This window comes from Bolinopsis microptera, chromosome 11, assembly GCF_026151205.1.
Source record: "Bolinopsis microptera isolate Bmic1 chromosome 11, MBARI_Bmic_1.0, whole genome shotgun sequence".
Classification (NCBI taxonomy): Eukaryota; Metazoa; Ctenophora; class Tentaculata; order Lobata; family Bolinopsidae; genus Bolinopsis; species Bolinopsis microptera.
Genome location: NC_087082.1, coordinates 12,035,278 through 12,107,366, shown reverse-complemented (window position 1 = coordinate 12,107,366; position 72,089 = coordinate 12,035,278). Strand labels below are relative to the sequence as shown.

General features: G+C 37.9%; 2 protein-coding genes across 10 annotated transcripts in view; both read left to right on the top strand.

Annotated features, from left to right (window-relative positions):
* LOC134822687 (unconventional myosin-Id-like) overlaps positions 1 to 11,220 on the top strand; it is a 20,902-nt gene extending 9,682 nt beyond the window's left edge. Inside the window, exons 13-21 of the mRNA XM_063833880.1 lie at positions 302 to 457; positions 1,379 to 1,540; positions 1,688 to 1,907; positions 6,760 to 6,853; positions 7,107 to 7,205; positions 7,417 to 7,592; positions 7,770 to 7,917; positions 9,816 to 10,000; positions 10,301 to 11,220. Of these exons, the coding sequence (XP_063689950.1) occupies positions 302 to 457; positions 1,379 to 1,540; positions 1,688 to 1,907; positions 6,760 to 6,853; positions 7,107 to 7,205; positions 7,417 to 7,592; positions 7,770 to 7,917; positions 9,816 to 10,000; positions 10,301 to 10,403 (1,343 nt within the window). The 3' untranslated portion in view covers positions 10,404 to 11,220. The remainder of the gene's footprint in view (positions 1 to 301; positions 458 to 1,378; positions 1,541 to 1,687; positions 1,908 to 6,759; positions 6,854 to 7,106; positions 7,206 to 7,416; positions 7,593 to 7,769; positions 7,918 to 9,815; positions 10,001 to 10,300) is intronic.
* A 6,994-nt stretch (positions 11,221 to 18,214) lies between these two features.
* On the top strand, positions 18,215 to 56,518 carry LOC134822531 (uncharacterized protein C4orf17 homolog). 9 transcript variants are annotated; one of them, XM_063833633.1, is made up of 11 exons: positions 18,975 to 19,094; positions 19,329 to 19,514; positions 19,698 to 19,789; positions 20,016 to 20,225; positions 20,852 to 20,955; positions 45,577 to 45,658; positions 55,140 to 55,264; positions 55,601 to 55,727; positions 55,827 to 55,972; positions 56,072 to 56,107; positions 56,282 to 56,518. In XM_063833633.1, the coding sequence occupies exons 1-10, from the start codon at positions 19,069 to 19,071 to the stop codon at positions 56,102 to 56,104; spliced, it is 1,131 nt and encodes a 376-aa protein (XP_063689703.1). In that variant the 5' UTR covers positions 18,975 to 19,068; the 3' UTR covers positions 56,105 to 56,107; positions 56,282 to 56,518. The 9 variants fall into 9 exon arrangements, with proteins under 9 accessions (XP_063689708.1, XP_063689702.1, XP_063689706.1 ...); XM_063833638.1 differs by lacking the exons at positions 18,975 to 19,094; positions 20,016 to 20,225 and adding an exon at positions 18,215 to 18,366 and having other exon boundaries at positions 19,347 to 19,514; XM_063833632.1 differs by lacking the exons at positions 18,975 to 19,094; positions 56,072 to 56,107 and adding an exon at positions 18,215 to 18,366 and having other exon boundaries at positions 19,347 to 19,514.
* The last annotated feature ends 15,571 nt before the right edge of the window (positions 56,519 to 72,089 follow it).

Sequence of the window (72,089 nt, the reverse complement as noted above, 5' to 3'; positions counted from 1 at the left end):
GGCCTTATTATAACGTCGTTATTCTTGGATCTAGTGTTGATTTTATCGCCAATTTGACGGCTTGAAACTGTGATACAAACTGGATATAAAAATAGATATTTCCGATCAACAGCGCGGTGCCAGATCATCTATTATAAACTAATTACAACTCTACAAATATATTGCATAGATTGGGGACGTTACAGAAGGAATGTTATGATATAGGCTAGTGTGACGTTCTGTAATGTGTAATGTTCTGTAAAGTGTAATATGTTATGTTCTGATTTGCGTGTAACTTAAACCCCCCCCCCCCCCCCCCCAGGTAAAAGTTCCATGTGTGTTTCACAAGTATACGTGGGTGCGATCGACAATCTGCTAAAAGACCTGAAGAATAAGTTCCTGTCCTTTGTGCGCTGTGTTAAACCTAATCTCTCCTCCACTCCACAACTCTTTGAAGATGACTTTGTTGAAGATCAAGGTAAGTGTAGTGATGTCACCTGCATGATCTAAACATGACCGTATATGGTTATTATGTTCGAATATGCTAACCGGTTAGCTGGCATTAGCCCCAAAACGTATGCCGTGTTGCTAATAATGGCTTTCAACTTACGTCCTTAGTCTTAACGACATTTCACACTTATTTGGATCTTAAGATTAAAGTGCAATGTTATATGGGAACACAGTGATCAGTTGGACACCTTATAACGATATTGTAACTCAGATTTGTTGTCGGACCATGGTTGTTAATTATAGGGTTATCTGGATTACTGGCCCTGGAATTTGTCGTGTTGCTACGTTGTAATACGAACCCGATTTGAACAATTTGATCATTTATCATGGCCCATGTGCATTGTTAACAAACAATGTGTACACGCTATCCAGAACCTTGGATCACGTTTCCAGCTAATAACATTCCACATTCCAGTAATTAAAATTTGAAGAAATTAGAACAACTTTACGGAACGCGCGGTAATTTTGAATCAATCGTATTAGCGCAAAAATACATCTTAAAGCAATATAATAATATAATTCAATATATTGCGCGCTGACCAGTCGGATCGATAGCGCGCAATCAATTCAAATCGAATGATATTAAGATTGATCGACGTCATCGAGGTATTGAAAAGTTTAGGCCTGCCCATGCCCCTCCCTAAGGCTTAATAAATTAACCGAAACTCTGATTCAGATTGACGTCATCATTCCCACCAATGAATATTGAATATTTATTATTTGGGCCCATCACAATGTGATAAACAGAAATGTAAGCTTTACAATTTTCAAGTGACGTCATTAGTGAAATGACGCTCCCTCTTCGAAAGGAAGGGCTTTATTTGTGAAATGAAAGTTCTAACAGAACAAACAGGACGGGAAAAATTCCAATACTAGACCACAATTTCAGTTCGGAGCTCATGCCTAGTGGAGACAGCGTTAATCAAGCAGCGAGGATTTGCATTCAGTTCGGATCTGGTCGGGTTTGTTCAGCGTTACAAATGTACACACGAAGAAGACAGGTTCAGAAGATGTGATGGAGATTGGCAAATGGCTGCTGATAGAATATGTGGTAAGTCTTACTGATATTTTCGCCAAATTCATCTGCATTTTCCAGACTTTCAATGGAATGGTGCTAACTTTTCTAAATTGTTGGTCGGCTATATCGTCAGTTATATTCCATGTTTAATTGAACTCAACGTAATTATCAATCCCACAGGCAATCTGCAGATCGACATGGATCTGTACTTCGTAGGCTTCACTTGTATCTTCATTAAAGACTCTGCTACAGTCCTCTACCTCGAGAAGAAACGTGACGAGTGTATCGACTTTATAGTTACTAAAATACAGCTGTGTTGGAAGCGCCGGTACATAAACAGAAAGCTAGGACCTCACTTGAGAGCCTTGAGGGAGACACTCGCTCAAGCGGATAAAACTAAGTGAGTAGTATTTTGTTAAATAAATACATACACGTTTATACACACATAAATACGTTTAGTTACATAAATACATACACTTTTGTTCGTTTATACTTTTAAATAAGTTTGATAAGTAGCGTTAACATATTACGTAAGCAGCCTAGAGAAGGATGTTTGGAAATGCTTACAGTTGCAGTAGGCATCGCCACTAAAAGTGATTACGGATAAGGAGTGTCTAAAATGGCCAAAATGTGGCTTACGTAATTAGTGAACGATCCTGTTAAGCCACTCGATTCCAAAAAAAGCTGACAAATATTTAGATAAAAACATAACTGAAATAACAAGATAAGCTCATTACAATCGGCAAATAAAATCCTACAACTCGTTTACAGCACTATAAATTAAAGCACAAATACAGCAAAATCAAATAATGTTATAACATACGTGTAAAGATTGTGCCGAACATATCAGAAGAAATACTGATTACACCCAACAATCGGGATCAAACAATTGGAACTAAAGAAGATCTTGTTGTCTTCCGTTTTCTTTAAAGAAGGCTGACAGTTATGTTCCCTCTCCTGAATCAGGCACTTCAACCGGACCCCCTCTCTCTCCACCTCCACACAGAACATATCCCTTCTCCGCTCACACTTCAAACCTGTTCCTACAACTAGTCCTACAGTTGGTCCACACTACTCTGTCCTGTCTCATGTTTAGTTCTATCCTACAACTTGACAACCAGGGGGGTCTTACCCTCGCTTTCTACCCTCCTACATTGATTACCTCCCCATCCTACACCGGCTAACCCAACACGCTCAGTAGCTGCAAGTAGATCTTCCGAGCATCTGTGGTTGTTGGGGATTGTAATGTTGAAGTCTGATTTGCAAAGTGAAGCCCATAATTCGGGTAGATGAGCTAAGTTCTGAGTTTGGTGCTGGTTTGGAGAGGTTGAGGAGAGTTGGTGGCTGAGCAGTTGTGGTAGGATTTGTAGTATTAGTTCGTCTGGTATGCCTTGTAAACAAGTGGGGTCTCGAGGGTTGTGGTGGTGTCTTGTTGTTTGATTACATGTCTCCCGCTTCCTATCATTCTGATTCTTAGTGATTTTGTTATTACGTTATTAGATTCAGTTAAAGCTCTGACATTGTGACATAAAGTTGAGGATTGAGTGAGTTTAAAATTACAATAGAGTATGTGTAATTGTGTATCCTACGGGCTGGTCACACGGCGTGATAACCCGTCAAAACTGGACAATGGACATAGGTGACATTATATCTCAATATCTGTTAGCCAGAAAACCAGTACAAACATTTTGAACAATGAAAAATTTAAACATTTCGAAAAAAAACAAAGTTTAGCATGGTGAAGAAGAGGCGCCCGAAAGAGAAGCTAAAACAATCCAAATATGCAAATACACGATGAGAGCAATAGGTCCAGGGAGAAGATCACACAATACACGCTAAACAATTGGAGTACAATATTATAACCTGTGATCATCATCTGGACAAAGCTTTACTACATGCAGTTTAATGGTAATGAAGGGAGTGTTACACTCATGTCAGAACACCCACCAATCAGGAGTCAGATGTTAAAGTCACGTGACTGAAATATACCAATTAGATGCCACGATTTTGGACCTTAAGTTCTTTGCTGTAAATCGAGTAATGACAAAGTCGTCGCAAGTGCTTGCAGAAAAGTAATCACCATTCAAGCATGCCTCAAAATGTTTAGCTAAAAGCTAATCAGCAACTTTAATGGCGGTTAAGCTTGCTTACCGTGCATCACTGTAACATTGCCATGTAGAATATACTATACAAATAAAATATTGTTATTTATTAGCTCGTGTATTTATAGTGGTTTAACCTATGAAAGTAAGATGGTAAATTACAAGATTCAAGAGTGATAAGCTTTTAACGACCTGCACTCGGGAAATAACTAACTTAGATGATTAACTAATTAACTAATTTAGATAGATGAATTGACGAGAAGGTAAATATTAGAGGGAAAGTATGAAATTGGTGAAAAGAGTAGGGTAAAACGCGCTCTAGGTAGAGTAAAACACACCAGAAACTACAAAACCCGCACTTAAAACCACACAAAATGTAGAAGTTGAGTAACCCAACCCTAATTACCCTTGAGGGGCCAGCAGGATGCAACCAAGTCAGATATACACGCAAATGTGTATCCGTACACCTTACATTGTGTCTCATTATTGGTATTTAATCGTATTAATTGTGTCGTATCATCCCGCAATTATTAACTTTTAATCATTATGAAACTGAAGCAATTAATATTAACCTTCATACAAGTATTAATCGCTCAACCATTGAATCATCTCGCTATTTAATTAGAAGCATTATTTTCAGTAATCATTCATAATTTGAATACTAATTATTCATAATTATTAATTAGTTTTGGTCTGTGAGATAAGTGTGATAATTGAGAGGTTTAGCTGCATTCCGCCTCACAACACAATCTGTTTAAGTTGTTAAGGTGTTTTATGGGAACTTCAAGGCTGACTTTAATCGTGTTTTAATTATGGTAAATGGTTGTAATTATTCTAATTGGTTGCTCAACTCACGTGTCACCTTCTCCACTGCATGACATTTTTTATTGAACTTATGATATATACTAAGAACATTAAACAGTATTGACAATTACAATAATAAATATCGTTTTAATACCACAAAAACCATTCTTGATGTAAATGATGACATATTCATGTTTGTTTAGATATACCGGGCCTCTTCTTTTCCCCCTAATTCTTGGTCGACTAGCTCGTTTTTGATGTTTAGCGAAAGGAATGTGATTTTTGGTGCTCATTTAGTGGTAAATATGTGAGAACATATCGAGCTGTATTTCATCGCTATACGACAAAATACGTGCATACAAGACAGCTAATGAAGTATACGAGACGCTTGACAGGTTATTTGAGAGGTTATGAATACTAGAAACTGGGATCGGGTATTTTCTATACCGTGCACTTTTCGTTTCCCCTGAGAAGCCCGGTATAGAGAGGTTTGACTGTAATATATAGGGTATATATAACATATCACTTAACAATATCCTTCTAAAACTACATGTAAAGTATTAGCATCATAAACCACATCAGTTCTTACAGCAGCATCAATATCAGTGTAAAAAGTAATCTGTTTCCCACTTAAACTTCTACCGTACAATCTGTTGACCTTTCCTTTCTCGCAAAATATCCTTCTGTTTAGACTGGCATTAGGGTTGATCTCGACATTGATATCTTCAATCTTGATATCTTCCTTCTCGACATTGATATTTTCATGGTCCGCTGAAATGTTGTTAGGTGGATTCTTATTGAAACTGATGACCCTTCCGGCGACATTGTTGTTGTCTCCGTGGCTGCTGGTACGGAGGATTGTGGTTATTATTGTGGTGTGGTTGAAATTGTTGTTGTTGCAGTTTTCAGCGCAGTTAGAGGAGTTAAATAATACTGAGTATCCCTCAGTTTTCAAAACCTCAATAACATGAACTAGATACTGTCTCTCCACCTGATTTGTCTGTAGTAGACTGCAAACATGGCGAACTGTTTTTAAATCCGGTTTATTCAGCGCAACCCAGGACATCACAACCTCAAAAATGTAAAAACTGGTTTCACAGACTCTGCAGACTTGTAGAATGTCCTCTCTGCTCAGCAACTTCCAACAAGTCAACAAATTTTGTTCATTAGGAATGAAATTGTGATCAGGTGACTCACGATTATCTAGTTCTCGGGAGATAATTTTTGTCATGTTCTGGAAACTTTTCCACTTTCCGATAAGAAGTCCCCAAACTTCTATCTTCTGGAAGAAATTGATGATGTCCTTTCTTGTGCAGCTTGAAAACGCTTCAACGAACGTGATATGATATTCATATTGTTGAAATGCATCTACAATTTCGCTAATGTTAGATTGGTCTATTAAACTTGTTACTATTTTCAAAAGCTTCTTCGCCAACTGTTTATTTGTCAACATCCTGAAAACAACCTTAATGCCTAATTTCAAATTGATGTCAGCAACAAGTTTCTCTGCTTCTACAAGATTCAAAACCTCTATGGATCTCTCCAAAGGCCAGTAATAGTCGATGTTGTTATCAAATTCACATAAGCTGGAAAATCAGCGGCTTTCCAACACACTTTAACCATGTTGATGAGATTGGTTTTAATCACAAACGTCTCCAAGAACACTAACCCTTGTTCTACTACATCAGCCACACCAAACTGGATCCCAAACTTAATAATTTCCTCAAAGTTTTCCTCGTTTAATTCTACACTGCCACCATGTAAAATAATCAAACACTCCTTAGCAAACTCGTAGTTATTCAGATAGATATCCTCCTCATTAACGACCATGTTCTTCAATACTTCACTGTGTTGGGAGATAACAGAACCGCTAACTTCTAAAGTATCTGTCTTGGTCCATATTTTGACTGTATGTCGAATATTCCTCCGTAGAAATCCCGATAAGTCCTGGTCGAAGTGTTTTATTCTTGCTGTCATAACTTCTCAGTTCCTGACGTGAAAAACATCAGTATTCAGTAAAAGTCAATAAAAGAAAATATTCAAGTCGAATTTTTTCCGGATGATATATTGTCATGCCTAATGTCCTAGCGATTGATTATTTCGAACACACAAATCACTGAGATAACACTGAATTCGTAAAACAAATGAGCAATACAAGAGAACCTGGAATTCAGACCAATGATTGTTTGTCGTTGCTATATGAATATCAAATAACGGGAATTACACAATACAACTAATAGGTCAGGTACATTCTAATTTAATTGATGTTGCTCTTGATTTCGGTATTTTTTACAATTTAGCTTCCTAAGTATTAAAATGACATAAATATCAATAATAATACCTCAGGAAGATACTCCTGCCCAAGATGAAAGGGCCGTTTAGTGAGGACATTAACGATTACTTGGACCGTATCTACAGATGCTGGTGGGCGTCATGTTTGGTGAGTTTTTACCTTAAGCGGGTCTCGTTAGACGCCATTTACTATTTTGTTACTAATTGTCAGACGTCAATTATTGACAGTCAAGAAGGCTCACAATTTGAATTCTCGTTTGCCGGGGAAAAAATATTTCGTTTACTAAAAACCGTTTGGTTGAAACTAATAAGTTAATTGGTAGTCAGTAGACCAAGAGACTAATAAGTTAATTGGTAGTCAGTAGACCTAGAGACTAACAGTCTACCTCCCCTGTCCTCAGATAAAGACTCTAAAGAAATCAGACAGGAATATCGTGAGGATAGCGATTATAGCACACTCTGCTTTCGCTGGTGAATTCAGCGTGGAGCCTGATCTAGTTGTGAGTTTGTTTATCTATTTACGGGGAAGGAGTCGAGAGGGCGCTATCTCGTTTTGTGGGGGGGGGGTAGTATTAACATGCTCACACTCTCGGTTTCAAATCAACAAAATCCACTCCCTTTAGTATTCCGGTTATTAAATAAGAATTCCCTGAATTCCTCCCATGATGAAATCAAATATTGAATCCCGTTAAATAAAAGATATGACTTCAGAAATCAGGGAAGCCTATGAATATACACTGTCTGAGAATGAGATCAAACTACGTAGCATCAGACCAGTTTGACGCTGCAACTCTCCTCTCCACAACTAACGACAGATCAACCCATGGTAAAAAGATCCTCTTCACTGCTCCTATCAACCGACTAAACAGAAAACATGTTGTAGAAAGGTTAGATAATCTGATGAGCTTGTCTTATCTGAAACGTCTCGAATCTCGATTCGAAGATTAATAAAAAATTGTGAATTATGTGCTTTTTTATTCTAACAAAAATCACGATACTTTGGAATTACATTACTATTGGAATTTTGAATCATTAATAATTGTTCAATAATTTTCAATCCTCAGAGGATACGTGATCCTTACAGACAAGGCCTTGATATTCCTGACTAGCAAGTTCGAGTTGTATCCACAGAAGACTATATTCCTGAAGAACTGTAGAGCGCTGAGTCTCAGTACTCACGTGGACACTATGATAGTTATACACCAGGCCGAGGTTTGTCTTTATCAGTAGGTTTAGTAAACTTTATACACCAGACCGAGGTTTGTCTTTATCAGTAGGTTTAGTAAACTTTATACACCAGGCCGAGGTTTGTCTTTATCAGTAAGTTTAGTAAACTTTATACACCAGGCCGAGGTTTGTCTTTATCAGTAGGTTTAGTAAACTTTATACACCAGGCCGGGGTTTGTCTTTATCAGTAGGTTTAGTAAACTTTATACACCAGGCCGAGGTTAGTCTTTATCAGTAGGTTTAGTAAACTTTATACATCAGGCCGAGGTTTGTCTTTATCAGTAGGTTTAGTAAACTTTATACACCAGGCCGAGGTTTGTCTTTATCAGTAGGTTTAGTAAACTTTATACACCAGGCCGAGGTTTGTCTTTATCAGTAGGTTTAGTAAAATTTATACACCAGGCCGAGGTTTGTCTTTATCAGTTGGTTTAGTAAACTTTATACACCAGGCCGAGGTTTGTCTTTATCAGTAGGTTTAGTAAACTTTATACACCAGGCCGAGGTTTGTCTTTATCAGTAGGTTTAGCAAACTTAATACACCAGGCCGAGGTTTGTCTTTATCAGTAGGTTTAGTAAACTTTATACACCAGGCCGAGGTTTGTCTTTATCAGTAGGTTTAGTAAACTTTATACACCAGGCCGAGGTTAGTCTTTATCAGTAGGTTTAGTAAACTTTATACATCAGGCCGAGGTTTGTCTTTATCAGTAGGTTTAGTAAACTTTATACACCAGGCCGAGGTTTGTCTTTATCAGTAGGTTTAGTAAACTTTATACACCAGGCCGAGGTTTGTCTTTATCAGTAGGTTTAGTAAACTTTATACACCAGGCCGAGGTTTGTCTTTATCAGTAGGTTTAGTAAACTTTATACACCAGGCCGAGGTTTGTCTTTACTCTTTATCAGTAGGTTTAGTAAAAATGTATACACCAGGCCGAGGTTTGTCTTTATCAGTTGGTTTAGTAAACTTTATACACCAGGCCGAGGTTTGTCTTTATCAGTAGGTTTAGTAAACTTTATACACCAGGCCGAAGTTTGTCTTTATCAGTAGGTTTAGTAAACTTTATACACCAGGCCGAGGTTTGTCTTTATCAGTAGGTTTAGTAAACTTTATACACCAGGCCGAGGTTTGTCTTTATCAGTAAGTTTAGTAAACTTTATACACCAGGCCGAGGTTTGTCTTTATCAGTAGGTTTAGTAAACTTTATACACCAGGCCGAGGTTTGTCTTTATCAGTAGGTTTAGTAAACTTTATTGAATCTTTATTAATATATACAGGGTGGGCCAAAAGTCAGTGGGCATACGTTGGCCTTAATAGCTTCTTCACTGATTGCCCACTGGTTCGAGGAAATTGTCAAATCGAAATATATTCGAGATCATTTTTTTTCAAATGAAATTTCATTTTTGCATTTATTTGATAGTTTGGATAGTCGGATCGAACTTAATTTTATTGAATTGTCAGATCATATGCAACATTTAATACTCTACCGTCTCTGAAAAAATTAGGCGTTCAGCATGTTCAGAGAAAACAGTATAGGTGTTTTAATATTGTTTTAATATTGAATGGGCGTGGTCTAAAATATTCGAATTTTCAAATTTTGACGACGGAATCCTCGAACCAGTAAGTACAGTATGCCATCTGCAAAGCAACAGCTCTCAAATATGAAACATGGTGGAGCTATTAAGGCCAACGTATGCCCACTGACTTTTGGCCCACCCTGTATTACATGGTCCAGCTTTGAATACCATTACATCCAGTATTTTATACATGTATTGTATAGCATGATCGACATTACTAAAAACTCATGCCTCTAATAATAGTAAATCTAAAAACTAACGAGAGCTACAACTCCTCTATTTAACTAATCTATAATATAACTGTTTTCCAGGCGGGTAAAGACATGGTGCTAGATTTCGGAGTGACAGGAATCTATCACACCCTACCAGAGTTTGTCGGTAATCTCTACCTCGCCTCTAAGAAGCTGAGTAACAGGATAAAGGTGAATGTGTACGCGGAACGTATCAGATATAACAACTCAAGAAAACCTGATGTTTACGATGAACTAAGTTTCAGGTGTGTTTTAAACTGCTTACGTTGTATTGGCAGACTCTTGCCTTTCACTTTAACAAATACTTGATTGTGTATAAGATGGGATTGGAGCCTTTTTTATAGGAGTATCAATTTTGTTGCTGTCATTTTGACTTTAAAGTTATAATGCGATGTTATGTGTCATGTAGACTAAATACACACGAGCAGTGCATGCAATTATTTATGACTAGATAGCAAAAGACAGCGAATGATTTCATTGAACTCTGCGTATATTCTACCCGATTTTTTAAGTCACTTAATTTTTACTCACACAACAAACTTCAGTGCTAAGAAGGAGAAGAGTACGAAGTTGAAGCCAGGGGCTCCTCTTTGTACACTCAAGAACAAGGTCGTCATTTTCTACGGGGGTCGAGACGTCCTGCACTAACATTAGCTTCAATAACAGTGCCACTTAATTGATGTCTAATTGGTCGATAATTGACTGTCTTTCTAGATCAGTTAGAAGTCGTTACAGTGCGAATTTTAGATGGTTGCATGACGATACAATATATTTTATTATCTTTAATATTGTTACCTACATGATGCCCAGGGCTGTGCCTTTATCAGAATTTTATTTTTAATACAGTCCAAAATGTACAGTGTATTCAAACAAACTGTTAGAATATTGATTTAACATTTGAAGTTTTAATCTGTAAAAGAGTGAGGTTGGAAGATGTATAATTTATGATATAGAAACTTGTATAATTCTGCTTCGTTAGCGGAGTATCCCATTGTTCTAATCCTATAATATAAACATATTAGGGGCAATAAATTACGTCCACCGATTTGGTCGATTTTGAAGCCTCTCTCCTCCCCTCGCCCCCTCCCCCCTCCCTCGAAATTTAGTGTTATGCTGATCAATTATTTTCTTATATTAAACAATTTATATGATTTATTGATATTGAAATTTTTAAGGAAATTCTAAATAGAGGACGAATATGATAATTAACATACAACTTTATTAAAACCTACTTTGATCTACAGTTTTTATTGATTTACTTTCAACGCCAATTTATTTCATTCTTTAGAATAAGTAGTTTTTATCCAATTCAAATTATTGATAAGAGTCTTGTTTGATATTTTTTTCGTCGACTTTAATGTGGCCTAAAATCTATTTAGTAATGAGTTTTTAAGATACAGTTCAGTTATTTAGATTCTAGACAATCATGCTTGCGGATAACATTACAATTTATTTTATGTACCAAGATATCGCCTTTTATTTTATTGCTAATATCTTTCTATGTTTTGTTTACTGGGTGGCGCTCAGCCTGTCATTCTGCCATATCTTATGAACATATTAAGCCTGGTGTCCCAAGTAAAATTTAGATTTAATAAATTTATAAGAAAATGGTAAATTTTTGAACAGTGTCGCCCATATTTAATTTAACCCGGCATTGGGCATGCACTATGAGTGAGTTATGCCCAATTTAAGGTTAAGACTGGATCTGGAGGAACCATTTTAGGGCCTACGAAATAGTTTCCAGTTTCCATCGGTATTTATCGTCGAGCTGAACATCCTGCACCCTTTAAACAAGGAACATCCAACATCATCGACTTGCTTGAATCTCAAAAATGACGACCTGGAGCTGAGACCAGTCTCGCAGCTAGGTCCTAATCCGACGTATTATAGCTCTTCTATTCAGCTTTAACGGCCGATGTAAATCCATACTCGTCTAAATTTCTTCGAAGTAACGCGCGCCGCTATTTACTTGAAATATTAGCCAGATAAGAGGCAAGTCCATGCGCACGTCGGGTAAGCAGTAAGTACCCATGCATTGCATTATCAATGGACAATGAATGGACTAACCCGACGCGGGACACTTAAGCTTTGTAGCACCTGCGTCCTGCCTCAAGTTCAAGAAGAAATTAGAAAGTGCAATTAGTAACGCAAGTCATTGTCGCTTTTATGCTTGCTTCGCTTTGAGAAAATTTTGAAGATTAAAGGCCAGGTTGCACATGCAGGCGCCCATGGCTTAGTGGCGATAACGCTAGGCACTGCGCCGTCGCCCGTCAATCACCTAAGATTTTTACAATTTACATTGCATGTCGCATGATTGCATTTTACAATATACGATACTAAATTTGTAATACTTTTTAAAATTATCAGTGAATTTTGTAATGCTTTTAAATGGCCATGTCCGTATTTACTGGGCCGCGCTCAGCCTGTCATTCCGCCAAATCTCTATGAACATAATAGCCTGAGGTCCCCAGGTAATGGCCGTATAAAAAGCTAATTTGTTTATATTTGAACTTAAATATAACAAAATTTGAAATTGTTGGATATGTAATAAAAATCTTAATCGAGGCCATGCAACAGGCCAGGAATAAAAAAGCTTTTATGATATGCATGTGCATTGTAAATGTTTAAATAAGTGTAGTTGTTAAATTTTTATCATACGTCGTTGCATGACCCGCCGCGCACGAGTGCGCGGCCCCCTGTATCGTTAAAACTTTAAAGTAGTGAAACGACACTGGGGGTCACGATCCGTGATACAAGTTAAATTGACATACGTTGCATGCCACTTTTCGCGCGCGAAGCCGAAGGTGGAATATTATTTTTGATATTGGGATACGAAACATGTATCAAAGTTAAATTTGGACGCAGTTTTGAGTTTAACATTTAAGTCTCCCGCAAAAGCACTTTTCCCCCAAATTCCGCGCATTGTAGTAATATTTGATTTATAACGGATGATACTCGTATTGCTCTAACCAGAGCCCTCTCGCTTGCAGTAGCGCGCGACCGCGGTACGCAGTACGCGTACTGCCGTTCCCTGAGAAAACGCATTAAGTCCATTTTTTCGAAATTTTGAGATATTGGTACCAAAATTTTCAGGAGAAGATTCTCTACAACTTAAGCTATGAATCAAGTTATCAAAATACTGTTTTAGCTGCCGCGAAAGGCATTAAGTCACACAAAACGTGAATATTTAGCTCGTTATTCCAAAACCTTCCCTGAGAAAAGGCATTAAGTCCATTTGTAATGCCTTCTCTGAGGGAACTTTTTCTGTTCCTTGAGATTCCCTGAGAAAAGGCATTAAGTCCAGACTTTATTTGCAGTTTTTATAGTTTTTGGCCTATAACTTCCACAGTTTTAGTTATATCGAAACAATTTTTATGTGGTCGTAATCAGCTCAGCAAGCAAACAATTTTGGTACTAATATTTCAAAATTTAAAGAAATATTATTTTCAAAATTTTTGAACCTGAACACAAGGGTCCCCCCTTGTGTGAATTATTGAAACATTTTTTGAAAAATTTGGTGCTTTAAATATTGTATGTTTAAATATTTTTACCCAAATTAATGCGTCTGACCGAGCTGAATACGATGCTGTAAAAATTATTCCAAAATATTTGATGTTTAAGAAGTTATAGGCATTTTGAGCGAAAAATTATCCATTTTTCATCAATATTACTTACTTGCAATGCACAGGAGGCCCACATAATTATATTGCAAAGATATGATCAAAAATATAGAAATGTTGTATTTTCTGTGTTGACTTTATCTGAAAAAAAATGGACTTACTGCCTTTCTAGAGAGGAATCGGTTGAAATCGATCCTGATAAAAGGCATTAAGTCCGCAATTCCCTCAGAAAAGGCATTAAGTCCAATGCGGATGGGAAAATAGTTCAGTTATTCTGGAGGAAAATGGTTTTTGTAGATCAGTGTTGGTGAATTTATGCATTTAAGCATGTTTAGGACATATGACAATAATTTATTTACAAATAGATGTCAAAATTAACCCCGTTTATGCGAATAAAATTACTTAAAAAACGACGAACACGTTTGTCCCATTTTCTCAAAATGACATCGATGTGACTTAATGCGTTTTCTCAGGGAACGGCAGCGTAGGCACATGGCTATGTGAAATACTCGTAAAATATTTGTTTCGACGCCGCGCAACGAGTCCAACTCGGCGCGCGTCCTGGTAGGTTATAAACCTACAATATTTGATTTGATTCACACAAATCACGATGTCAATCCTTCGCAGCTCGGTGAGGCCCAATGGTGCATTTCGCCGATCTGTAGTTGCGAGAAGAATTATTTGATGCGGTGTCAAGGCCCTTCCAAGGTGTGTACTGCATTGTAAAGCAAAGCGACGACCTTCGATGAAAAGCAAATCAAATCAAATCAAATCAAAATATAATGACACAAACATCATCACACATCATCAAAAATATATCTACTAAAGTTTAAAAATTATCTTAAATCTATTGGCCTAGACAACCAAGTTAAAATGAATCTAATTTACATACTTTCCACTACTATATAAGTTGATAAAGCGTTTTTTAGCAACATGAGGATTACACACAAGATATTCATTGTGCTTCTCTTTATTAGTAGCATAATTTAATCCCTCAATCTTTCCTAATACTTCATCCGAAACATACCAAAAATGACTATCATTTACAGATCCGTTTAAAATAGTCTCTTTTTTGAAAGCCTCTAATCTTATATTAAAACTTAACACAGTCCCACAATTCTTGACATCCGAGGGGAGTTTGTTCCAATATGGTCTCACCCTCTCCGGAAGAAAAGAACTGTGGACTTTCTTCATTTTACTGCTACTTTTACTGCATCTACTGTTTGATACCACATTAAGACCAGATCTGCTCATACTGAACAAACCAGCTCCGTAATTGGCCAAACCACTTATCATTTTAAAAGATTCAATGAGGTCCTCACGTATTCGCCGCTCTGCCAGCGTTGTTAAATTGAGGATTTCCAGTCGACGACTGTATGGAAAAGTACCCACTTCGTCAATCAGACGGGTAAACCGCCTTTGGACGCTCTCCAGCTCCAAGATGATCCCCCAACTTCCATGAGCCGCAAATGGACTCCACAATTGAACACAATACTCTAAATGGGGTCTTATCAAAGCTTTGTAAATGGATATCATCACAGATTTTTCCCTGATAATCAGATTTCTAACAATCCAACATATCATTCTGTTGGCTTTAGATATTGAAGCCTTAATCTGTTCATTCCAAAGCAGAGAGTTATGGGTTATAACTCCCAAGTCTTTTTCCTGTACAGATTCTGCCAATGTAACTCCATTAAGAGAATAACTTGATCTTGGGTTATCGTTAACATCTAAATGCATTACTGAACACTTAGTAGGATTAAACTTTAAAAGCCATTTACTCTCCCACATCTCTAGTTCGTTCAGATCATTAACTAGTTTCATGCTCGGAGGCATTAGCTATAACATTAAGATCAAAGCAAAAATAATAATGCGGCTTGTCGCGAAGTGGCGAAGTCTTCCAAAAGTATTATATGACTTTTTGAAACTTCATGTTTCACAGCTAACCATGTGCTTTTCAAAACTACGGGCCGCAGTGGCGTAACTTAGGGCCCCGCAGACCCCGCTGTGCGGGGGGGGGGGGGGGGGGGGGGGGGGGGGGGGGGGGGGGGGGGGGGGGGGGGGGGGGGGGGCGCCGTATAAGGGGGGCGCAATTTTCCTGAATTTTAGGCCCTTTCACTGAAAAAACGCCTTGTTTGTGTATTTCCCTGTCCAATTTAGCGTTCGGTCGACACGAAAAAAATATTTGGGGTACCCTTTTTTGCTTCAGGGGGCGCAAAAAGCTCTAGGGGGGCGAGAAAAAAAGTACCCGACCTTTTTTTTTTTTTTTTAAATTTTTTTAGGGACACAAAAAATTTTAGGGGGGCGCTTTTCGTCACTGAGCGGGGGGGCGCCAACAAGCAAAGTTTCGCCACTGACGGGCCAGTGCGCTTGTTTCAAAAATAAACTTTTTACTGCCTGGAGGCAGCCGGGCGCGCGCCACCGCAACACGCAAGTGCAAGGGCTCTGGATAGAATAAACTTCATGATACAAATTGAAATAAAATATTTTGCAATGTATTTAAAATCAATATATGCATTGTCATAAATCACTTGGAATACTTTTGAAAGAGAATGACAACTGACAAGCTTAAAATCCAACGTTACACCATTAGACTGCCATCAATTTGCAACTTTCGAATTTCTTCAAGAGATCACTGCATTCATACTATGCCAAGTCAATTATACCAGTCTATTGACTTCTCTCTGTCATGCAAAGGAAGGACAGCTAGTAGCGACAGTCCACTTTTTAAAACACTGTTGGCCATGTTCTAATACGAACATAAATTGGTCACAGGTCCAAGACTTAGGTCTAAATGCTTTCATCTTGGTCAAAAGTATCAACATCATGGCTTTTCTAAGTTGATGCAAGATTGAAACAATAAGCACTTAATATCACAATGACCCCATTATATATGATGAAAATCTTTTTAAAAATAACTGGCTACAATGAGCATTTTCATAACAATAAATAGTAGAGATCGAAAACTTAAATTTCCAACAGAAAATTTTTAGAAACACACCTAACAATAACCCTATATAAAATCAGACCTTTAAAAATTCAGTATAATCCCCATCTAAAATATTGGCAGAAACACCTGAACCATTGGCCTTGTGGCTCCGAGTTCAAATCTAGACTCTAGCTCTCTATATCCACAAAGTTTTTTCTCGCAATTCTGTTCTCCCCCCCCCCCCCCGGAGAGAAATCACTGTTTCTAAAGATTGCCTTTTTCATTGCTGTACTTGCAATGCAATCTTACAAATAATACTTTTAAAATAATTTTCATTGGCAACAAGATGTTTATAAACAACAATTTTTAATGAGTTATTCAAATAACCATTCAACAGACTTTCTATACTAGTCCCATGTGTTTTTAATTTTCGTTACTTTATGGGTTAACTAACATTATATTTCTATTGTTGATGTTCTCACAAGACAAGAGATCAATTCACCGCAATGAGACAAACCGTAATAAACCTCAACCTTTCCACATTCATCATATACCAGGACTATCTGAAGCACAAGCTTTTTGTTCAGTTGATGATGATCCAAAGTAATTATAATACATTTTTTTTGATCTGTTCACTCCTCCATAATATTTCTTTAATACTATGATTATCTTCCTCCAAGATTTAGCTTATAATTACTAGAATAATTAGTTTTCATATAGGCTATAATATGCAATGCTTTTAAATTGAACAGACTATTACAGTTGTAGTAAAACTCTGATCTACCCTTACTTTGAGGGAAAGAATGATCTTGCTTTTGCTTCTAATAATTGCTTTTTCTTTGCAGATCACACCACATAAGTATTGGAGGGGACCCATTTTGTCGTCATACACCACAAACGAAATATGTCACATTAATGAAAGGGCTGAATGATGTCCCAGTTTGCACAGTTTTAAAAGAGTCGTCAGATGATAACACTATTATTGATCACAGGTATACCTTACTTAATTGAAGTTGATTAGACATTTTGAATCTCCAAAATGAATTTTCTAATTACCTTATTCATAGTACCTATCAACTGTTATAGCTACAGAATGATATTATTCAATCTCTAACTGTGCCTTTTCCCTTGACTGTGTCCTCTCTGTGCGCCAACGGTGTTCCAACCATGTTCCTACCAATACCATGCATTGACAAACTGTCAAATTACCCAGCGATTTCAAAAGGGAGTCTCAAAACTTACAAGTTCGACCCACCAGCTAACCAGCTAGCAAATATTTCATTCTCTTACATTTTCTTGGTGCTATTGAAGTAATTGCCATGATGTTACGATCTTATGATATCATCATGCTTATTTTTAAAGGTGTAGTGTGTGAGATTGAATTGCTCAAAATACGATCCATGCAAAGAATATTAATTGTCGAGCTGTTTTAGCATCATTTCATCTAGCCCTGCATTACATGAAAGCTTTGTAAGTGCTTTTTTAGAAACCAACCAATTGCAGGACTTGAAAAAGGATTCATAAAGATTAATAAATGATATTGTATTGTGATTACTAATTGTTCTTCCTCAGCTCATAGTCATTGACTATTAATATACACTATTAATACAGTTATTATTTTTCATGGCGTTACATTTCAGCCATGAAAAAATTACAATGACATATTTTGATATACTAATTGATAAATGGTACTGCAATATAAGTTGCTTAATGTTTGGCCGGATGACAACTAACTAAAAATAAAAATAAACTTGAGTACATAATAATTAATTCGGCTGAACCAACACATAGCAAGAACCACATTAATGTTAGGGCCGTGAAACAGATTTAATTTTGATAGATCATGATGATGTCTTTTTTCCACTGCAATAAGTGCTGTAACTTTAGCGTGTTGCTTTAACAAATGCTTCAAAGCAATGTCATGAAGTGAGATCAGGATGTCAAGGTTACAGACTCCCGAAGCCTCTGATCCGTTCTTCCGTGTACGGAGTGAGCTCCGTAAAGTAGACCCAGCTGCCAGACTTCGGTACAGCAACCAGTTCGCTAAAGATGCTCATCAGAGGTTGGGAACAAAGCATTCTCAGATTCTCACTTCACCAGTTTCATCTTCAGTTCACTAAAATACCACCAGTTTCACTTGTGTCACTTTACTAGTAATCAGTGTGCGGATATTATTCTCAACATGTGGATTGTATTAAAGTATGATCATTATTCATTCGTCACAATTCACATGCTGATAAACTGATTAAAGATCAGTTCATGTCTAATTTCTTATCGATTTGTCTCCTTCAACCACATGAATGCATGACATAAAACACTTGGTATCATTCTTTAAGTCCTATAATGGGATACGCCGCCTCCCTTGTTTTTTACTTGCATGCTGTAGATTAAAGCTTTTCTTATTGTACCTTGCAAATCTTTTGTAATAAAAGTTAACATATATTCTGACTTCTGAGCTTGCAGAACAATAACAACAAGTCAATGCTTCATGGTGATATATTGTTATTCATGAATTGCTATTTAGTTTTGAACACAATTCAGCAGCATGCTGGCTCAAAAAGGAAGTAAACAGCTGATTTGACATGAGGTTTTAAAAACTTTTTTTTTCAACCACAAAGAATTGAAAGCTGAATTGTTTATTGCATTTGCGAACAAGCTGAGGTTGCCACTGCTACCTGTTGTCCTGTTGTCTGAGCCACTATTTCATCTTACACTTCCATTATCTTTCGCTGTTTGTTCTGGTTAACTGGTTGGAGTGTTTGTCATGGCTAATATACTACGACTAAAACGGTGAATGCTTTTATAATAATTCATCAGCTAACTTTATTAGCTAACCAAATGTTGTTTTGTTATTCAATTTGGTTAAAATTGGTACATCATCACCACCACAAGTATCTTGTCATGTACTCAATGTCACGCTCTATTGATATTTACTATATTTATTCATTTATTCGATGTCACGCTCTACTAATATTTACTAAATACGAATGATCTGGTTGACTTGGCAAACTAACGGTGGTACAGGGCCCTATACGTTCCCAGGTCTCACTCCTGTCCGGACGGTATACGTGTAGACGACCTAGGAGATTTCAAACTTGAGCTGGTCCGACGACACAACCCCCATGCTCGCCGTGTATGTCATATCAAGGGACTGAATGATGTGCCAGTGTGCGTTGTTAGAGATGAACTCAACGCTGAGTGGGAAAACAGGTCAGAGTAAATTCAAATCCTTTCTACGTGCACGTGTGCGTTGCGCAACCTTTTAATTTTTATCCAATTTGCACGTGGACGGTCTGACAGAAAAGAGAAATCTTCGAATTGTAAGTTTCGCGGTGAGTGTTTACACACTGTATCCGTTGCTTTAAATTACAATTCTAGCAATAAAATCCTCAGGTTTATTGTGTCCCCTGGATCACTCGCACCAGCATTCTCAAAACCGAAGAAGAAGCCATTCGACAAAAACAATGACTATGGATATCTGACAGGTAATATAAACATCGGTCAAATAACTTAGCATAAACTTACACATTACACCTTAACTTGTGTAATGTGTAATGTGTAATTTGTAATGTGTAATGTGTAATGTGTAATGTGTAATGTGTAATGTGTAATGTGTAATGTGTAATGTGCAATGTGCAATGTGCAATTTACAGTTTTCATTGTTTTCTTGACCATTCCAATACCAACAAGGCACTCATCCCTCACTCACAGAAAATCACAGCACCGACTTTAAGGAGCACAATACTCCCCGCCCTGTAACGATATGCGAGGTGTACGAGTTGTCGGATCTGGTAAAGACATCAGTGCTAGATATTATGAAGTCAGTACGAAGTGGTAAACCTGATCTTGACAGCTCTACAGACCCAACCAGACCCAAATCTGCTCCTTTATCAACAGCAAAGATCACTCCATTCGATAAATGTTTGTTTACTGTACTGTTACAGGATTGCTCAGAATCAATGTCAAAACTTCCACTCTACTGTAGCATTTCTCTAACGCTTACGTATGTTCCAATTGTAAAGCTGTAAATGTCGAAGTATGATGATTCTGGGTCATCCTGTATCATTATAGGGTTTGTCTTATCATTTAGGTTTAACATCACATTTTCTTATGTTACACTAAAAAATGTATTATGATTTGACGGCCGAATCTCGCAGGGACAAAAGGATTTCGCGATTATTTTGGACAAAAATCGCGATACCGCGAATTTTAACAGACTATACATTAAACTATACATAAAATTTGTCGCAAATAATGGGAAAAATCGCGATTCCGTACATGCCGCGATTTCTTTTTGTCCCTGGAATCTCGTGTTCGTTTTAATTCAAGAATTACAGTATTTTACAAATACTCGTTGTATCACTACACATACCATTCTATATTTGACCGGCTTGGGTCTTATTTAAAAACCCAAGTGGGACTACTGACTAGCTTTAAACCAGGCTAGCTACAAACCATTCAAAAACCTAAAAACCTAAAGTCTTGAAAGGACTTGACCGATTCTAAACTATTTCAAATTTAGGAAATTCACGTTTATTTCCGCACAGATCGTTCAAGGACGTCATCGAGAGTGAGTGTGCCTAAAATGTCACTCATACCGGGGGAGAATGGTTATGAGAACGATCTGAACGACGAACTGGATAGTATTCAGGTGAACTTCATTATATTTATATTTTTAGTCATATTCGTTTGTTTTCCGTTCATAATTATTCCTGTTATAGTCTGTCGTTCTTCTGTTCTTACTATTCGGGTGTCAAGTCAAAGATCAATTCTGTCCTCAAAATATCGCATTTTCGAGGAAATATTGCGTATTTCACTGTTTAAAAAACTGAACTGTTTGTACTATAAACATTCTAATAACATCAGCTCCAATTTCTAAATTTATCTCCTGGTTATTTTAAAATCCCCCGTCACTGAACTGCTACTCTATAATCTCTAATCGGTTTTGTAGCTAAACTGAGAACATGTTATCCGTCACCTCCTCTATTATAATTACAGATCTTTGTCACATTTAATACATTCTCCAAATTAAGTAATGACATTAAATCTCAAGTTAAAATATGATCTTGAATATTATGATGCTGGCACAATATTGGGCATATGTTTATGTTTAACAAGATGGTTGCCATGGCAACACCTTGGTGACTCCTAAATATGCAGAACAGTAATCCAACCCGTTTCTCTTTATCAACCTCCTGGATTACATTCGTTTAAAGCAGGTAGAGTGGCGTGAAATTGAAGTATCTGAGAAAAGTCTTATCAATATTTCATCAGATTAAACATTTTAATCCGCCAAACATCTAGTTAGTACTCTTAATAATAACTCAATAATTACTGAACCCTATCAATAATATGACTAATTAGAAAGTATGAGTAGTTGTACTGCTGTCCCCTGACAAATGTGTAGGGCTCACTGCATTTTCATGTATCATGTTTCGTCTCTTGAAATGAAGTAAAATCGATCTGGAGGCTGTTGTCTGGGGAAATTTCAATGGAGTTTGACAAATTTTAAATACGAACAACATTAATTGTATTATTTAGAACTGGTAGTCAAAGGGGTCATAATACCTAGTACCTGCGTCCTACAGACTACAGTTTGACGTCTTGTGAGTAAGATAATGTAGGACACTAGTGCAAATGTAGTGTAGGACACGAGAGTAGGACAGTGCCTACAATCTACAGTATGACTGGGATAGTACCTACAGTATGATTAGGACAGTGCCTACAGTATAAGTATGACTCGGATAGTGCCTACAGTATGATTAGGACAGTGCCTACAGTATAAATATGGCTAGGATAGTGACTAGAGTTTGACGACAAATCTGAATGTAACCAGCTGCAGAATTATAAATAGTTTGAAATATTATTGTACCGACCTTACAAGAAATTGTAAATCAATGTGTCGGGCTCGCTCTTGTTGAACTCGATGTAATGAAAGTAGTGATACAGTGAGAGATAACTGCTGGTATTAGCAGGTTTACGGAACCGTCCCCTTCTGCTCAGTTCTGGAACATTCTGTCCCCCGCCGCGCTTCTCAAATTTAATGGACTCTTCTGTATACTAATTTGTAGAACATGTTATACTTTACTGTTACTGTAATATGCTACCATGGTTCCCGAATCCCGATTGAGTGCTCTAACTCGTAAATTTGTCAATGAGATTAGTGATGACCCTGATTGTATTTAATGCTGTCCCTGGTGTACTCAATATTCATGGTATTTTTTCATTGGCTTTTGTGAAATCAAAATCGCTCTGATCTTAAGTAATAATCTCAGAATGTGTGTCTGTCTGTCTGTTTGTTTGTGCGCGTGTAATTTCCGAGCCAGTATATCAAGAAAACGGTAAGAGTTACGGGACTGGTTTGTTTTTCGGTACTATAGTTTCGACAAAACTCTGACGAAGTCAATAAGCAAATTATTTTAAAATCGGCCGGTGGTAAGTGGATTAATTGATGGTTTTGTAACATGAATGTGACATAAAATGCCTCTCTTTTTCTCCCTCCTCGCTCTCTCAAAAAATAAGTATTTGTGGTACTGGATTTCTGTTAAATTGAGCATTCAACTTTCAAGAATTCAAGTAATAAACTCTGATCCATGTCCAATACTTTCGAACTACTGCAGCCTAACCTACACTAGAAGGAGTGCTCTAACATAAAATGGTCCTGGACAAATCACAAAACAGCATGGCTGTGAGTGTGTCATTATTAGCCCTAACAAGACCTTCCCAGTACTACTTGCTCCTATTTATAGGTACCTTCATTTAATTAATCCTGCTAACTTGGTGTAGCAGGATTTGTGAAGTACAATCTAATTCTGAGGAATGTCATTGAGATGCCGACTACAATATAGCCTCTCAAATAGTACTCATTATCAGAATTATCTTGTAGTACCAGAAAGAATTGCTCTTTCAGTGATGCCCTACCAATAGCAACTATGCTAAAATCTTTGCTTGAGTTTCCAAAAACCTTAATTCATCACGGGGTTAGTTGAACATTTTAAGTTGCCTTTTGATTAAAATTGTAATGCTCTAGAATATTACCTTCCATTTCCCGAAGCGTAATACCACGAAAATTTGTCATGTTTGTCTTACAGGTCTGAACTGAATTTTTTCCCATCTTTTGTTTAGTAGTTTTTATATTACGCGATCAAGCAAATTATGACACAATAAAAACACCCTATATAATAGTATATAGTAGTATTTATCGTATCAATTCAGATGTATGGTCACAACAAAGCAGGAATGTGAAAGGAGATCTGAAATTCAGGTAATTAGATAACAAAAACATAGTCCTTTTTCTTTGAATTTGAAATTTTTTCAACTAATTAATTAGATCAGTAATCAGTTCAATGGTTCGGGAACCGATCTTGGAAAAGTTAAGTTTAGTTGGATACAAGAAAAATATTCTCTGTTAAGAAAGTTCGAATCGAACCAGGTAATTCCTACTGTCGCCTAAACATTTAAAAAACAGTAGAAAACCATACAGAGCTTTTTAATAGAGCACTTATTCCGCACTAAATTGAATATTGGCTGGTTACTGGCTAGTGACAAAGTTAACAAAGATGTGAAGCTGAATTAATCTGTCTTATTTTCGGATATTTTTCCTGGTTAATCTCTCTAAGATTTAAATATTTCCGCCAAAACAAAACAGTAAACCATTGACCATTTCTTAGTCTGGTGACAGGAGCTTAATTAAAAATTGATCTTTTCACTTTTTGTATTTTGCCGCAGGATCCTTGGCATTATCTCCAGAAGATGGATGATCAGAAGAGGTTATTTAAAGCAGTGAAGAATGATGATCTGAACACAGTAAAGAGTCTCTGCTCGGATGATAAGTTGGTAGGAAAGGGAGAAACTGAAAAACCTATTTTGGTAGATCCATTGGCACTCAACAACTCTGATGAAAGAGTATCTTGCTGTCCTGCATTGTCAAAGATTTTTATAGAAAAGGGAGGAACTGTTGATCTTAATGAGATAGATGAGGAATATGGCTACACTCCTTTAGGTGCAGCTGTAATGTTCGGATATATTGACATTGTGACTTACCTCTGTCAGCTTCCCTCAGTTGATGTCAATGCAGTGGACAAGAACGGATCGACACCACTTTGTGTAGCAGCCAGAGAAGGACACATGACAATAACCAAACATCTGTGCGGTATCGAAGGAGTGGAGGTAAATAAGACGGATAACTGGGGTGACTCACCCCTCATTATAGCAGCATTGCTTGGCCAAATAACAACATTAAAAGTTCTAGCGTCTACTAAGGGTATTGACTTAAACTTTGTGAACAAACAAGAAGGGACCGCACTTTGCACCGCGGCAAGAAATGGCAATCAGAACGTCGTACAATATCTCTGCCAACTAGAAGATGTTGATGTTAATCTTGCTGGAGCAAACGGTAACACCCCTCTTCTCCTTGCAACTTGGTATGCACGATACAGGACGCTGGACTGTTTAGTTCATGAAAAACGTGTCGACGTCAATTACAGATGTAGTCTTGATGGTGATACTGCACTCCATTATGCAGCTAGACGAGGTAAGGTAAAAACTACAGAGATTCTTCTACAACGTGAAAATATAGATCCACAGATACGTAATAGTAGAGGGCAGACCCCATTAGATATTGCTGCTCAAAACGTCGATCGCTTTTCGATCGCATTGATGTTAGCATGCATCATACCAAACGTCAACGTCAATAAACAGTACCAAGATGGTAACACGCTTCTTCACATGGCAGTAGTCACTGAAAACGAAAAAGCAAAGTCATATCTATGTAGTATCGCTGAAGCAAGGAATGTCAAAGACAAGACAGGAAAAACTCCATTTGATTTAGCCGCTGAATCGAAGACATGTCCCCTCTCATTTTTGCTTTGCCTTTACAAACTTCAAGGTGCGGAAGAAGTTGATATCAATTGTAGATATCGGGAAAACAAGACATTGCTTCACATTGCTGTGGAGGAGCGAAACAGGTCTTCTTTAGAAAGTATCTACTCGACAAACGGTGTTGAACTTAACGCAACAGATATTAATGGCAATACAGCTCTCCACTATGCGGCTCTAGATAAAAACCATCCATTTTTCGAGCTCATAGTTAACAAAAAAGGAGTTGATCTCACGAAGGAGAACAATGAGGGTTTGACACCGCTAGATATATTGTCCCAAGACGAAGAGAATTTCCCATTAATCCTTGAATCAGCAATGAGGGTCCAAGCTTATAATAATATCATGATTGCCAATAAAAGATTCCACAATGGAAACACTCTTTTACACATGGCAGTGCACTGTGAAAACCAGACGGCAATGAGTGATCTGGCCAAATTAGGAGGAGCTGAAGGTATTGAAAACGACCAAGGTTACACTCCATTTGATTTAGCTGCTATGAGCAAAAACAACGAATTGTTAATGTATTTTTATGAGCAAGCAGAGGCCGACTATTGGATGGAAAATAAGCCCCATTTACCTTCTCTTGAAATCTTATCGGCAGAGGAGAAAAACTATCATATTGTTCTTAAATTGGCACATAAGTTTCCTACAATTAATGTCAACAGCAAGTTTACCAATGGCAATACGCTTCTCCATATGGCAGTCATCAGCAAAAACGACGAAGAGGTCAAGTATCTTTGTAATCTACAAGGTACCAAAAATATCCAGAACGACCAAGGAAAGACACCGTTTGGTCTCGCTTCTGAATCGGGACCTCTTAGATATTTGCTCTATCTTTACTCGCTAGCTGGAGCTGAATTAAGTAACATCAACCATGCATTTAGAGACAGAAAAACTCTTTTACATTTAGCAGTGGAAGAAAAAAACCTAGAAGCTATAAAGAAGCTTTCTTCTACTGAAGGGATAAGGAACCACAGAGATATGAATGGCAATACTCCATTTGCTATGGCTGTAATGAATAATGAGTGTCACCAATCCTTGTTGCTTTATCTCTACCGATGTCCAGGTGTTTATCTTCCCAACATAAATGCTTGGCTGAGAGATGGTAAGAACTTATTGCACATTGCCGTTGAAGAGGATAACAACGACTTCGTAATATTCCTTCTTGCAAACAACTCTAACATTGATGTAAATGTACAGGATAGCAAGGAGCTCTCTGTTGTACACCACGCAATTCTTAAAGGCAAGCTCGATACACTGAAAATTTTGTGTACCCACAAAGCGATCGACCTTAATCTCCAAGTGAATGGAAAGATGCCATTAGATATGGCAATCGATGGAAGATATTTCGAAATTGTAAGTTTTCTTCTGTCTCAGGAAACAATCGACATCCACTTCGACAAAGACAAAGACAGGAACACGGTCTTCAATATCTTAAGACGCGTTGTTAAAGAAAAGAGACAGTGCACGTGTATTGAATCGTCTGAAAAAGATCAAGTCAATTTGTTAGATACACTATTAGACAATTATCTCACCCCAACCAACTTATCATCGAAGTTCATCCCCTCGCTGAGAAGGCTGATGGAGTACAATGACCCGCCTCTATTGAGTTATCTTGGTAGGCATAAAGAAGACATTCGCTTGACTGAGGACATGAGGATCACGTGCAGTGCCATTTACAACGTTATAGTAAAAGGACTACAGCAGTATGTGAATCACAAGGAACTGAGGTACGTTTTAATGAAGAAGCATGTTATCAAGTTATCCATCGAAAATCTCATCTATCACAAAAGAGATGATTCGGACTACGTCATCAAGTTACTCAAGGTCGTGTACTTTTGCTTACAAGTTAATAATATATGTACAGATGATAGAAAAGCTTTCCTGAGGGAATCACTCAAAGATAGTCATGATTTGAGGCAATTTAAAGAACGGCTAGAAAAAATTACCATGGTAGGAAAAGTGGAAATCGAAGGTGCAGACTGCAGTGATGCTAGGCTCATAGCAGACAAAATACTAGCAATTTACTTTGGAAAAGGTTCAAGTTGTTGTTCTTCTCTATGCACAAGCCTCAAGAAAGCAGATGGACGTCTTGTTCGATGTTTGGGTATCACAAACTTTTTTCACGAGTGCACTATACGCAGAGTTTACTCAGTCATCCCTTGCTTAGTATTCATCGGAGTACACATATCTGATATCTTTACTGATGCTGTAGTTGGATATCAAACATTACACGGATTTTCAGATAGACTAGGATCTTTCATGATTGCACTTGTAATTATTTCAGTGATCGATGAAAATTTTCGCAGTTATATTTTATTATACGATGAGGAAGAAGATTATCTTCGCCACTTGCTTGGCAGGACTGAAGTGACTGAAGAAGATTGGCATGACCATTCAAACGTGCACATATACTCCAGATTTCCTTGGATCTTCAGGCATTTCCTTAAGTTCTTCTGGCCATTCAAAGTTCAAGAACCAAAGGGACCTCATAGTCATGGACACTTTAGGTCGTTTATGTTCAACATACTATCGATAATGATGCTCCGTCCTGCGATATTCCGCCTTTCGGTCCTAACTCACTCACCCACCCATGTTCGAGATCTTTTTCGCCAAAAGGCACAACAGAGCTGTCATAGGCAATACCACATGATCCTAGAGCAAATACCTGAGCTCATCATACAGTTCTATCTAATTCAAATATATTTCAACAATATTGGCAAAACAGGGCTAGCTCCTACTTGCTTAACAAACAGCACGCACAATTTTGACTACAAAAATGGAAACTTTGGGTGCACGGACAACCTGTTGGGAAAGAAAGAATCTTGTATATCGACGATAGAGCTGTACTCTGTGATCATTCCTTTCTTCAGAATTCCCTCTCTTATGGTATCTGTAGAGAAATCCTTTCGAAAGCTAAGTCCGATAACACCAAGGATGTCATTAGCTGCATCTAGCTGTCTTTATTTTGCTTACCTCATGATGGTACCTGCTAGACTGTTCCTCTTTACGGCAATCATGCACTCGGTTCCAGACAACTTCATTTTTGTTGGAATAATTGGATACCTGATGTTGGTTTGTGGGGCCAGTTTTATACAAAATTGTATCGTAGCCAATAAGCATGGGTCCTATCTTCAACGTGTAAAAGAAGCTTTGAAGCGATTGAAACCAGTTGAGATCTTATCGTTAATGCTATTCAGTATTCGGGATTTATTTGTCATTTCATTACGAAAACCAATGGCATACATAACCGTACCCTCGAAGGTGACATACGACTCGCTGCGAAGCTGGAAGACGATAATGGCTATTTCTCTGTTCTATTTTGTCGAGGGGTTGGTTGGTGCGATATATATCGAATACTCCTACCCATGTGGTATTCGATCAGATAATTTCATGTACCAGGGCTGGCTATATCTAGCACTTCTCATCTACTCAGTAACAGTAATCACTTTGCTTTCCTACACCCTACACCCTAAGAGAAAGTATATTATACATCAAAGATTTAAGAAGCAGTCCCTTATCTTCTTTGGATCTGGATTGCTACTTCTTTTTGTAGCTTCAACGGTATTTTTAGTGAGTAACGAATCAAGGAAACTTCCTGAAAAGATAGCTGTCATAACAATAATGGTGCTAATCACTTCAGCTTTGATTTCAACCGTTATAATCTTGAAACGTTCCGGTGAAGCGAGCAAGAAAACGAAAAAGGCACAAACGTCTGATGGAACAAGAGCTTCAGGGACAAGAACACGCTCGAGGGGCGTAATGTCTTTTAGCACATGCACTTCTGCGTATGAAGTTGTGAAATCAGAGCCAAAAGAAGATGAAGAAGAGGAAGTGGTGGCGAGGAAGAGGGGGAATCCATTCAGTAATGAGGAACGTCCAGATAATGGCTCCGCGGGTTCTATGATAAGAATCTGTTAGAGAAGTGAAACTGAACACCGAAACAGTTAACGAGATAAGGAATGACATTGAGAGGGATAGTTTGTATTAAACATTGGTTACTTAGCAACTTTTAATATTGCAATATGATTATTAAGTGGCAATGATTTTTTAAAAATGTCTATTGTCTTATGATTTTTTTGTATTTAAAATGACATGATTTAGTTTTACTCAACTGTTGAACTCTAAAGAGATTACTTTAACATTGTAAAGTATATTGTTTTCAGCAACTGATTTCAAGCACTAATTATAATTCTTTTTATTTATATCAAATTGTGTATAGTCCAAATTATATACTGTAACAATGTAACATATAATGCTTTTGGACTCGAAGGGAAACACACAACGTAAGGCTTGAAATCTTCGTAAAACTACATCACTAGAGCCTGTAAAAACATTTAACTTTAACTTTAAGATAATCACTCTATCAAGTAAAATGTATATATATTATATTTTTTTTAAACTATTATCACAACTACAATTAAATACATTTATTGAGGACCCCGAACTCAATTTTGATTCTCTACTGACTCTGCTGATCTGCACTGTTTCACTTTGTAAAAGAAGTGCGCAATGATCGGAGAAGGTGGTTTTGATGATGAGGGTAACAGGTCCTCAATCTCGTTACAGGATGATACGCCAAAGAATGACAGGAATGTTAGCGAAGATATGTTATCCCCGCAACGTTTCACACCTATCCTGAACTCATCCACATCCTCTGAAAGTACTCAACAGCGACAAGGTAACACTCTTCAATACCAGTTTGCCTACATCAAAGACGGGCACTTGTAATACCTGTAATGATGTTCAAGCTAATGACACTGCTCTTACCTGCTTTTTGTGTAAATCGTCATTTCATGCTGTTTGTCGAGATGCTGATAAAGATAGGATCAATAATGCTGTAATCTGTCCTCGCACTTTCTTCAAAGCATACTCCAACAGAAACGAAACCAAGGGTGTTAACAGTTCCAGATTTGGGACTTTTACGTTTGTGTGTAATGTCTGCAAGACACGCTCTGAACAGAACTCCGCAGTCAGTGCCGAAAGTAAAGTCGACCTGATTGACAGGCGAGTAGATAATCTGACCCAATCTATGGAGGACATGAAGGGTTTACTTATGAAAGTTGTGAATATGAAAACATCTCCGGACAAAACTGAAATTTTCTTCTCCTCCATCTCCAGCACCAGTTGCCCCTTCATATCGCTCTGTATTAATCATGTCCAGCAAACACCAGAAAATCAAGCAAAAGATCGCCAAGAAGAAGTTGACAAAATCATCAAAGACAACGCCATTCATGCTGACAAACGGTATGTCAACAAGAATGGGGACATTGTGGTTGTGTGTCCGACAACGGCTGACAGGGAAAATCTTGTCAAGAAGTATCCCAGCAACTTCCAGATATGAAAACGCACCAGCCACCAGAACGTTTGCCCACAATCTCTGTTGCTAACCTTGCTGATAATTATTCTGAAGAAGATCTAGAAGACCTGCTCCTTCAAGCTCACCCCAACATTAAGGCATTAAAATCCCAGGGTGAAAACATTTTCTGTACTAAAAGTTAAACCTCAGATCAAAAACAGCAGCAAGCATCAAGCTACTATACGAGTTAGTAACAATATCAGGAAAATCATAGAACAACAGGGAGATCGGCTATACATCAGTTCGTTTAGTTGCAAAGTTTATGATCAATTTCATGTAAAACGATGCAACAACTGCCAAGGTTTTGGACACTACAGGTCGGAGTGTGAATCAGAAAAAGCTATTTGTGGTTATTGTTCCAAGAATCATACGTCAGAAGATTGTCCAGAAAAGAAAACTAATAGCATGATTTTCATGCTGCATTAACTGCTCTAAGGGCAAGTATCGGGATGAAAGAAACACACCACACGGCATTTGATAGGACATGTCCAGCTTATGTTGCTGAACAGCAGCATCTCCGCAAAACTATCAATTACTACAGTTCAAAAAACTTGTAAGCAGTGGTCTGAAATCCTCTCCGGCGGAGATTCTTGGCTGTTGCTGGAATGTGAGATCTCTCAATAATAAGATTCAACCAATCATGGAATCTATAATCGACCAAGGAATCTCTGTCCTTTTTGTCACTGAGACTTGGCTCACCAGCATGAAGAATGATGTTACTGCTACCATCAAGTCTTACGGCTATAACTTGATTCACTACATCAGGAAAGACTCTGCTAAATGCAGAGGCGGAGGAGTTGGAATTATTTACAATTCAAGTGATTTGAACCTTACTCCTGTGTTTGATAAGTGTGGAGATACGTTTGAAGCAGTTTTAGGCAAATTTCGAGACTCATCGGGTGATACTGTCCTCTGTGCTTGTGTTTACCGACCAGGGTCATTGACTGATGTATTTTTTGAAGATTTGGATGAGTTTATTGGGAACATATTCATGAAATACAAGAAGTTTTTAATCTGTGGTGATCTTAATATTCATTTGGATGATCATAAATCAAGAAACACGGCCAAACTGACTGAAGTATTAGCCAGCTATGGACTGCATCAATACGTGAGAGATCCAACTCACAACAAAGGACATATTCTGGATGTTGTAATCTCCTCCATCAGATAGTCAATCCAAAGAGTGTCACAGTAGACTCGCACACCTCGGAAATGTTCCCAAACTGTGACCATTTCCCGGTACTTTTAGCCTCACAAAAACAGTTGCAAGCAATCTCAACAAGAAAAAAAGTTATCACATTCAGAAATGTCAAAGAAATTGACAAAAATGTTTTGCGGATAATCTTGCTGAGGAATTGGTTACTGTAATGGATCCTGAGGGTCTATCACAAGCTGAAATGCCGTCATTTGAAAGCCGCATCAGCCTATACAACTCTAAGTGCCTAACTGTGCTGAATAACCATGCTCCTCTCCTCACAAAGGAAATCAAAGAACGTAAGTCTGCCCCTTGGTTCGATGGTGAATATAAAGCACTTAGAAGCCAAAGAAGAAAAGCCGAGACAAAGTGGAAAATTTCCGGATCTTTAACTGACAAGAAACACTATGAATCAATCAGAGAGCAGTGCACAGAACTCTCAGACAGGAAGAAACATGAGTTTTTCAAAGTCGAATTCATAAAGCATTCTATTCTTCTAAGAGTCTTTTTAGATTTGTGGACACCTTTCTTGATCGGGATAAAAGCATTGTGTTGCCTTCGTCGGAGTCTCTCAAGGACACAGTCGAAAACTTTAACGTATATTTCAGGAGAAAATAAAGGCAATACGAAATAACTTTGATCATGTGGAGTCTGACGATAAAACGCCCTCTTACTGCGGAGAAAAACTAGCTGAGTTCTCTCCAACTACTCTAGAAGAACTAGAGGAGATAATCAAGGCATCTGAGATCAAGTCTTCTTCAATTGACCCTCTACCTGCAAACATCTTTAAAGAAAACCTTGAGGTTCTACTACCCGTCTTAGTTGACATAGTAAATGCTTCATTATCTTCTGGCAGTATTGATGGCGCTAAACTAGCTCATATCACACCCCTGATCAAGGGCCAGGGATTAGATAGTGATAATTCTCAAGAATTACAGACCAATATCTAACCTTAGTTTTGTGGGCAAGTTGATAGAAAGAGTAGTGCTCAGGCGTCTACAATGAACATCTAGAAAACAACAACCTGGAACATCCCACAGCAGTCTGGATACAAATCAAAACACAGCACCGAGACTCTGCTTGTGAGAGTTGTTAACGATCTACTCATTGCATCTACAGAAAGCAAGGCAACTGTTGTTCTTCTCCTAGATCTCAGCGCAGCTTTTGATACAGTTGACCACTGCAAACTACTGAACATCCTCAGAAATGAGTTGGGAATAACAGGGACAGCTTGGAAATTGGTTCAGCAGCTTCCTCACAGGTAGATGTCAAACGATTTAAAGTTGGAAATGAGGAATCTTATGAGATAGTGATTAAGTTTGGAGTCCCACAGGGCTCTGTGCTGGGTCCGGTCCTGTTCAACATCTACATTCGCTCTTTGTACTCAGCAGCACATGATTTGAACTTCTCATCCAGGGTTACGCCGACGATCATCAGCTGTATAAAAGTTTCAAGCCCAAACGAGGAGCCCACCGTCCTTATCAACGATGTTCCCAAATGTTTCCAAGAAATTAATGACTGGATGAAAAAACATTATCTACAGCTCAATGCAGGAAAAACTGAGATTCTTGTCTTTGGGACACCGCTTGTCCTCCAGCAGCTGTCTATAGGGGGCGTGTTTGTTAACTCTGAGACGTGTGTCAGGCTGTCACCTGTTGCAAAGAACCTCGGATTTCGTCTCGACTCTCAACTAAACTTTGGTGAGCAAATCAAGCAACTTAAAAACATCCTGTTTTCTGAAACTAAGAGACCTTGCTAAGATGAAAAACATTCCTCACAACCAAACAGATGGGAACACTGACTCAAGCAATTGTAATCTCATCGCTTGACTACTGCAATGCACTTTACTATGGCTGTAGTCAAGCCTCAATTACGCAGCTGCAAGAACATTCAGAACCGAGCATGCCGTCTGGTTTTTGGATTAAAGAAGAGAGACTCAGTCGAGGAGAAGCTCAAATCCCTTCATTGGCTCAAGGTGAAGGAGAGGATTGAGTTTAAGTTATGCTTACTGATTTTCAAAGCAGTCAATGGTGTTGCTCCTGCATATCTGTGTGATCTAGTAACATTTGTTAGTTCGAGTAGCAGAAGAACTTCCTCCTTACACCTACCCGTCGGATCTACAAGATCACAACCCAAGAGCGTTTCAGACTGTTGCTCCGAAAATCTGGAACCAACTACCAATTGAATTAAGACTTGTTCCGATGTTGATCTGTTCAAAACATTATTAAAAACTCACCTGTTAAGAAAAGTTATGGCATGAGCGATTAATTGACATATAATAACTTTATGTTATGTTGCTTAAACTGTTTAGGATGCAACCTAATGTCTGATCTTTTTGAACTATTAGCATTTAGACTGTTAGCTCGCTTCACAAGCATGTCATCTTCGTTCCAAAACTTTTTAGTCCTATGCATCACCCTTGATAGTTATCTTGATCTAGTATCTATGTTTCACACAATAGAGCAAAAGTTTTGTGGTTTTATCCACTGGGCTTAGAGTTTGTGTTTAAGCTACCAAATTTATTATTATTATTATTTCTATTATATTCATCATAGTTTATGAAAATATTGTGCTGTCGACCTGCGAGAAATTAATTAATCAGTACAATCCTTAACGTTAAAGATCAAAAACGGTCCACGTATCTATCATTTGAATGAATAAATACATATTAAATCTATTAAGCGAACTGATAAAGATCAGACTTAAATCACACAGATTTAAATCACACTACTTAGTCCAACAGCTGCCTTGTTCACTTGACATCACTGCTGGTGAGGCTCACTTGGCTCTCTTTTTTTAAGAAAGACATCATAAACATCTTTAAATCCGAGTAAGTAAGACAATTACTAATGATTTACCATGGACGTGAAGCTAAAAACTGCTATATATGCTAACAGATAAAACCATACTGTTTTAAAAGCGTTTTTGAAAGTGCGTAATTGACCAATGAGATAAAATAAGGCAGGGTTCATTAAACTTATTATATAACAACCTGCGTACCCTGCATCCTGCACCCTCCTCTTAAGATGATATAATAAAACGTCGTGAAGAGAGATGCAAGTATGCCAAGAAACACAATGAGACATATTCATGTACAGACAAATGTCCATTTGAAGATGTATCAAATACTCCAACGTTTTATCGATTCTCATGAATTGGAGAATAGCGTAAGCCATTTCAGCAACGAACATGAGAACCGTAAATACCTATACGTATGCCATCGGAATCCACCTGGGTAACCCCATGCTAAGAAATGGCTTGTAAACAGATATCATCCTGACAATCGCAAAACGGATGTGGTAACCTGGGACAAGCATCCAAAGTTACAGATAAACAGGCTCGGACCTATTGATAATGTTGGAAATTCCGATCAACAGTTTTGCTGTAGTCCACTTGGGTGCTAAAGTCGATGTTGGGAGCGAGGCAGAAGTAGAGGATATGGAGGGCAGGGTAGCTGTTGGTCATCAGATCAGAAGTTGCTATCCGAACGAACAGCTTGCTACTCAGCTTCTCTTTATCTACACGTCTGAGGAATTGCGGAAATAAATTGTCCTTTTATGAAAGTTTAGATCGATTTTGGAAATTAAGTAAAGAATGAAGGCAACCATTCTAGCTGTATACTCACCTAGACCGATAGAAGCAATGATGAACGGGTTAAGGGTGGTAGACACAATAAATCCAGTTATCAGGAGTATTGTCAATGAAAAGGTTAACCGCCTCATCTTGATCCGCTGTTATTGCAGTTAGCCACGGATCATGGTTCTAAAACGATAAAAATCGAAGAATGGCTTTATAATATAACGCTCTATTTCTAAGTTTCCGATAATAAAATTTTGCAGCACGAATGAATTAATTCATTATCAACTTTGGGTAGAAATATCTGACCATTGTCTAATACTAATCATGATTTTGACGACTAGCTACTCACTTGAATCACAATATATAACAAAAAGAAATTTTCATTCAGATAACAGTAACACCACCTGATATTCTAAAGTGTAAATGCTCCTTGGACTTGTCAAAAAACATCTGGTGATGTAAAACTCAGCAAATGACAATCGATGTTAAAACTTATCATACTTAACATTTATCATTATTTCGCTTCGAGGCCAGTGAATTAGTGAATAGATGGATATTTAAAATGTATAAAGAGCTAACCTAAGCTAGTTGTGTTTTTGTAATTTTAATTCTAAAGTAAGCGACTGACCGACAGATAAAAATCCGCCAGGGGCACTGATATCCGTTCATGTATATAATCATGTTTATAACGATCAACGAATATAATGAATCTAACAAAATAGAGTATTATATGTTTTAGCCACTCTAGGTACATGAACAACTTTAAACAAATGGTTGCTCGAGATCTATTTAAATTACTACAGGTGTTCACAAGATCCTACCCCTAGACTATTAGCCAAATGTTATAAACCTAAATCGAATTTTGGTTCTAGGACCCTTAAAAATGAGATGTTTGAGAATAAATGCCGTGAATTTTTGTGCGCAGCGGTCGTTGCCTCCCCCAGAAGCCAGCGTTAGGTGACAAAATACCCCACGAATTGGACTTATCGCAGTGTTTTGTCCAGGTATAATTGTTTCCAGTATACCATATTTGCGCTGGAATGGGAGGTCCAGGGACCCAGATGTACTGGACCCATGATAATGAAGTCTGCAAGGCTCCAAGTATTATAACTATTTATTATTCATAATATTTTCCTTTCATGGCGCATAACGTGTTGCCCGTGGACCCTAGGCCGAGGCTGGACATTTTTCAAACCAACTATTTAAGATGCCCGTTGCAGTCACCAAGTTCTAAACGGGATACTTAGTCTGACGTAATATAAGAAAACCACTTTTATGGGTAGTACCTAATAGTCGGGTCACTTCTGGTCTTTCTATTCTCTCTACTGTTGCAACAAGGATAATGAGACGAAGACTATGAAGCAGTAATGTGAGGAAGCCACGAAGGATCTTTTACTGGACGTTGTAATTCTGAGATAAAATATATTAGGACAACAGTTGGCAAGTATCATACTCAGATATCGATTCTTACCTTTAATAGACCTAAAGAATGTTAATGGGGAGTTAAAGTTTAAATAACTTTTTGATGGAATTAAACCTCCTGAATTATGGCCATGGGGTGCTGGAATAAGATAATAGTAAAAGGCTAATCAGACGGTTTTGTATGAATGATTTTGTATAAGTTATCATACAGTATAACTGTATAATTGCGCCAAGTAATATATTATAAATCTATGATATAAAACAATCTTTAAGAATAATGAATACAATTTGAGTGTTATTACATCTAACTGATTAAGCTATGATCGTTTAAGACATGGATAATTGAAGCAAATTAGTTGAAAATCATTGAAATTGTGACTCTAGATCATTAGTCATTATAACGTTCAACATTAAATTACTCAAAAAATCAAACTTTTTAATATCAACTATTACTTATATTACTATTTACTAGTCCAATTAACAATCCAAGCGTATAATATAATCAATAATTATAATTATAATACACGTGATCAGTGCTTCACTTATATTCCATGTTTCAATAGTCAGATTATAAGGCCTTGCTCGTGGCAGTATGTTCGGTTCAGCAGGTATGTCGATGTTGCCCATGTTCTGTCCAAGAGAGCATACATGTTATTCAGCCACGTTATTCAACCTGACAGCTGTACTAGCAGGTTTCGTTTTGTTCTGTTTACACATCACCAACTTTATAAACTTTTTTAACTCAGCGTTAAGCAAAACTATAAGTATTGGATTTAACATCGCTGTAAAGGAAGAGACTGCTACAAATGCTAAGAAGAAATAACCGTACTTTGCAAAAAGGGTCTTGGAAAATGCGTAGTTAATAGCTGAATAAAATATGGGACATTCATCAAACATATATGTAACAACTGTGAACTCTTGCATCTCGCATCCTTCTCTTCAAAATTATGTTAAGCATTGTCAAGAAAGAATGCAATTATACCCAGAATACAATGAGTTATGTTAAGAATTAAACAAAATTCAACACTTCACATTTATCACACTCACTAAAGAATCATCAATTTCTAAAACTGAAGAGTAGCCATAAACTACCTCATTGGTAAACATAAGTGTACCAAAAACGGATTTATAAGCAAGTGGGACCCAGTTTGGGAACCATAAAAACGGCTTGTAAATGGAAACCATCTAACTATTGCCAACACGGCTGTTAGAACCTGAGACAACAGCCAAAGGTGCACATGAAGAGACTCGGCACGACGTAGTGTTTTGAAATGGTGGTCCACACTCTGGCTGTAGTCTACGTTGGTGCTGAAGTCGATGTTAGGGGCAATGCAGAAGTAGAGGATGTGAAGGACGGGGTAACTGTTGGTAAGCAGGTCAGAGGTCGCTATCATGGATGAAAAGCTTGCTACTCAGCTTCTCCTTTTCTGCCTGTCTAAGGGATGAGGAAATTATATACGATTTGTTTTTTAGCAAACGGTAGGTTGGTGCGATACTTGAAGGAAGGACCGGAGGAGAGGGCAAGTGTGAACTAATTTTAAATTTAAATTTTATTGACGTTACATACTAGACCGATAGAAAGCAATGATGAACGGGTTAAGGATGGTAGACACAATAAATCCAGTTATCAGGAGTATTGTCATGAAAAGGTTAACCGCCTCCCTCTTGATCCGCTGTTATTGCAGTTAGCCACCGTATCATGGTTCTAAGGTGATATTGAGTTGACTAAAGTGAACGGTCCAACTATCGTGATAGTAAACAACAAATCTCTATGTTATAATTTAATTCACATTTAATAAGGTATAGTTAAAAATTGAGATGTTAAAAAAAAACGTGCCATCTGCTAGAGATTATACTAGAAACTGCAGAGCTTACCAATATTCATTTTTAGAGAGGCAGTCAGATTGTATAGAACTGGCACCGCCAGTATTTCAGGAAGGGAAATCAGGGAACAGACTGTCCAATGTCACCCGAGATTTAGTCACGTGAATCGTAATAGAGCTTGTGCCAGGTGCGTCATATTGAGATTTTCTGGTTACTCAAGCTCACCCGGAAAAAACTTATCACAAGCTAGGGTACCTCGGGGAGGACTTGAATTACAAAATCCCCTTTGAAAAGTTATAAAGATATGTTTAAACAGATTTTGGTGTTCGCCATTATTTGGACAGTGGACTTATGCCAAATATTTATAGATCTCTGACTGTGTATGAGTTAAATCAGGACGCCCATATGGTGCCCCACGCAATGATTCATTCTACAATACTGTACCTATTTCTCTATTTACGTCGGCGAGCATTGACGAAACGTGTCATCCATCTCGCCTGAGATTATTGAAAAAAAATTTACTTTCGGAGCTTCAATTGACGGAATTCAACTAAGTGGCCCTGCTCCAGGAAACTGTAGGTTTAATGTTTGAGAAATATAATATGAGCTGATTTATTATTATTTAGTTTCCCATATTTTTATTTTAAAGAGCTGTTTCAAAGATTTTAAATATGTGCTGACCATAATTATTGTCGTTATGATGAGACGTCGTAACCATTGTAGACGGAATTTTAGCTATTAAACACACATAATAACACACATATTTTAACTGAAATTAAATTAATGTAAAACTCTATATTATAACAGTTAAAAAATGTGTCAAATGGAATATTTTATTGGATATAGTCATCATAAAATCATTAAATGAATTACGCAAATTCTGCCATTGGCCCAATAAAGGATTCAAAATGAAAGTTTCCGCGACTATTTCCCTCACAGTGACTGTGATTCTTGTATAGTTTCATTTCTGTTAGAGGATTTACACATGCTTTGCCAGCAAGGCCCTAATATACTGTTTGAGGTCTGTGTCCAACAACACAATCACACACGGGTTAAACATCGACGTTAAACAAGGGACCGCTACGTAAACTAAATAAAAATACCCGTATTTCTGAAAATGTGTTTTGCAAAGGGCGTAGTTAATATTGAGAAGATATAAGGAACGTTCATTAGGAATATTATCCAGCAGCTGCGTACATGAAACAACTTGAGTCACTTTACCGGGCTGGCCGTTTGTAAAATAATCTTATAAACACAGTCGCAAGGATGCTAGTATACCAAAACGAAATGGGTAATATTAAGGCAAAAGCAAAACTCAACAGTAACTCAATCGCATGTTTAACTGAATCATTCATTCCAAGGTAATGAAACGCAGCAAAACTTATCTCGTTCATGAACATAAGTGCACTAAACACGGATACGTACACCAACGGTATCCACTGGGGATATCTCAGTTAAAGAAAGGCCTGTAAAACAGATATCATCCGTAACTATAGCCAAAACGACCGTAGTCACCTGAGACAAGCACCCAAAACTGCAGATGAAAAGACTGGTTATAGCGTAGTGTTTGAACGTTGGGTCCACACTTTGGCTGCTGAAGTCTGTTATGATGCTGAAGTCAATGTTAGGGGCAATGCAGAAGTAGAGGATGTGAAGGGCTGGGTAACTGTTGGGTAAGCAGGTCAGAGGTCGCTATTAGGATGAATAGCTTTCGGCTGAGTCTATCTTATCGTCTCTTGTCTGTAGGAAAAGAGGTTATGCAACATACATTAAAAAACGATTTTCAATGACCTTATCGAAATCAAATGTTATTATTTGTTACAAGGTAAAGGTATGATTACCTGTAGAAAGCTAAATGAGTGGGTTGCGAATGGTCTGCGATTATTAAAACCAGTTAGAAAATGAATGATCATGAAAAGGTTCACTGCCTCTTCTTGATCGTCTGTTAGACCCTTGAGCCACCTTATCATTGCTTTAAAATAGGGTTACTTTTATGATTTTAAGTGTTCAAGCTACGAGTACGATTTAATTAATAATATGATGTTGACGTTGTAGATTTTGACACAATGTTGCTGAACAATAATGGTAGCGAGAATTGCTGAGAGCAGGGTCTGATAATTGAGTCATGACCATTAAACCATCCATCTTCAAAATGTATGACCCAATACTAGCAAACTAGTAGAAGTAGGGGTGAAGCCTCAAATGGGGAGAAATGATCATCGGCCAAGGAAGTTAATATAAAGGTCCTTAAATTTCATCAAGCTTAGTCTAGTCTCATTGCACCAGTGAATTTCCAAGAAATCACCAAGAAGTTAATAAGTGGAGAGGTTCATAATAACAAATTAAGGAACCTTGGCCTTTATATTGTAAAGGTTCCTTAATTTCATCAAATTTTAGTCTAGTCTCATTGTACCAGAGAAATTTCCAATCTAAAGGAAAGTTCCAGTTCTAAAAGCTTCTGTTCAATTGTTCTAAAGCCAATTTAGTAATGTGAAGAGCTATTTGTCATTTCTGATGTACACCAATTAAGAATTCGATTATTCACTAAGTTTGAAAACATGAATTTAAAGGTCATGTAACATACTAATATTTGCTTACTGTTCTGTTAAATAATATCGGCCTTTTAATTGGAACCTACGTTGGAATACGTTTTACCTGACGTTTCTGCTGCATAGACAGTTTATATTTGCAAATATAAACTGTCTATGCAGCAGAAACGTCAGGTAAAACGTATTCCAACGTAGGTTCCATTAAAAGGCCGATATTATTTAACACAAATATTTTTGTTTGTATAATTCATACTTAGATAGTAAGATACAGTACCCACTACCCATACACGTTTTTGAAAGTCGTTATAACTTTTTAAATCGATGCAACCAAAAAATTCCTTCGTGTTAAAATGTTCGGAAAACAAAGACGGTTATGTCTTGGTTGGACGCTAATATTTTTAAATTGGTAAATACACTACAACGAAAGATTAACAAAAAACAAAAAATTATGTTTCGTCAAGTGCGGGTGCCGTAAAATTAATAACTTATAGAATGATCACGATCAACTAAAACAGGTGGTCCTATTATTACGAGCATATAATATTATGAAGAAATGTCACTCATCCATATCTCTAAGATTACACTCTCACTGCCGTCAATACACTCTCACTGCCGTTTTAAATTTGTTAGCTCTCGTTATCGCACTGCTTATCTCTTGATAATTGCACCGCTACTGCGACTGCTAGCTTGTAGTGCTGATCTTTACGATGGCAGATTTGGACTTGGAAAGTATCAATTACATGTGGAATGAGATGTTCACCTGGAGCAAAGAGACTCTGAAGAAATTTGGCAAGCCGTACGGAAAGTTAAAGGACATTGCGGACGCTAAGAACTTCATACAGACTGAATAAGCCGGAGATTGTCGATGTGTGTGGCTCGATCTTTTGAGTATCGTACTATTTATGGAGACCGTTGAAGCGTTTATAAGAATGTTGTTGCCCAGACTTCGGGTCAGTTAATGAGAAGCAAGAGAGGTTATCGTGTTCAGGCCGAGCAATCAGCTTGCAAGACTGAGAAACTTGGAAGCGATGAAGAAACTGTGTCCAAGTTCAGTGCTGATTCAGTGAAAGCGGAGCGTTCCAATCTTACAGCTCTATCGTTCAACGTTTTCCCAGCACAGTCTCCAGTAATCAGCCAGCGCGAAGCATTGCTGACGTTGTAGTCAAGACTATTGGTTGCAGAGGAGGGACCGCAGCAGGAACTTCTTATCTTCGAGTCTTCCCTGCGGGAAAAAAGGAAGAGAAGCTGAATCTAAGTCAGTGTGAAAGTTTCTGGAAACTTTGCATAAAGCCAAAAGTAGAGGCTCAGAGAATAGGAAAAAAGAAAACGGTTGACTCAACGCGACCAGTTAAAGTTATTACCTCAAACTCCGCTCATCGTTGATCAGATTCTGAGGAATGCAGGAACCTGCGGCAGAGTGAGAAGTTTAAGACAGTTTTCTTGAGCCCTGATCGGTCTGTCGAACAGAGGAAGCTCCGGAAAGATCTGGTACAGGACATGAAGAAGCGGGCACTTGCAGAACCGACAAAAAGTTTTACATAAAGAACGGGGCAAATTTATTGTGCCGATGAGAGCAACGGATGACAACCTTTTTTTGAGTGTGTGTTTCGTGTGCTGTTTTGATATGTTTTGGACCATGTTTGTGAGGGACATATTGGTAGCTGTAGTTATTTTCTAAACAAGACTGAATAGTCTTCAGGCTTTAGCTGAGCTTTAATTTCCGACGCAGTTTTGTTTAGCCACTAGTCCATGATGGGGAATATAAACAATATATTTAACTCTTAATGGTCATAGCTACTTTTAATTTCAGGAATCATACAGATTTTCAAGTACGCTGGTACGATTTTTATCTTATTAAATTGCTGTTCAATATCTATTTTAGTAAAACATTAACTGGAGTAGTAAAACCCAGTTCCCAATCAATCACAGTAAACAACTGCCCAATCGAAATTGCTGTAAGGATCTTTATTTAATAATACCGACATGTAAGTATTAACTGATGTCAATGTTCATGTTAATAAAGCTGTCATAGATAAAGTGTATTAATGTAATATAACAGTCTGTTTTATGTCGACAAATGCAAAATGGCGCATGCCTTCAAAGGCAATCGTCTACTACGGGACGTTTCTTGAAGAATCTAAGTAGTAGCCAAGGGTTCTTTGATCTGAGTCTCGTGGAGATGAAGGACTAATATAAGGGAATAATAATGGACTAATTTGAAGATGATGATCAGGAGATGAATGACCTGGGGTTCTTGGGCTCAATATCTTATATCTTGACTTTTATCAAGTGGTTAAATCTTCATTATAGACCTACAAGCTGGTGAACACGAGTTATCAGTATATCTATAATACCAGTGCTTAACACTTCATCTTATTTTATGACGTGATAAGTTGGAGTGTTAGCAACTTTGTAAAATCTTTGATTCTAATTTAATCGCCCGATTGCGATTCTACAAATATATCATGACCTTAATGATAGGTGGTTTAACCGATTAGGTTAGGAATTCATATTTTGAATTGTGCTGTTCCACCAAATTTATATCATATTATTATTATAGACTTAAATTACTGTCACCATTAACCACTTGTTTCCAAATACTCCTTATTGATAAAACCCAATACCAGGTAGTGATATGAAAAGTAAAATGGAACTGTGTCAGTAAATGACATTACAGATTGAATATGTGAGTGTGACGAGTGGCCCTGTAATATGTTTTGTAGTTGGTCACCATGGTGCCGGTAAAGTCACCATGGTGACGGTAAAGTCCTGTTATTACAGTGATCGGTCATTCAACTTTAACAAGCAATGCATTTTAGTTTGTGCGGGGTTGTGAGACATTGTTACAGCCTGTTATTGTGGTACATTAGTTGCTTATTAGCGATCAAACATGTATTGTAAACGAAACCATGACGACGTATGAGTTATGTAATATACGTAAGTAATATTCGATGTTTCTAGGGTAAATCCTCTAAAGATTAATAAACGAATAAAATTCTTATAGAATTTACACTTAAACTTAACAGTTAAATTAAGCCTACATAACTTATCAAGAATTTCGTGATGATATATCCAAATCTCTACTCCCGTTATAGTAGTAAATCTTTCAAAGTACGAAATATCTCTTTAAAAGAGCATCCTAGGCACCTTATAGATATCAAAACGCATAAAAAAGAAAACAAAAAACATCAACCATCTTCTAACTTCTTCCACTCCTCCCTATCTATTAAAGCTAAAAATCTAAGGTCTTCGAAATCAGTCAAATTCTTAAGTTTAATATCAAGATTTCTACTAGTCAAGTCTTTTCTAATAACATCTAATAAGTTTAAACATGGTCTACCCCGTCTCCCTTCCATAAAAAATATCAGAATTTATAGCAAATAACATAGAGGTGTATGCTGGTGAGTCTTCCTGTCCTCTTAAGATATGTCCTAACATTCTCCATCGAAACTTAGAGACTCTCACAGACAAGGGAGTGACATAACAACGAGCATAGAGTGCCTCATTAGAAATAACCCCAGTAGGCCATCTGATGTTGAGGATTCTTCGGAGGTGTTTGCGATGAGCAATATCAAGTTCATTCAACGAAGCTAGTGGTGCAGCCCAGGAGTTGCAGTTGTAGAGTAGAATAGAGACTACTCCGTTATAAAGATCTTAAAATGTCTTACCAAATACCATAATTTCTAAAACATAGAAAGTACACATGATATTATACTCTCAAAACGTGGACGGTGAATTCCCAGGAATCTCGCTGTCGTAACCATGACGACCACCGATCACATAACTTCATTCCACCCACATGACACAAACCACCAATCAGTGAACATTACACAACATCCTCTTGCAGCAGCCTGAGTCACATGGTCGTTGTATCATGCATATGTGTTTCATTAATGCACTCCGAGGTGTAGAATACAACACATAACGATGCAGAGAGAGAGAGAGGGAGGTGCACCTTGTACATGAGATATCATCTCCCTCATCTCTTGTCTTCGTGATCTGAACACAACTCGCAAAAGTCGGCTCGAAGTAACGTGGCCAAGCTGGCCACTTATCAGAGATCACGTTTTTGTCTGGTACGATCAAAATACAAGATTCATTGATTGTTTTATCACCAACTGAAGGAATTAATGAAGGCTATGAGCTATACAATTCAAAGAAGCTATTGCTAACCATCGCATACAAAATGCTAATCCAAGAAATAATCCACGTCTTATTTTCTTCAAAACCCATTATTGATTTGTTAATTCTGGAGATTTGTCACGTGTCATTGCACCTGCCCCCCCCCCCCCCCTTCCCCCATATAAGGACCAACTTATCAGCGATTATCGCTATCGACCAGATTACTCTAATCTTTATCATTAGAGCCATCTCTTTTTATTAACACGTGATAACTTATAGTAATTAACTCGACAAATGATCTGGAATCCTCGAGTTTTGTCGTTCACCAGGTTGCTCTTTCAGGCTCTCGATATACTCTGCAGTATTTTACAAACGAATTCGTTGCAAACTGTCCAGGCGTGGATAGAACAGGCAACTGATGAAGGTACGGAGTTTAATATTGATTTATAGTTTCTACTGTCTATACTTCTATAAGCTTGTATTTTCTTGTGATATTTTTTGGTATTTCTTTGGCGGTAATCGTTTGGTTTGCTCGTAAAAGTGAAATTATAAAATAAATGTAATAATTTTTGGAATCATGTTTTCTCTAGCCAGCTGCATCAGACCAAATTAACAGACCATATCGCGAATCATGCAGCAGGCATAGCAGTCGAGAATCATATCTTCGATTAATGAATTTATGACAGTACAGCTCAACAGCTGTTGTAGTAGTACCAACTAGTAGTAGTACCAACTAGTAGAAGTACCAACTAGTATGCTAAAAAGTGTCAACTATTCAAAATTTGATCGTCGTGATGATTTCCCGGCGAGGAAACTATTGCAACTATTCTGAGTATGTCGAATTATTGTGCTCTCGGAGGACAGTCTAAGAAACAAGATAATTGACTATTAAGTTTCTTGGTAATTAGAATAGAAGATCATTAAAGGGCATCGTAGTTGAACCTTCGAACCTGTGCGTGATAAAAGGCGCAGGTTAGGTACTTATAATATAGAGATATTATAACTGTTAAAAACTGTCAAAAACAGGCTTGTGAAAGTTTTCAGAAATTTCACACTTTCCTAATAATAGGGCCACCCTAAAAACCTAATAGTGATATTATGATTCCTCATATTTGGAGACATTTTGGAGACATTGTCTCCATGGGAATTTCATGGGAATTGGAGGGGAATTAGAGGGGAATTACGTATTATTGATATTTAAGCACCTAAATTAGCTGTATATGGCTTGAACTGAGTTCTGGTCTGTCCCTCAAACAAACTAAGACCTTTCACATGCGAAAAGAAGACAAAAAACGGGGGGTGGCGAACCATATTTGCCAAAAAAAAATGTCAAAATTTTGTTTTCCATATTTCGCCCTAAAACGTCTCCAATGAGTTTGGTTGGCACCCTGGTTGATCTGGAAGTACGTTACCAGTTATTTGGGGCCTTCAGGGGCGAAAATGGGCCGAAAAATGGGCCGAAAAGGGGCATTTTCGGGTGTTTTCAAATTTGAGATTTCAAAGCCAGATTTTCGGCTTTAGTTGGCTGGGACATGCCCAAATTGGTGTGGGTGAGTTGCATAGAGGTAGTACAAGTGTGATCCGTTGCAGAAATCCGGGTTCCCAAGATTTAAAATGACTTGAAAAAATTTTGTAAAAAATTGGAGACATTTTGGAATCCATGGGAATTTTTTGGAGACATCCATATTTCGCCCTAAAACGTCTCCAATGGTTGGCACCCTGGTTGATCTGGAAGTACGTTACCAGTTATTTGGGGCCTTCAGGGGGGAAAATGGGCCGAAAAATGGGCCGAAAAGGGGAATTTTCGGGTGTTTTCAAATTTGAGATTTCAAAGCCAGATTTTCGGCTTTAGTTGGCTGGGACATGCCCAAATTGGTGTGGGTGAGTTGCATAGAGGTAGTACAAGTGTGATCCGTTGCAGAAATCCGGGTTCCCAAGATTCAAAATGACTTGAAAAGATTTGTAAAAAATTGGAGACATTTTGGAATCCATGGGAATTTTTTGGAGACATCCATATTTCGCCCTAAAACGTCTCCAATGGTTGGCACCCTGGTTGATCTGGAAGTACGTTACCAGTTATTTGGGGCCTTCAGGGGGAAAATGGGCCGAAAAATGGGCCGAAAAGGGGCATTTTCGGGTGTTTTCAAATTTGAGATTTCAAAGCCAGATTTTCGGCTTTAGTTGGCTGGGACATGCCCAAATTGGTGTGGGTGAGTTGCATAGAGGTAGTACAAGTGTGATCCGTTGCAGAAATCCGGGTTCCCAAGATTCTAAATGACTTGAAAAGATTTTGTAAAAATTGGAGACATTTTGGAATCCATGGGAATTTTTTGGAGACATCCATATTTCGCCCTAAAACGTCTCCAATGAGTTTGGTTGGCACCCTGGTTGATCTGGAAGTACGTTACCAGTTATTTGGGGCCTTCAGGGGCGAAAATGGGCCGAAAAATGGGCCGAAAAGGGGCATTTTCGGGTGTTTTCAAATTTGAGATTTCAAAGCCAGATTTTAGGCTTTAGTTGGCTGGGACATGCCCCAAATTGGTGTGGGTGAGTTGCATAGAGGTAGTACAAGTGTGATCCGTTGCAGAAATCCGGGTTCCCAAGATTCAAAATGACTTGAAAAGATTTTGTAAAAAATTGGAGACATTTTGGAATCCATGGGAATTTTTTGGAGACATCCATATTTCGCCCTAAAACGTCTCCAATGAGTTTGGTTGGCACCCTGGTTGATCTGGAAGTACGTTACCAGTTATTTGGGGCCTTCAGGGGCGAAAATGGGCCGAAAAATGGGCCGAAAAGGGGCATTTTCGGGTGTTTTCAAATTTGAGATTTCAAAGCCAGATTTTCGGCTTTAGTTGGCTGGGACATGCCCAAATTGGTGTGGGTGAGTTGCATAGAGGTAGTACAAGTGTGATCCGTTGCAGAAATCCGGGTTCCCAAGATTCAAAATGACTTGAAAAGATTTTGTAAAAAATTGGAGACATTTTGGAATCCATGGGAATTTTTTGGAGACATCCATATTTCGCCCTAAAACGTCTCCAATGAGTTTGGTTGGCACCCTGGTTGATCTGGAAGTACGTTACCAGTTATTTGGGGCCTTCAGGGGCGAAAATGGGCCGAAAAATGGGCCGAAAAGGGGCATTTTCGGGTGTTTTCAAATTTTAGATTTCAAAGCCAGATTTTCGGCTTAGTTGGCTGGGACATGCCCAAATTGGTGTGGGTGAGTTGCATAGAGGTAGTACAAGTGTGATCCGTTGCAAAAATCCGGGTTCCCAAGGTTCAAAATGACTTGAAAAGATTTTGTAAAAAATTGGAGACATTTTGGAATCCATGGGAATTTTTAAATGCCCCTTTTCGGCCCATTTTTCGGCCCATTTTCGCCCCTGAAGGCCCCAAATAACTGGTAACGTACTTCCAGATCAACCAGGGTGCTAACCAAACTCATTGGAGACGTTTTAGGGCGAAATATGGATGTCTCCAAAAATTCCCATGGATTCCAAAATGTCTCCAATTTTTTACAAAATCTTTTCAATTCATTTTGAATCTTGGGAACCCGGATTTCTGCAACGGATCACACTTGTACTACCTCTATGCAACTCACCCACACCAATTTGGGCATGTCCCAGCCAGCTAAAGCCGAAAATCTGGCTTTGAAATCTCAAATTTGAAAACACCCGTAAATGCCCCTTTTCGGCCCATTTTTCGGCCCATTTTCGCCCCTGAAGGCCCCAAATAACTGGTAACGTACTTCCAGATCAACCAGGGTGCTAACCAAACTCATTGGAGACGTTTTAGGGCGAAATATGGATGTCTCCAAAAATTCCCATGGATTCCAAAATGTCTCCAATTTTTTACAAAATCTTTTCAAGTCATTTTGAATCTTGGGAACCCGGATTTCTGCAACGGATCACACTTGTACTACCTCTATGCAACTCACCCACACCAATTTGGGCATGTTTCAGCCAACTAAAGCCGAAAATCTTGCTTTGAAATCTCAAATTTGAAAACACCCGAAAATGCCCCTTTTCGGCCAATTTTTCGGCCCATTTTCCCCCCTGAAGGCCCCAAATAACTGGTAACGTACTTCCAGATCAACCAGGGTGCCAATCAAACTCATTGGAGACGTTTTAGGGCGAAATATGGATGTCTCCAAAAAATTCCCATGGATTCCAAAATGTCTCCAATTTTTTACAAAATCTTTTCAATTCATTTTGAATCTTGGGAACCCGGATTTCTGCAACGGATCACACTTGTACTACCTCTATGCAACTCACCCACACCAATTTGGGCATGTCCCAGCCAACAAAAGCCGAAAATCTGGCTTTGAAATCTCAAATTTGAAAACACTTGAAAATGCCCCTTTTCGGCCCATTTTTCGGCCCATTTTCCCCCCTGAAGGCCCCAAATAACTGGTAACGTACTTCCAGATCAACCAGGGTGCCAATCAAACTCATTGGAGACGTTTTAGGGCGAAATATGGATGTCTCCAAAAAATTCCCATGGATTCCAAAATGTCTCCAATTTTTTACAAAATCTTTTCAATTCATTTTGAATCTTGGGACCCCGGATTTCTGCAACGGATCACACTTGTACTACCTCTATGCAACTCACCCACACCAATTTGGGCATGTCCCAGCCAACAAAAGCCGAAAATCTGGCTTTGAAATCTCGAATTTGAAAACACTTGAAAATGCCCCTTTTCGGCCCATTTTTCGGCCCATTTTCCCCCCTGAAGGCCCCAAATAACTGGTAACGTACTTCCAGATCAACCAGGGTGCCAATCAAACTCATTGGAGACGTTTTAGGGCGAAATATGGATGTCTCCAAAAAATTCCCATGGATTCCAAAATGTCTCCAATTTTTTACAAAATCTTTTCAAGTCATTTTGAATCTTGGGAACCCGGATTTCTGCAACGGATCACACTTGTACTACCTCTATGCAACTCACCCACACCAATTTGGGCATGTCCCAGCCAACTGAAGCCGAAAATCTTGCTTTGAAATCTCAAATTTGAAAACACCCGTAAATGCCCCTTTTCGGCCCATTTTTCGGCCCATTTTCGCCCCTGAAGGCCCCAAATAACTGGTAACGTACTTCCAGATCAACCAGGGTGCTAACCAAACTCATTGGAGACGTTTTAGGGCGAAATATGGATGTCTCCAAAAAATTCCCATGGATTCCAAAATGTCTCCAATTTTTTACAAAATCTTTTCAATTCATTTTGAATCTTGGGAACCCGGATTTCCTGCAACGGATCACACTTGTACTACCTCTATGCAACTCACCCACACCAATTTGGGCATGTCCCAGCCAACAAAAGCCGAAAATCTGGCTTTGAAATCTCAAATTTGAAAACACTTGAAAATGCCCCTTTTCGGCCCATTTTTCGGCCCATTTTCCCCCCTGAAGGCCCCAAATAACTGGTAACGTACTTCCAGATCAACCAGGGTGCCAATCAAACTCATTGGAGACGTTTTAGGGCGAAATATGGATGTCTCCAAAAAATTCCCATGGATTCCAAAATGTCTCCAATTTTTTACAAAATCTTTTCAATTCATTTTGAATCTTGGGAACCCGGATTTCTGCAACGGATCACACTTGTACTACCTCTATGCAACTCACCCACACCAATTTGGGCATGTCCCAGCCAACAAAAGCCGAAAATCTGGCTTTGAAATCTCAAATTTGAAAACACTTGAAAATGCCCCTTTTCGGCCCATTTTTCGGCCCATTTTCCCCCCTGAAGGCCCCAAATAACTGGTAACGTACTTCCAGATCAACCAGGGTGCCAATCAAACTCATTGGAGACGTTTTAGGGCGAAATATGGATGTCTCCAAAAAATTCCCATGGATTCCAAAATGTCTCCAATTTTTTACAAAATCTTTTCAAGTCATTTTGAATCTTGGGAACCCGGATTTCTGCAACGGATCACACTTGTACTACCTCTATGCAACTCACCCACACCAATTTGGGCATGTCCCAGCCAACTGAAGCCGAAAATCTGGCTTTGAAATCTCAAATTTGAAAACACCCGTAAATGCCCCCTTTTCGGCCCATTTTTCGGCCCATTTTCGCCCCTGAAGGCCCCAAATAACTGGTAACGTACTTCCAGATCAACCAGGGTGCTAACCAAACTCATTGGAGACGTTTTAGGGCGAAATATGGATGTCTCCAAAAAATTCCCATGGATTCCAAAATGTCTCCAATTTTTTACAAAATCTTTTCAATTCATTTTGAATCTTGGGAACCCGGATTTCTGCAACGGATCACACTTGTACTACCTCTATGCAACTCACCCACACCAATTTGGGCATGTCCCAGCCAACAAAAGCCGAAAATCTGGCTTTGAAATCTCAAATTTGAAAACACTTGAAAATGCCCCTTTTCGGCCCATTTTTCGGCCCATTTTCCCCCCTGAAGGCCCCAAATAACTGGTAACGTACTTCCAGATCAACCAGGGTGCCAATCAAACTCATTGGAGACGTTTTAGGGCGAAATATGGATGTCTCCAAAAAATTCCCATGGATTCCAAAATGTCTCCAATTTTTTACAAAATCTTTTCAATTCATTTTGAATCTTGGGAACCCGGATTTCTGCAACGGATCACACTTGTACTACCTCTATGCAACTCACCCACACCAATTTGGGCATGTCCCAGCCAACAAAAGCCGAAAATCTGGCTTTGAAATCTCAAATTTGAAAACACTTGAAAATGCCCCTTTTCGGCCCATTTTTCGGCCCATTTTCCCCCCTGAAGGCCCCAAATAACTGGTAACGTACTTCCAGATCAACCAGGGTGCCAATCAAACTCATTGGAGACGTTTTAGGGCGAAATATGGATGTCTCCAAAAAATTCCCATGGATTCCAAAATGTCTCCAATTTTTTACAAAATCTTTTCAAGTCATTTTGAATCTTGGGAACCCGGATTTCTGCAACGGATCACACTTGTACTACCTCTATGCAACTCACCCACACCAATTTGGGCATGTCCCAGCCAACTGAAGCCGAAAATCTTGCTTTGAAATCTCAAATTTGAAACACCCGTAAATGCCCCTTTTCGGCCCATTTTTCGGCCCATTTTCGCCCCTGAAGGCCCCAAATAACTGGTAACGTACTTCCAGATCAACCAGGGTGCTAACCAAACTCATTGGAGACGTTTTAGGGCGAAATATGGATGTCTCCAAAAAATTCCCATGGATTCCAAAATGTCTCCAATTTTTTACAAAATCTTTTCAATTCATTTGAATCTTGGGAACCCGGATTTCTGCAACGGATCACACTTGTACTACCTCTATGCAACTCACCCACACCAATTTGGGCATGTCCCAGCCAACGAAAGCCGAAAATCTGGCTTTGAAATCTCAAATTTGAAAACACCCGAAAATTCCCCTTTTCGGCCCATTTTTCGGCCCATTTTCCCCCCTGAAGGCCCCAAATAACTGGTAACGTACTTCCAGATCAACCAGGGTGCCAATCAAACTCATTGGAGACGTTTTAGGGCGAAATATGGATGTCTCCAAAAAATTCCCATGGATTCCAAAATGTCTCCAATTTTTTACAAAATCTTTTCAAGTCATTTTGAATCTTGGGAACCCGGATTTCTGCAACGGATCACACTTGTACTACCTCTATGCAACTCACCCACACCAATTTGGGCATGTCCCAGCCAACTAAAGCCGAAAATCTGGCTTTGAAATCTCAAATTTGAAAACACCCGTAAATGCCCCTTTTCGGCCCATTTTTCGGCCCATTTTCGCCCCTGGAGGCCCCAAATAACTGGTAACGTACTTCCAGATCAACCAGGGTGCTAACCAAACTCATTGGAGACGTTTTAGGGCGAAATATGGATGTCTCCAAAAAATTCCCATGGATTCCAAAATGTCTCCAATTTTTTACAAAATCTTTTCAAGTCATTTTGAATCTTGGGAACCCGGATTTCTGCAACGGATCACACTTGTACTACCTCTATGCAACTCACCCACACCAATTTGGGCATGTCCCAGCCAACGAAAGCCGAAAATCTGGCTTTGAAATCTCAAATTTGAAAACACCCGAAAATTCCCCTTTTCGGCCCATTTTTCGGCCCATTTTCCCCCCTGAAGGCCCCAAATAACTGGTAACGTACTTCCAGATCAACCAGGGTGCCAATCAAACTCATTGGAGACGTTTTAGGGCGAAATATGGATGTCTCCAAAAAATTCCCATGGATTCCAAAATGTCTCCAATTTTTTACAAAATCTTTTCAAGTCATTTTGAATCTTGGGAACCCGGATTTCTGCAACGGATCACACTTACATACTACCTCTATGCAACTCACCCACACCAATTTGGGCATGTCCCAGCCAACTAAAGCCGAAAATCTGGCTTTGAAATCTCAAATTTGAAAACACCCGTAAATGCCCCTTTTCGGCCCATTTTTCGGCCCATTTTCGCCCCTGAAGGCCCCAAATAACTGGTAACGTACTTCCAGATCAACCAGGGTGCTAACCAAACTCATTGGAGACGGTTTAGGGCGAAATATGGATGTCTCCAAAAAATTCCCATGGATTCCAAAATGTCTCCAATTTTTTACAAAATCTTTTCAAGTCATTTTGAATCTTGGGAACCCGGATTTCTGCAACGGATCACACTTGTACTACCTCTATGCAACTCACCCACACCAATTTGGGCATGTCCCAGCCAACTAAAGCCGAAAATCTTGCTTTGAAATCTCAAATTTGAAAACACCCGAAAATGCCCCTTTTCGGCCAATTTTTCGGCCCATTTTCCCCCCTGAAGGCCCCAAATAACTGGTAACGTACTTCCAGATCAACCAGGGTGCCAATCAAACTCATTGGAGACGTTTTAGGGCGAAATATGGATGTCTCCAAAAAATTCCCATGGATTCCAAAATGTCTCCAATTTTTTACAAAATCTTTTCAATTCATTTTGAATCTTGGGAACCCGGATTTCTGCAACGGATCACACTTGTACTACCTCTATGCAACTCACCCACACCAATTTGGGCATGTCCCAGCCAACGAAAGCCGAAAATCTGGCTTTGAAATCTCAAATTTGAAAACACTTGAAAATGCCCCTTTTCGGCCCATTTTTCGGCCCATTTTCCCCCCTGAAGGCCCCAAATAACTGGTAACGTACTTCCAGATCAACCAGGGTGCCAATCAAACTCATTGGAGACGTTTTAGGGCGAAATATGGATGTCTCCAAAAAATTCCCATGGATTCCAAAATGTCTCCAATTTTTTACAAAATCTTTTCAAGTCATTTTGAATCTTGGGAACCCGGATTTCTGCAACGGATCACACTTGTACTACCTCTATGCAACTCACCCACACCAATTTGGGCATGTCCCAGCCAACTAAAGCCGAAAATCTTGCTTTGAAATCTCAAATTTGAAAACACCCGAAAATGCTCCTTTTCGGCCCATTTTTCCGCCCATTTTCCTCCCTGAAGGCCCCAAATACTTCCAGATCTACCAGGGTGTCAACTGTAAATGCCCTCCCTGGTCTATTAGGACAGTTAAAATTTATTCTTATCTTGGAATTCCGGTTCCCAACGATGTTTTTCGATGAATTTCAGAATTTAAATTTTTGGCTTATTTTATCTTCACCATCCTTTTTCACCGGTTCAAAAAACTTTCCTGTCATATTAGAACTGATAACTTGTAAGATAGATCAGTTTTAGGCTGTTTTGGTCGAAATCTGAAATTGAGAAAATGTCTCCATTTTGAGGAATCATTATATGCATTCACGTCACGCACATGTCAAAAGTTCATAAAAAGTATATTTTTTCATCAACTACTATGACATAAATTCAGCTGCGCGCGCCAATTCAATTTATATTAGACATTTTGAAAAAACGTTTAAGCACCTTTAGGCTTTAAACCTAACCTACTCTCGGCAGAAAGAACAGTGGTATTGAAGGCTTTGCGTGACATGAAAGAAAAGGGACTGTTAGCCAAACCAAGCTCTGTTTATCAGAATCATCTTGCAGTTTTGCCTGAGGACAAAGTCTCCGTCTCCTACGAGGTTAGTCGATAGTCATGAATTGTTCTACATAGTTGATTGTGCCATCCATAGCGAACTAACTAATTAATGAAATTTAGGTCCAGGAAAGGTAATATTTGAAAATGTATTAATGACAACCGGTAGTACATTTTCAGGATTTTTCATTTCTAGATGATTTCTGTGGCATTTTGACTTTCAGTATCTCCATCCGCCATCGTGTCTTTTGCCATCCACAGCGAACTCATTTATTGGTCACTGCACAAAAATTTCATCCAAACAGCAAAATTTCAGTCCTGGCAAGCTCATGTTTGACGCGTTAGAATGTAGAAGTGATATTAATCCATACATTTTAACCAGAGAAAGTGGAACCAAGTCAAGTCAATCGAAGATTCGGGAGAAAGACTTATACCAGACCCAGCACCAATAGAAGTGCCCAAACCCCCACCCGTAGCAAGGACCCCTACTATTGGCACACAGACTCCTGGTTCGTTTTTGAAAATGCATTCCTAACCTGATTTATTGCTGTGCTCAATCCCGGTTACGTTTATCTGTCATCTCAATTCTCATCAACTTTATCCATCAGTATCAGTTCTGAGCAAACCGAAGAAACAAGTTGGAGAAAGACCACCGACCAGAATTCAGATGTCTGGTCTCAGTAGGCCGACCAGTCAGATGGCACAAAGTCCCCTTGGACGACCTTCTACCATGAGAAGTGTCCGAGAAAAATTTGTAAGTTCTATTTATTCGATGGCCATCAGTTAACAATGAAACTTAAAAAAGATTATTAAATCAGAATTTTTTATAGAGACTAATAATTCGAGTCTTCAGTATCACATCAATGGTTTCGTTGAACGATATTGAATCGTGAGTAAGCCTATGTAAGTTTAATGTGGTAACAGTGAAATACATTCGTAACGTGAAGCATAAGCATTTGAATTTAAGTTATTTCACCGATTTATATTTTAAACTCCGAATGTTTCTCTCCTGAGTCCTGATGAAATAGAATTTTCACTCGTTTATGTTTAGTTGTCCTCGCAGATGAGTGGACGAAGTACAGCGACCCCGGCAAAGGATCCCGGATTCTCCTGGACTGTTAAACACCGTGACAGTGTGGCCCATGACGTCATTTCTAAAGCATGACGTCATTTCTAAAGCATGACGTCACTTGATGGCGTCACTTCTAAGGCTTAAAACTTCTCTTGGGCGGGACCACCATTTTACCATTTAGTTGAAAACATTTTAAGTTATGTACTTGTAGTCTTAGCTGTACAGAAATCGATTTTGTGCTGAAAGAACTCCGTCCGCAGGACGGACTTTCCCCGCTACTTATGATAATTCGAATAAATTTGAGATTCAAACAAGCTACGAATACGGAATGCATTAGCAGTGGCAAACACTGGTTTGCTGCGCTTGGCCAATTGTAATAACCGCAGTCTGAACTGGTCCCAAAATATTTGAATATGCTTACCTAGTGGCTTTTGTTTTGATAAAGCATACCCTACTTTAATACCATAAATCTCTAACTCCTTTGTCTTCGTTTGATAATTGGTGCCGGCCACACATCTCTGCAATGTCCCTACAAGGTGGCAGGGAAGTATTGAAACATACTTAACATAATATTTACAGATAAACCTTGAACTACAAAAAACTAGTGCAGTAGGAAACGCCAAAAAGTATATCATCTGACTAAAACAACTAAAAACTTCATCCAAGAGTCTAGTACAGCAGTGTATCGATAAGATACCACCATAGTTTGAGCTTTCCGACACTGAAATAAAACAAACAATTTACTTTTCACTACTGCAGGGGAATGCATGTAACATATAAGAATAATAGATATAAAATATTGTAAATGTTTTTACATCGTGGCCTCAGGGAGAAGGCAGCTCGAAAAACCGGAAAAAAAAGTCAAAAAACCGTGTTGGAGCAGTGAGTTAAAGCTACCGAATCTCGATCGAGAAGTCATATGAATCAGATCGCATTAAACGTGAGTTTCGCCCGCCAGAAGAAGGCAAACATGAATCATTTGCTGTGAACAGTCTCGACCAAGATGTAAAATACAGATACCACCCCAATTGTTTATTTTTAAGGCCGATTCACATCGACCCAAGTCTCTGCTTGACCCTAATTGCTCAAACTTCGTTATTAGATTGAGAAAATCGTGTTATGCCCCTCGTGTTACTAAAACTGTTTGTTATGTGAGAGAGGAACCAATCCGATTTCCCGATCAAGGATCACACCAATGAGGGTTGTTGTCATTTAACTTGACTAAATTTCAATGCCCATTATTTGATCATAGGGACAACATTACTCGTGACGTGCCAAATGTATCTTTTGTCTTTTAATAGGTCAGCTCAGAGCTTTACAAAGCAGACTTCTCCGTACAAAGACGGCCGACAATATTCTTTATCCAGAAAAGTCAGAACTCTTTCCACACACATTCTTAAATTAACACGACGCAAACGACGATGTAGCCCACGCCGCTGTAAACTTTAAAAAAAATTCCTGACCCGGAACGAGCCCAGCAACTGTATACAGCTGCGTGATCTATGTACGGTTAGCAGATTTAAGAGCTTAATGCAATAACAGTCACCGTTTCACTCTCATGTTTGACTTTTCTTCTTTTTGAACAATAAATGTCCATTGCAGGATGCCAAGCTATAAACGAAATAAGATTAAAAGTACCGTGATTTACACTGCTGGCTCATAACAAGGAACTTGTTTGGATTCGTGAAATTTGGAGACCTGCAGCTGTAATCAAACTCTCACTACCAATTGTGCGAGGCCGAGGTTTCCCGTATTGACCACATTACAAGTGGAACCACCCAAGGCCGGATGATTCACGCGCTAGTTGACCATGATATCTGATTCTCACCGTGAAAATTTGGCCGAGATGACCGTGTCCCTGTCAGAGGTAACGATACAAGGATACAAAAAAAATAAATATTTTATTGTACAATTACAATATTCGTAAAAACTTACAAATACGCCTACCATCACGGACCCCCGTCAACGACAATAAAAATGTGTTCACAGCATTTAGATTATCGTAGACAACACCATAGAATGACAAGCTAAGCGTACAGACAAACTTTCCAACTCCTGACTATATAAAACTCCCGGTATAAAGCGGTTTTGACGGAGCACTTTAATGCCTGGAGTATGAAACTCTTATTGACCGGAAAAAATTTTTTTTGTAATCCGAACGCGGACAGATACATATGAGAGCCATCATAAGATGGTACAAAATAATCTCCCTGTGAAAAGTCCTTTTTACTTTTTTAAGCGTCAAAATCGGTGCACTTCCTTATCCATCGAAAAAAGCATCCACTGGTGGCTACGTAAAGTATCCGATTTATCTTTCAAGTATCCAACTTCCCTGTGCTCTCTGGCAATTCTAAGAATAAAACATTATATATACGACACCTAACAAATTATCATTAATAAAAACAAACTTACATAGTTAAAAGAACTCCATTAAAAAACATCTTAACTACGTAATCCGTCCTAGTCCCACAGCTTTTTTCCAACACTCCAACAGCTAGCAATAACCCTTATTTCATTTAAATCAACACAAAATTCTAATTCCTAAGATTCTATCTAAAGGTCACAACAGCATATTTGAATATAAGATTGTATAGGTCTACCAACACGCCCTTTAAATTTACCACTACTAGTTAACACAAATTACTCTTTGTAAGAAAAAGTTTAAAGAAGCTTTACAACTTACCCTCAAACTAAAGCTTCTGTCTGTCTGCTGCATTTGAGTTTATTTCTAAATGAATTCGAGCATTTCGGTAGCTCCCAAGTTCAAGCAGCCCACCATGCAGAACAAATTTGTTCACAATAACTTTGTTTCCCATAAATATTATTGTTACCATAAATAAAAGTCACAAAAGATATGTTTAATATACCAAGTCCACAACAATATAAGTCGTAACCCTTAGTTTCCCAAAAATTTGTGTGCCCTTATATTGAGCACAATTTATTTTGAGCCCCCAAACATTTGGGCAGAAAATTTGAACTCATTGGGCGACCGAAAATTAGGGCACAAATTCTTCGAAAAATGAACGATTTTTTCCACTACAATTTAAGTTAGATATTTGCCTAGTTCATTATTATTCCATATTTATCCAGTCATTTTGCTTGCAATTTTTTGTTATTCCAGTTATTTCATTCAATTAAAATAAAATCCTTTATTAACTTGGTCCAAGCCATGAATGACAGATTAGAAAACCTAAAATTTCAAATATTATTTCCACTTGGATATGAAGAAAAGAAGCCATCTTTCTATAGATTTCAGGGGCCACAATAGGCCCAAATGCCAAAAGTTTGGTTACAAAAAATTTTAGCAGACGGAAAAGATTTCTGCAAGTTAATTTGGTCTGCAAAAACTTTGGGCGAAGAGGCCGCCCGCTCAATTTTTTGTCACGCCCCAATTATAGTGAATTAAGTATTTTTAAGAACCAATTTTTCCATATCATTTAAATTTTTTTTAAATTTATTTCAGCTAGCTTTTTTGACTAAAAAATTTTCATCTGGGGAAATTTTAATTAAGAACGAGTCTACAGTACATACATCAATACATAGCATCACATACATTTACCTATAACACGCAGTAGCGACTTGTTATAAATTTAACGATAACTTAAATTCGTTAATCTCATATATCATTTTAATTATGCTCAGCTGAAATCATAGTCTCCTTTAAAAATAAGTTCCTCCATAAATTTAGTTTACAACCAATTTTAGCAATTGTTTTGAAGCATAATTTATTGGTCTAATAGATTTTTTCGTTCCTGAGGAAAGGGAAGTTCGCGAATATAGTAACACCAGAAAATATTGGTTTATGTAAATTGATTTACGTTGTTTTATCAATGATTCGAGGGCAATGCAACGAGAATCGAACAAATTTTTTTATCAAAATTACTGCCTAACATTTAATGACCAAACCTAACGAGCTTAACCTCAGTCACTCTTTTTCGGAGATTCTAAATATCATTTGACACCACTCTATGGATTAACTGATAGATTTTTAAAATATGAAACTAACCGGGTTGTATCCTAGCAGAACTGAATAATTATAATACTTACGAACATTGTCAGCTGGATATTCAAGTAATCATTTGTGTGCATTCTTTACAACAGAAACAAGGAATTTGAAATATCATTTGTAAACTCAAACTGAACAGGTAATCCAAACAGAACATTGTGCTCACAGTTCCACACCATTCCTGAAAAAAGCCATTCTTCCAAAAGACAACAAAATAAAGTAAAAGATTGCTCTAACCGAGTTCCAAATGGTGTCAACAACGTAGCCCCAAAAGCATCAACATTAAGAGTCAACCTGTTACGTGTACTAACGACTGAACAAGACTATTTCTCCTAAAAGTTCCCTACGTTTCAAATTAAAAGTAAAAACTGAGAGAAGCTTTTAGTTTACTGTGGACCCTTTGTTTGGAATCAGCTACCTTAGCAAAATTGAGAACATTAACCGAACGCTTGTTTATAAAAGAGAATCTATACGCAATCTCTTTGAAAAAGCATTCCTATAATAGCATATCATAACATTATCATAAACCCAAACTTCATAAAAAATAAGTTCTAATGTACATATTCAATATTCATGAGCCCCGCTTTAGAAATGGCATGAACTGAAAAAACTTTACTTATGCTGTCATTAGTTCAGTGCTCAGTTCACAAGACATGTCAATATAATTATCCCTGTTTGATAATATTCCTTTCAAGTCAATATATCATAGTTTATTGAATCCTCTATATATCCTAATTTAGGACTATGATTTGACCTGCCCAACCCCTAATTTTGGAATTTATAAGCTCCTATCGAGAAAATGAGGTTAATTTGAATGGAAGTCTTTCATGTTATTCTTATTCTCACGTCATCTACAACAATTAACAGGTCCAGTATATCCATAATTAAGACACCAATAGAATAATACTGTGATTTGTTTAGAGAATAAAATTTAGGGTCGAAAATTTTGATCCTTACTAAGTCATCCACCCATACTCCCAATTCACCACATGGTCTCAACCCCCCGTGCCCGCCTCTGGCCCCTCGAGATAGGCAAGTGGCTTTATTTACATTAAATCCATAACACCTGATCTTGAGTTAATCACAAGGCGAGGAACACATCCTACCCTGGCCACATCTGGGAGGTCTACACGGAAACAGGAGCTCATTTAGCTCTAGGTCACCAGGCTGTGACCTAGTCTAGATGTTCCATTGTCCAACCATTTTCTGCGATGTAACAGGTAACATCTAGGTAAAGAATAAGATTAAAGTTGAATGTGGTCTAAATATGGGAACCACCCGGAGGGCAAGATCAGGTTATAATAAAATAACACCTTGAATTTTTAATGTACTATATACTATAAAATCTGAAAGAATCTCTTCGAAATATTTTTTTTCTGTGACAAGTGGATCAGGAATCTTTGAATAGTAGAGTTGGTGGTTACCTGTCGGGTGACATTACAACTCACTTAACTTCCACTAGGTTCCAATGGGAATGATTAAGAAGGCATTAAAAACTTTACCCTTACTGACAACTTACAACAAAAATAAGCAGCTGTTGCTTTGGACTTGTCAGTAGAATGCCTGAAGATCCGGATACCCAACTGGCCTACGTGAATTACACCCCAAAAAATAGGAAGAGAACAAGAGGCAGGTCTAAAGGAAAGCTAAATGTAGTCAAATGTTACCTACCCTCCCGAAATGTAAAAGAAACGTACTAAAACAGCTCTTCCCGCAGACTAATCTTTTTTGGATGGAGATCTCCGCTAGAGTAACATGTTTACTTTGGCTCAACACCAATAACATATAAAATTAAAGATTTAATAGTCCAAAATCGGAAATTTAACACAATATATATTAAATTACATTCAACTGGCAACAATCACTTCATAAAATCAGTAGGAGTATTATAAGATATGAGTTCCAATCACCCTATATATGCAGTGGATGCTAAACTCCGACACACCCTCTATAACCCCATAAAAAGAAACTAAACATGTCCATGGGTAATGGATATCATTAGTAGGTAGTTATTGCAAACAGAGTGCTACCAAGTGCCCACGTCTTATGATTTTCTAGAAATCGAGAAACAAAAAGTAAAACTCTAATCAAAATGCGGAGCAGATGAAAGCAAATACTTGAAGAAGAACTAAGAGACAACAGAATGGCTTCAGACCCTGGTTGCTCTACAACTTCGCCACAATTCTTTGTTCTGTGAAGAATTATATAGGGTTCTAAAGCCTGAGTGGTGAAGGCCACTATGGTGTTATAAATATTTTAAATAAAGCCTTTGAACAGTGGTACATAAATGGTTGGCTTATTAAACCACAGGACTTATGATTGATAGCCTACGATCTGACACGGGTCCTCAACGACACTGGAGAAATGTGCGGACTTATGGCGGATGAAGTTTTTATGGAGACAGCGCACAATACTCCGACGCTGAAGTAAGTCAGAGTTATTAAGATACTTAAAGCAAATGGTATAACCAGAATAGACGGTATTACAGGGGTCCTTCGAAGTCCTGGTAGGATCAGGATTCGGGAGGTACTGCAAAGAGACAACCTCATACTTTTCCAATCATCGTGATTGACAAACTCATAACAGTGGCTAATAATGATGACTCAGACTCTGGGTTCACTCTAAAGCCTGCACCAGGGGTTAGAAGGATTTGTGCTGAAAATAACGCATATGTCCAAATTCCACAGATGAGGTGCCCTTATCACTGATATCATGAATAGGGCAAAACTCCTCCTGGACAGGCAATAGGAAATGCAGCAAAAGTGTGGGGTTTAGTCTTGAACAACTCTAAAAAATCAAATCTCATGACACTAAAACACTACAGAGTACAGTAGACTTTTAAAGCTGTTCAGGAAACCAGCTGGAAAACCGTAACCTTGGGGCATAGATATCCACAACTGAGAGAGACTTTAGAAGAGACTTTTCAAGAGCAACTAAGTAGATAGATCCAAAGCGTAGGATTCAACTAGCTTTGCCATAAACACTGCCACCTTGAACATAGTATGCTAAGTGTGGGGTACTTAATGAAACTAACCTTGGAGGCTTGAGCAGGGGAAGAACAGTCATAACTTATGTTGATAGCCTAAGGGCTGATACAGGTTTGAGTCAACACTGGAGAAATCACGGGACATATGGAGGAAAAGAAATCTAATCGCGACGGCATCAATACTCCGGACGCAGAAGCCTAAATGTAAGAGAAGTTTAAAAGTTCACAATCATCATTATTAATTTAAAATTGCTTCATAATAGCTACTGATAAAACAGTCTTGATCGTCGTCCTTCCCAGCCAGTTTAACAGAAATAAATAAAATGCAGAACCAACAAAGGACTAAAATAACTCCAAGATATATTCATGAAAAATTACTAAATTTGCATTGGCGCTTCCGATTCCAAGAAGTTTTGTAATGATGCGTTGACAAAATGCGCGGCGCGGAAAAATTATCATTTGAAATATGGTTTTGTTGTTCAAACAAATTCATAAAATAATCTGAATATATAGTTTCTAATAGTGTATAAAAACGAATAATCTCAAAATTTAACACTAACCCGAGCAAAAAACGAGGATCGCGGCAAAAATTATAATCTATTTTGAACAATTTTCCGCGATTTAAATAGGAACCATTTAAATATATGATAACAAAATACGCAAACCATTAAAAATCTTGATCCATCAAATGTTTTAATGTAGAGTCCCCCGTCAATAGTTTTGCAAAAATAATTTTATATACAAAATAAAAAGAAATTAAAAATTTATGGATCAAAAAATTTAGGGTTTTGCGTAATTTGGTTAATTATACGATATGTATAAACATGGTTCCTGTATAAACATCCCGGAAATTGTTTAAAATAGAAAATGAATGTTTGCGCGATCCTCGTTTTGCTCTGTTATGTTACATTTTAAGATAATTCTTTTTATTAACAACAATGAGAACTATATATTACAGATTATTTTTATGAAATATGTTTGAACAACAAACAAATTTCAAATGATAATTTTCCGCGCCGCCATTTTGTCAACGCATCATTAACAAAAATATCTTTGGAATCGAGCGCCAAATGCAAATTAGTAATTTTCATGAAAATAATCTTGGAGTTTATTTTAGTCCTTTTTGGTTTAGGGTCTCATTTAATTTATTTCTGATAAACTGGCTGGAAGACGACAATCAAGCTGATTATCATACTATTAAAGGAATTTTAAATTAGAATTATGATTGTGAACTTTTTAAACTCCTCTTAATTTAGCATCAGCGTCCGAGTATGATGCACTGTCTCGATAGATTCTATTCCTCCCATAATTCCCGTGATTTTCTCCAGTGTTACTCAAACCCTGTATCTGCCCTTAGGCCCTATCAACATAAGTTAATGACTGTATCTCCCCATGCTCAGCACACCATGGTTAGTTCATAGTACCCACCCTGCAACAAGTTCAAGGTGGCTAGTGTATCTGGCAAAGCTAGTTTTGCTTCCGACGCTCTTGGATCTTCATAGTCTCTTTGAAAAGTCTCTCTAAAGTCTCTCTCTTGTTGATATCTATGCCCCCAAGGTACGTTTTCACTGGTTTTCCAGAACAGCTTTAAAGTCCCTACTTTCCCTCGTAGTGTTTAGAGTCATGAGATTTTGTTTTAGAGTTGTTCAAGCTAACCCCCACATTTTCTGCTTCCTAACCTGTCCAGGAGTAGTTTTGCCCCATTCAATTATATCAGTGATAAGGTGCCACCATCATCTGAGAATTTAGACCATATCTATATTTTCAGCACAAATCCATCTACACCCTGTGCAGGCTTAAGAGTGAACCCAGAGTCTGAGTCCATCATCTAAAGCCACTGACATGATATAGTCCAATCACGATGATGAACACGTTTATGAGTGTCTCTTTGCATTAACTCCCGAATCCTGATCCCTACCAGGACCTCGAAGACCCCCGGTAATACCATCTGCACAGTGTGATTTACTTAAGCCACTGTGGTTGTGACAGATCAAAAACGCACTATGTATTCTGGTATACCATTTGCTTTTAAGTATCTTAATAAGCAAACCTTTTATGTACACTGTCAAAAGGCTTTATTAAAACTTAAACATCATAAGTGGCCTTCACACTCTTTAGCCCCTAATATAATTCTTCACAGAACAAGAATGTGCCGAAGATGTAGAAGCAACCCAGGTCTGAAGCCATTCTGGTTGTCTCATTAGTTTTTCTTCCAAGTCTTGCTTCAATCCTGCTCAGCAAATTTTGATTAGAGTTTTACTTTTTGTTTCTGATTTCTAAAAAACATAAGACGTGGGCACTTGGTAGCACTCTGTTGCAATAACTACCTACTAATGATATCCATTACCCATACATGAAGTTTCTTTTAGGGTTATAGAGTTGTCAGAATTTTAGCATCCACAGCAATATAGGTGGATCTGGATCTCAATCTTATCAATACTCCTTCCATGAATTTATGAAGTGATTGTTGCAGTGAATGAATTTAATATATATTTGTGTTAAATTCCTATTTTTGGGTCTCCTTAAACTCTTTAATTTAATATGTTTATTGGATTGAACCAAGTAACATGTTACTCTACGAAGATCTCCATCCAAAAGATTAGTCTCGGGAGCTGTTTTATTACTTTACTTATACATCTTCGGAGGGTAGTAACATTTCTACTACAATTAACTCTTCCTATAGACCCTGCCTCTTGATCTCTTCCTATTATTCTTGGGTTGTCATAGAATTGTCATTCAAGTAATATAAACCTGATCTTCCCCTCCAGGTCTCCATCATAAGCACAGTTCAACCTTATTCTAGTCTTATTTCATTTCAATATTTCATTTCATTTACCTATAGTTCCTGTTAACGCCAGAACTGGTTGGATCCAATGGACATCAAGACTACTGATCCACAGCCTGTGGACCTAGAAGCTAAATGAGCTACTGTTTTCCCTGTGGAAGACCTCCCAGATCTGGACAGGCTAGGAATGTTCCCTCGCCTTGTGATAACTTCAAGATCAGAGTTTTATTATTTAATGAAATAAGGCCCAAGAGGGGTCGGGGGGGGGGGGGGTGGGATTGGGGGAAGGATCAAAAAATTTTTCAACCTAAATTTATTCTCTCAACAAATTCACATTCATTATTCCAATTGGTGTCCCTTAATTATGGATATACTGGACCTGAAATGGATTGTTAAGAAGACTGATAATACAGAATAACATGAAAGCCTTCATTCAATTAACCACATTTTCCACGATATGAGCATATAAAGCTTCCAAAATTAGGGGATGGCAGGTCAAATTCATAGTCCAACTTCAGGAAAAATATAGCATTCCAAAAACTATGGATAAATTGACTTGAAATTGAATATTATCACAGGGAAAATAATGACAATTCTTGTGACACGAGCACTAAACTAATGACAGCTAAGTACAGATTCAGTTCAAGCCATCGAACGCGACACATGAATATTGAATATGTACATTAAGAACTTATTTTTATATGAAGTTTGGGTTTTAATGAAAAATTATTTATAATGCTACTTATTATGAATGCTTTTTTCAAGAGATGCGTCTATATTCCTCTTTTTAAAAAACAAAACGATATCGGGATAATGTTCTCAATTGCTAAGGAAGCTGATTCAACAAAGGGTCCACAGTAACTAAAGCTTCCTCCTCAGTTTTTACTCTATAATTTGAAACATTAGGATCATTTTGGAGAAATAGTCTTGTTCAGTCCGTAGTAACAACGTACAGGTTGACTCTTATGATGATGCTTTGGTGGATATAATATGGAGCAACGTTGTTGACACATTTGAACACGTTAGAGCAATCTTTACCTCTATTTGTATTGGTCTTAATTGGAAGAAAGTGGGCTTTTTTTCAGTAATGGAGTGACACTGTAGCACAATGTTAGTTATGATTAACCCTTGTCAGTTTTAGTATTACAATGATATATCAATTTCCTTGTTTCTGTGTAAAAGAAAGCACACAATACCTTACTTGAATATTCCAGCTGACACAGTTCTTAACGTATATAATAAATCAGTTCTGCTAGGATACAACCAGATGAGTATTTCCTATTTTTTAAAAAATATCATATAGTTTAATCATCCATAGAGTGTGTCACATGATATGAATCACCGAAAAAGAGTGACAGAGAGTTAAGCTCGTTAGGTTTGGGTCTATAAATGTTTAAGCAGTAAATTTTTGATTATTGTTCTTAATTCTCGTTGCAGTGCCCTCAGGTCAAAAGGATTCGCGGCATGTACGAAATCGCGAATTTCCCATTCACCCGCGACAAATTTATGTGTAGTTTAATGTATATCCCGTTAAATTTCGCGGTACCGCGAAATTTGGCCAAAATTAACCCGAAATCCTTTATCCCAGGTGCCCTCGAATCATGATAAACAACGTAAACTCAATTTTAACATAAACCAATATTTCTGGTGTTACTATATTCCGCCGAAATTCCCTTATCCTCAGGAACGAAAAAATCTATTATACCATAAAATTCAGTCAAACAATTGCCTAAAATTGATGTAAACTAAATTCATGGGAGGACTTATTTTAAAAGAGACAAGATATCAAGCAGAGGCAAATACATGATAAATGATATAAAAAACGAATTTAAGTATCGTTTAAATTTATACAAGTCGCTACTGCGTGTAATAGGTAAATGTATGTGATCCTATGTCATTGATTGTAATGTAATGTTGACTCGTCCCCTTAAAATAATTTCCCAGATCGACAATATTTTAGTCAAAAAAGCTAGCTGAATAAATTAAAAAAAATTTAAATGAACTGGAAAATGGTCTTAAAAATACCTTCATATCCCAAAAATTTGGGCATTAAGGTATTTTTAAGACCATTTTTCATATCATTTAGAATTTTTTTAAATTTATACACTAGCTTTTTTGGACTAAAAATATTTTCGCTCTGGAAATTAATTCACGGACGATCAACAGTTACATACATCAATTACATAGCATCACAACATTACCTATCACACTCATAAGCGACTTGTATAAATTTTAAAATACTTAAAATCGTATAAATCATACTATCAAGTATTATGCCTGCTGAAATCTTAGTCACCTTTTAAAATACGTCCTCCCATAAAGTGTAGTTTACAACAATTTTAGGCAATAGTTTGACTTAATTTATGGTATAATAGATTTTTTTCGATCCTGAGGAAAGGGAATTTCGGCGGATATAGTAACCTCCATAAAATATTGGTTTATTGAAATTGAGTTACGTTGTTTATCAATTTGGATTCGCGGGCACCAGGACTAAAGGATTTCGCGTATAATTTTGGCCAAATTTCGCGGTACCGCGAAATTTAACAGGCTTAAACATTAAACTACACATAAAAATTGTCGCGGGAATGGGAATTTTCCGCGATTTCGTACATGCCGCGAAATCCTTTTGTCCCTGGAGGCACTGTAAAACGAGAATTAGAACATTTAATCAAAAATTACTGCCTACACATTTAATGACCAAAACCTAACGAGCATAACCTACTGTCACTCTTTTTCGGATATTCAATATCCATTAGACACAACTCTATGGATTAACTATATGATTTTTTAAAATATGAAAACGAATCGGGTAGTATCCTAGCAGAACTGATTATTAATAAACGATAAGAACAGTGTCAGCTGGAATATTCCAAGTAAGGGTCATTTGTGTTGCATTCTTTTACAACAGAACAAGGACTTGAAATATCATTGTAAACTAAAACTGACAAGGAGGACTCATAACATAACATTGGGCTTCACAGTGTCACTCCAATTTCCTGAAAAAAGCCCACTTTCTTACCCAATAAGACAACAAATAAGTATAAGATTGCTCTAACCGTGTTCAAAATGTGTCCCCAACGTAAGCTCCAAATGATATCACCAAAAGCCATCAACATTAAGAGTTCAACCTGTACGGGTACTACGGACTGAACAAGACTAATTTCCTCCTAATGTTCCTACTGTTTACAAATATGTAAAAACAGAGAGAAGCATTAGTTACTGTGGACCCTTTTGTATTTGGAATCAGCTTCCTTAGAATTGAGAACATTAACCGATACGTCCCTTGTTTAAAAAGAGAAATAAATAACGCATCTCTTTGAAAAAGCATTCATATAAGTAGCATAGAATAACTTTATCATAAAACCCAAACTTCATAAAAAAAAGATCTTATGTACTTATTCAATATTCATGAGTCCTCTTTTAGATGGCTTGAAACTGAAACTTTACTTAGCTGTCATTAGTTTTAAGTGTTCAGTGTCAACAAGAATTGTCATTATATTTTTTATCCCTGTATATATTCAATGATAATCAATATATCAAAAGTTATTGAATCCTATTATAATATCCTGAAGTTAGGAACTATGATTTGACCTGCCCATTCCCCTAATTTAGGAAGTTATATGCTCCTCATCGTGAAAATGGGTTAAGTGAAGAAGGCCTTTCATGTTATTTTCTGTATTAACAACGTCATCATACATCACATTAACAGTTCCAGTATATCCATAATAAAAGACAACCAATTGAAAAAATGAATGTGAATTTGTTTTAGAAATAAAATTTAGGTCGAAAATTTTTGAATCCTTTCCCCCCACCCCCCCCCCCCCCCGCCCCCCTCTTGGCCTTTTTCATAAAACCATAACACCTGATCATGAAGTTACTCCACAAGGCGAGGAACAATCCTAGCCGTGTCCACCATCTGGGAGTCCTACACAGGAAACAGTAGCTCATTTACTCTAGGTCACCAGGCTGGTGACAGTAGTCTTGATGTCCATTGTCCAACCATTTCCTGCGATTTAAAGGTAAACATCTAGGTAAAAGAAATGAAATAATGAAATGAAATAAGAATAAAGATTAAGTTGACAGTGCTTATATGGTACCCTGGAGGGCAGATCAGTTATAATACTTGAATGACAATTCTAATGACAACCCAAAAATAGGAAGAGATCAAGAGGCAGGTCCTATAGTAAAGAGCTTAAATGTAATAGAAAATTACCTACCTCCGACGATTATAAGTAAAGACTAAAAAAGCTCCCTGAAGACTAATCTTTTTGGAAGGAGATCTCGCTAGAGTAACAGTTACTTGTTCAATCCAATAACAAGAAAATTATAGAGTATTAAGAGTCCAAAATTAGGAAATTTTAAACACAAACATAAATTAAAGCTCTTCAACGACTGCAAACAATCACTCCAAATAATCAATGTAGGAGTATGATAAGATTGAGTTCCAGACACTATATTGCTGTGGATGCTAAATTCTGACCACCTCTATAACCCCTAAAAGAATCTATACATTCATGGGTAATGGATATCATTAGTAGTAGTTTTATTGCAAACAGAGTGCACCAAAGTGCCACGTCTATGATTTTCTAGAAATCAAAAACAAAAAGTAAAACTCTAATCAAAATGCTGACAGGATGAATCAAAAGACTTGAAGAACAACTAAGAGACAACCAAATTGCTACAGGACCTGTTCTCTACAACTTCGCACATTCGTGTTTCTGTGAAGAATTCATAGGGTCTAAAGAGTGTGACGGCCACTATGATTTTAAAAGATTTTAATAAAGCCTTTGACAGTGTACATCAAGGTTTGCTTATTAAGATACTTAAGAAATGGTATACCAAGAAATACATAGTGCGATTTGATCTACACAAACACAGTGGTCTCTAAGTAATCACAACTGCAGATGGTATTACATGGTCAGTCGAGGTCCAGGTAAGGATCTGATTGGGGGGAAGTAATCTGCAAAGAGACAACCACATACATTGTTCAACAACCTGATTGAACTATATCAGACAGTGGCTATTGATGATGACTCAGACACTGGGTTCACTCATAAGCCTGCCAGGTGGTAGATGGAATTTGTGCTGATAATAATCGCATATGCAAATTCTCAGATGATGGTGCCGCTTATCACTGATATAATTGAATGGGGCCAAACTACTCCCCCTGGACAGGCTATAGGAAGCAGCATAAAAGTGTTGGGGTTAGTCTTGAACAATCTCTAAAACAAATCTCATGACTCTAAACACTACAGAGGAAAGTAGACTTAAAGCAGTTTCTGGAAACCAGCAGGAAAACGTACCTTTGGGGCATAGATATCAACAACTGGAGAGGAGACCTTTAGAGAGACCTTTTTTCAAGAGCAACTATGAAAGAACCAAGAGCGTAGGATGCAACAAGCTTTGCCATATACACTGCCACCTTGAACTAGTATGCATAAGTGTGGGGTACTTAATGACCCAACCATGGTGTGGCTGACAGGGGAAGAACAGTCATAACTATGTTGATAGCCTAAGGGCTGATACAGGATTTTGAGTAACACTGGAGAAATCCGGGACTTATGGAGGAATAGAAATCCTATCGATGACAGTGCATCAATACTTCTGACGCTGAAGCTAAATTAAGAGAAGTTTAAAAGTTTCACAATCATAATTATTATTTAAAATTGCCTCTCATACCTACTACAGATAATCACTTGATAGTCCTCATCCCCAGTTAATCATAAAAAATAAAATGCTGAACCTAACAAAAGGACAAAAATAACTCCAAAGATATTATTCATGAAATTACTAAATTTTTGCATTGGCGCTCGATTCCAAAAGAATTTGTTGTTATGATGAGGGTCGTTTGACAAAAAGTGCGCGGCGCGGAAAAATTAATCATTAGAAATTGTTTGTTGTTCAAAACATATTCATACAAAAATAATCTGTACTATATAGTTCTAATAGTGGTATAACAAAGAATAAAATACTCAAAATATAACACTAAACCAGAGCAAAAAACGAGGATCGCTCCAAAATC

What these genes read in the sequence shown, in the direction of transcription:
- LOC134822531 (XM_063833631.1), top strand. Translation starts at nt 18,242, where the DNA reads ATGTCAAGGTTACAGACTCCCGAAGCCTCTGATCCGTTCTTCCGTGTA. An exon ending in TATTGGCACACAGACTCCTG is followed by an intron (nt 55,728 to 55,826) that starts GTTCGTTTTTGA and finishes TTTATCCATCAG; the next exon opens with TATCAGTTCTGAGCAAACCG. An exon ending in GAAGTGTCCGAGAAAAATTT is followed by an intron (nt 55,973 to 56,269) that starts GTAAGTTCTATT and finishes GTTTATGTTTAG; the next exon opens with TTGTCCTCGCAGATGAGTGG.